The sequence below is a fragment of the Neltuma alba genome, unplaced genomic scaffold (genome assembly GCF_004799145.2).
Source record: "Neltuma alba isolate B1F8T4 unplaced genomic scaffold, ASM479914v2 tig00011126_pilon, whole genome shotgun sequence".
NCBI classification, from domain to species: domain Eukaryota; kingdom Viridiplantae; phylum Streptophyta; class Magnoliopsida; order Fabales; family Fabaceae; genus Neltuma; species Neltuma alba.
The window spans coordinates 1-68699 of record NW_021635862.1 but is presented as its reverse complement, the minus strand read 5'-3'; the positions used below and the strand labels follow the sequence as shown (position 1 = coordinate 68699).

General features: G+C 36.1%; 8 protein-coding genes across 22 annotated transcripts; 3 read left to right on the top strand and 5 right to left on the bottom strand.

The window, feature by feature from the left end:
- Positions 1 to 2577: 2577 nt before the first annotated feature.
- LOC114761578 (bidirectional sugar transporter SWEET3-like) lies at positions 2578 to 4459 on the top strand. Of its 2 annotated transcripts, XM_028950983.1 has the most exons (7): positions 2578 to 2642; positions 2765 to 2801; positions 2928 to 3150; positions 3407 to 3568; positions 3673 to 3792; positions 3894 to 4070; positions 4143 to 4459. In XM_028950983.1, exons 1-7 carry the CDS (start codon positions 2606 to 2608, stop codon positions 4173 to 4175), a joined length of 789 nt encoding a protein of 262 aa, XP_028806816.1. In that variant the 5' UTR covers positions 2578 to 2605; the 3' UTR covers positions 4176 to 4459. The 2 variants fall into 2 exon arrangements, with proteins under 2 accessions (XP_028806816.1, XP_028806815.1); XM_028950982.1 differs by having other exon boundaries at positions 3894 to 4459.
- Positions 4460 to 6574: 2115 nt separating this feature from the next.
- On the top strand, positions 6575 to 8255 carry LOC114761572 (uncharacterized). Its single transcript, XM_028950971.1, is given in 4 exon segments — positions 6575 to 6719; positions 6722 to 6930; positions 7192 to 7443; positions 7968 to 8255. Coding segments are annotated over 4 exon segments (894 nt in total).
- Positions 8256 to 9779: 1524 nt separating this feature from the next.
- On the top strand, positions 9780 to 15195 carry LOC114761577 (polypyrimidine tract-binding protein homolog 2). Of its 3 annotated transcripts, XM_028950978.1 has the most exons (12): positions 9780 to 9916; positions 10464 to 10669; positions 10880 to 11089; positions 12047 to 12064; positions 12227 to 12289; positions 12375 to 12448; positions 13055 to 13150; positions 13292 to 13349; positions 13563 to 13667; positions 13764 to 13845; positions 13944 to 14056; positions 14318 to 15195. In XM_028950978.1, the coding sequence occupies exons 2-12, from the start codon at positions 10484 to 10486 to the stop codon at positions 14675 to 14677; spliced, it is 1365 nt and encodes a 454-aa protein (XP_028806811.1). In that variant the 5' UTR covers positions 9780 to 9916; positions 10464 to 10483; the 3' UTR covers positions 14678 to 15195. The 3 variants fall into 3 exon arrangements, with proteins under 3 accessions (XP_028806811.1, XP_028806812.1, XP_028806813.1); XM_028950979.1 differs by lacking the exon at positions 12047 to 12064; XM_028950980.1 differs by lacking the exon at positions 9780 to 9916 and having other exon boundaries at positions 10532 to 10669; positions 10884 to 11089.
- A 1126-nt stretch (positions 15196 to 16321) lies between these two features.
- LOC114761565 (abscisic acid receptor PYL8) lies at positions 16322 to 19516 on the bottom strand. 5 transcript variants are annotated; one of them, XR_003742167.1, is made up of 4 exons: positions 19140 to 19516; positions 17840 to 18055; positions 16994 to 17349; positions 16322 to 16905 (listed from the first exon to the last, which is right to left on the bottom strand). XR_003742167.1 is itself a non-coding variant. In XM_028950964.1 (3 exons), the coding sequence occupies exons 1-3, from the start codon at positions 19281 to 19283 to the stop codon at positions 17131 to 17133; spliced, it is 579 nt and encodes a 192-aa protein (XP_028806797.1). In that variant the 5' UTR covers positions 19284 to 19516; the 3' UTR covers positions 16633 to 17130. The 5 variants fall into 5 exon arrangements, 1 of the variants encoding a protein (XP_028806797.1); XR_003742169.1 differs by having other exon boundaries at positions 17014 to 17349; XR_003742166.1 differs by having other exon boundaries at positions 16633 to 16910.
- A 2968-nt stretch (positions 19517 to 22484) lies between these two features.
- LOC114761564 (probable trehalose-phosphate phosphatase C) lies at positions 22485 to 25217 on the bottom strand. The gene is made up of 11 exons (XM_028950963.1): positions 25206 to 25217; positions 24806 to 24872; positions 24570 to 24689; positions 24274 to 24414; positions 24106 to 24177; positions 23887 to 24015; positions 23692 to 23745; positions 23445 to 23546; positions 23288 to 23365; positions 23051 to 23191; positions 22485 to 22944 (listed from the first exon to the last, which is right to left on the bottom strand). Exons 2-11 carry the CDS (start codon positions 24839 to 24841, stop codon positions 22792 to 22794), a joined length of 1026 nt encoding a protein of 341 aa, XP_028806796.1. The 5' UTR covers positions 24842 to 24872; positions 25206 to 25217; the 3' UTR covers positions 22485 to 22791.
- Positions 25218 to 37120: 11903 nt separating this feature from the next.
- On the bottom strand, positions 37121 to 42830 carry LOC114761579 (uncharacterized). 2 transcript variants are annotated; one of them, XM_028950984.1, is made up of 3 exons: positions 42703 to 42830; positions 42471 to 42523; positions 37121 to 39903 (listed from the first exon to the last, which is right to left on the bottom strand). In XM_028950984.1, the coding sequence occupies exon 3, from the start codon at positions 39779 to 39781 to the stop codon at positions 37463 to 37465; it is 2319 nt and encodes a 772-aa protein (XP_028806817.1). In that variant the 5' UTR covers positions 39782 to 39903; positions 42471 to 42523; positions 42703 to 42830; the 3' UTR covers positions 37121 to 37462. The 2 variants fall into 2 exon arrangements, with proteins under 2 accessions (XP_028806817.1, XP_028806818.1); XM_028950985.1 differs by lacking the exon at positions 42703 to 42830 and having other exon boundaries at positions 42471 to 42658.
- A 2474-nt stretch (positions 42831 to 45304) lies between these two features.
- Positions 45305 to 50356, bottom strand: LOC114761587 (probable protein phosphatase 2C 76). Of its 7 annotated transcripts, none has more exons than XM_028950995.1 (9): positions 50007 to 50356; positions 49351 to 49648; positions 48768 to 48895; positions 47967 to 48065; positions 47591 to 47749; positions 47231 to 47317; positions 46294 to 46385; positions 45834 to 45908; positions 45305 to 45753 (listed from the first exon to the last, which is right to left on the bottom strand). In XM_028950995.1, exons 2-9 carry the CDS (start codon positions 49596 to 49598, stop codon positions 45580 to 45582), a joined length of 1062 nt encoding a protein of 353 aa, XP_028806828.1. In that variant the 5' UTR covers positions 49599 to 49648; positions 50007 to 50356; the 3' UTR covers positions 45305 to 45579. The 7 variants fall into 7 exon arrangements, with proteins under 7 accessions (XP_028806828.1, XP_028806829.1, XP_028806830.1 ...); XM_028950996.1 differs by having other exon boundaries at positions 49351 to 49644; XM_028950997.1 differs by having other exon boundaries at positions 49351 to 49453; positions 50007 to 50354.
- A 6182-nt stretch (positions 50357 to 56538) lies between these two features.
- Positions 56539 to 61432, bottom strand: LOC114761547 (dehydrogenase/reductase SDR family member on chromosome X). The gene is made up of 10 exons (XM_028950941.1): positions 61272 to 61432; positions 60776 to 61020; positions 60587 to 60653; positions 59975 to 60003; positions 59683 to 59891; positions 59354 to 59472; positions 58496 to 58591; positions 58347 to 58422; positions 57755 to 57908; positions 56539 to 57048 (listed from the first exon to the last, which is right to left on the bottom strand). Exons 2-10 carry the CDS (start codon positions 60980 to 60982, stop codon positions 56869 to 56871), a joined length of 1137 nt encoding a protein of 378 aa, XP_028806774.1. The 5' UTR covers positions 60983 to 61020; positions 61272 to 61432; the 3' UTR covers positions 56539 to 56868.
- Between the last annotated feature and the right edge of the window lie 7267 nt (positions 61433 to 68699).

Here is a 68699-nt window from a genome sequence, read left to right as displayed (position 1 = left end):
ATTTCGTCTCTTTGTAAGCCGGTCCTCGGTTTCTTCTAGAATTAGACTTCAATTAAATAAACCCTGAGGATGATCTATCCATTAAATATAGGCAGTCATAGGATCAAAAGGTAAATTCCTCCCAAAATCAAAGCATAACACGGTAATCAACACATATTTACGGAATTCATTCGCGTTATGGTATTCTTGCATATTAGTCTCTAGAAAATCCAAAAAAGTATACATTTTATTATTCATAATTTCACATTGAAACTCCGGAAATGTAATTTTCTTTTTTTTATCAAACTTAAAGCAAGGGCAAGTGTAAAGGGGTACATATGGCTACATGTTTATAAACATAAACCACAGATATTGTTATATTGTTTCATGTGTTTGATATATTAAAATATCTACTTTTTACAAGCATCGATCGATGCATGATTATAGATATTTTAAAAAAATCATAGTACCATAATCTTGTTCTCATGCGGAAAATCAGATTCTGATAACATAAAATCATTCTAGCAGAAGCGTGTGCAAAAACACAAAACAAAGGCTGCACCTAAGTATCAACATCAAATGGGGATATTATATGCGCTTTTTCATAAATCAAAGCAGAAGGGGTTTGTAATGTTTCTTTTATGTGTTTAAGAATATGTTCCCTTCATGTATATTTAACTCATTAATGATATATCAATGTCACTTTACGTGTAGCCACTGATCCATCCACAGAACCAGCTAGACCTATTCGAATATGCATATAAGCTAGCTAGCTATACACGCTTTACTCAATTGAACGGTCTAAGATCATCCTGATTCACCAAGTGGATATAATTTTTCATGCAAAATTAAACCAGAAATATCTGAGGATCGGATAACTTCGCGTTTGTCGCATGTATGCGTATATTTATGTAGTCAGAAAAGTAAGGCTGTAAATTTGACCCCCTCCGGCCAGTTGTGGGTGAAAATTATTGATCCTCTCCGGCTTAGTGCAGGTGAAATTTCGTAGGAAGGAGCGGGTACAGCTGTGTACCGAGTCAACAAATGAGATTCCTTTTGCCCACTTGAATGGTATCAAAGAACCAAAAGCAAAAACCAAAAGGCATCATAAGTCTCCCATTGCTGGGTTCTGTTCTGGGTCGAGGATTTTGAATTTCCGGACTGTTATATGTTGATCAGGTGTCAGAGACGGATTAAGTATTTAAGATCACACAATCTCTTTTCAAGATCTTGTATATTAATTTACATTGAATTTACTAGGAACTCTGTTCAACTAGCTAGAAACACTCTTTACCTGTTTAGCCTATTGATTACTTCTCCATGATTCTGTCTTTGATGTCACCATCAACAAAAATAACCCCCCCTCTTGTGCTTTAACTGGATTACGATAATTCTGGTGATTTCTGTTGCTAAATTAAGAGCAGTGAAACCAGAGAAGCAGATTTTCTTCTTATCATTCAAATTCCTAATCATAATATTAATGTCTTATTAGATAATAAATGGCATAGTGTTTTTTTTCCACTTTTGTGTCCCCACCCGGAGTTGGTTTAGCTAATTAGCAAGCCTTGGCGGTTAATCTGATACAGATACTTGTTTGCTGTCAAAAGAAAGCTACAGGTAATAATATAATAAGACGCCATGGCACAACCCATTGACGTGCAAGAATTCAAAACTGTACCCTCAAAGCATTTCACTTTACTTCATCACTTTCTTCGCTTTGTTACTAGGGGTGGTTGTTAGAAAAAAGATGGGGGAAAAGAGGTTGAAAACCCCATGTAAAGTGTAAAACAGAATGAGAATGTAAATGAAAAAATGGACATAATAATGATGAAAGATCATATATTAGCCATAATAACCTTTAGTTTTAACCTTTTAATTTCTACCGTGCAATCAAAATCTGCAAGCATTAACTTGAATAAGGACATTTTTCCTTTATGAACACAAGCGAACAAGTCTAGATGTTAATTCCACCAGTTATATAATGAACTCATCACTCTGCTGGCAGCCAAATGGGCACAGTCCCATATCCCTAGAAAATGGAGGCCACATCACCAATAACAAGGCACTTCATTTAGTAAAATTTTTTAACTCATTATTGGGGTCTTTAATGCTATGTCATCAGAAAAAGCAGAAGCCACTTAACAAATTGTATCCCAGAAAACCCAAAGCAAACCGGCTCTCAAAATTTTACATCAGTCGTGTGATTTTTTGTCAAAAAGGGATGGTGCCGTTCTGGTGCCTTGTTGTACCATTTACACGCATTCTGTGCCTGTACTATATCGTTATCCTCCTAGACTGAAAACAAAAACGAAAACGAAAACGAAAATTAATAAAGATATTCTAGGTATAGTAGCCTCTTGTGTGTTGAGCAAGCTAATTGAACAAAGTTTCGCGTCCACAATTTTATTATGAAAGACGGAGACAGCACTTCCTCCTTCTTTCGATAAAATATTCTATTTTCAGGTTATTTCATTTTTTTTATTCAAAGATTAACATTATTAAGTTTGCCACTAGGCGCTCAGCAGGGCCCTCGAGGAGCTATAAATACGGCAGCCTCCGAGCCCTTCTTCGTACCATACTCATTCTTCCTTCATATCTCCTCTTATTACCTATCAAAGAACTAAAGATGGCAGAGAGTTTTCGCATGGCCGTTGCAGTTCTTGGTACTACTTCGTTCATTTCTTAGCAGTAGTATCTAATCATTATACTGCATTACTCATTGATGTGCGAGTCTTCAACAGAAAAGTGATTCGTTTTCTCTTTCTTCGTCCCTCTTTTTTTGCAGGGAACGCTGCTTCAGTAGCCCTTTATGCTGCTCCAACGTATGTCAAAAACTTTCCTTTCAATTAGTACTCCTGCTGCATATATAGCTGCCTGTCTTCTCGATTCTGTAGACGAGTAAATCAAAACCATATACTGAGAAAGCTTGTCACGGTTTCTTTCTGCAGGGTTACTTTCAAAAGGGTCATAAGGAAGAAAAGCACAGAGGAGTTTTCATGTCTTCCTTACATCGTCGGACTCCTGAACTGTCTCCTTTTCACTTGGTATGGCTTGCCTGTTGTGAGCTACGGATGGGAAAATTTCCCTCTGGTCACAGTCAATGGCTTCGGGATTGTTCTTGAGTTATCTTACGTTCTCATCTACTTCTGGTATGCTTCCGCAAAAGGAAAGGTAATAATAACTTACCAGCTCAACTCCCTTCTGCAGCCTTAGTTCTTCCTTTGTTTGTCCGTGCAAACGAAAACGCACAGATTTCGTTAAGCAAGTCAGTATTTGCTATGGCCACAAACAGATAACTTGCATGCATAAGAAGACAATACAAGACTTACCAAAAATATATTGCAGAGATATTAGCTTGCTATATTTACTAGCCCACAGTCACAAAGTCGGTCTAAAAATATGGTTTCTGATCCCGTGAACATTGCAGGTGAAGGTGGCCTTGACGGCGATACCAGTTATCGCAGTGTTTTGTATCATCGTTATCGTCTCAACCTTTGCCTTCCATGATAGTCGACACCGAAAGCTTCTTGTGGGTAGCATTGGCCTTTGTGTTTCAGTCGCAATGTATGCTTCTCCTCTGGTTGTCATGGTAAGTCCATACTCCATAGTCACTGCAATAAGATTATTATGTTGTTTAACGAAGGCAGAAACAGGGGAGAGTTCATAACACAAAATTTCGGTTTCATTTTGCAGAAGAAAGTTATACAAACGAAGAGCGTGGAATTCATGCCATTGCCAATATCGTTGTGCTCATTCCTGGCTGGCGTCCTCTGGTTGACCTACGGACTTCTGATCCGTGATATATTCGTTGCGGTTCGTATTCCAGCCTCTTTTTACTACTGCTCATGATTTCATCAAACTCGGAAGAAGATTGAGCATATTGATTTGACATTCAAATTTCCCAACTTTGACAGGGACCAAGCGTGGTTGGTGTTCCCTTGGCCATTCTGCAGCTTGTACTACACTGCAAGTACTGGAAAAGAAAAGTTACAGAAGAACCAAACGGTCTGAACCTGGAAAAGGGAGATGTGGCGGTAGAAAAGGAAGGCTCAGAAATGGTGGATTTGGAAAAAGGAGAATTGGAAATGAAGATGACAAATGATCCAAGCATAGGCTCAGAAATAATGGCGGATGTGGAAAAAAGAGGACCAGAAATAACGAACATGACAAATGATCCAAGCAAGATCAACTCCTAATCAACGACGACAAGGCTGAAAAGTTTAGAAAATTTTGCCCAGATATTGGGTTTCATGTTTGGGTCCCCCAAAATAAAGATGTCTTCTTTATTTTTCAGAGCTAGTCAGCTAGTATTTTCATCACTGTATTTATCCCATAAATTCAGTGTCCTCCCTAATACAAGAAGTCATGCCTAGTTTCCCTGAGAACTGGTTTTGCCACCCCGCTCAAGTTTCCGACGCATGGCTTGCTTGTATTACGGAGTATACTTGCCAAATAATATCAATGACATTCAAATTCTACACTTCAGAATCTTCTGATACTTTTTCTTTTTTTAATGATATATATGGTTAGTCTGATTACACGCAATCCATCGAGCAATATCATGTAGCTTAACATATACAACTCAGACAACAAAATCAGATACGGGGATGAGAATGATTCTGCAAGCTATTATTAAAATATTGGTATGATGTTTATGACCACATTTCAGGCTACACAGAATATTTTCCTTTTTTTCACGAGACTTTGGGATTTAATTGAAAGGAAGCGGCCAATTTCACATGCATTAACCAATAGCAACCTGCAACTCACCAACAAATTGTCACCAAACCTGTATGACCAGTGCTTTGACATACCTCTCTCTCTCCATCTTTTCCCCCCCCCACCTTTTTGTTCCTTTTTCGCGTTAGAAAAATAAAGCGAGATTGAAATTTTGAATTGTGTGAAGTCGGTCACAGAAAGAAAAAAAGTTGGACGGCCACCATTCTTCTACTTGCCTCAGGGTTTCTTCTTGAGGTACTCATGAACCGAGAGTATTCCATATTTCACTTTAAAGCTGTGGCACTAGTGTCATGTATTAAAATTATATCAATCTGACACTAAGGTGGGCTTATGATTCCCATCACGCTAGTTTCGACGTTAATTATATTGACTAATATGTATTCATGTTCCTCTATGCATGTTGTCCCCCCTGAAACCATGTAGAAACTGAATAATTTAAAAAAACTTATTTAGTAAACTTAAGGAAATTGATCTTGATTAGTCAATCAGACGGGATTCGTCAAACACTGTCGTGCACAAGAATTCACCTCTTTCAATTATACTTTCCTGGAACCGGATATTGTTTATACAGAAAGGGAATATTAACTGTGCAAAATTAATGTTAGAGAGAATTCAGGGAGCAAAATAGGCGCTACATCGTACGGTTCTTCCCAAGGAATTGACAGCGGATGGTATCAGTCCCCTACTCTACCCCCAACTTTTTTCCTGACATATAAGGACGTTCATCTGTACAACTTCCCAAATACAGCAGAATGACTCAGCTGATAATGCAGAAAAACACCACTACTTGATATCCGTAAAAAAATCAAGGGTCACTTGGCCCGCTGAGGCATTATTCCAAAAATATTTTAATGGAAAATATAAAAAGATTTTGTGTTTATTTCAAAATAGATAATTTTCCGACTCGGAGGAGGAGGACTCACTGGACAATGACACCTGCATGGGGCCGTGCAAGTTGCAATGATGACACATAACCATTCTCAAACAGTAAACTTCTCAGAAGCCCTTTTGAATACACGAACGACGAGAAGGGGTGTCAAAAGCTTTTGCATAATTTATTACTTTGTTCATGATCATGTAATTTCCCAGGACGTGACGAGGCTATGGGACGTGTCTGATTCTGTGTGAAACGCGACACTCCCAATTATTCTTTTGTCGTTTATATCAGAGCCACGTCCCCTCCCCTCCTATCCTGGGGTTCTCCATTATTGAGACGGGAGCCTTGCAGTCTCACGAATTGCGCGTTTGAGTCCCGATACTTTGTTCCGCGCACATTCCTAAATCTACTTGCTGCTAGCTTGGATTCACATTACTTAGCAACGTACCCTTCCTCAACATTCCAATCCTCCAGCTGTTTTCTGGTGCGCCCACCCTCGTTCTTCGCCCCGACGCTCGCAATTCATTGTCGTATTATCATTCATATCATTGCCCATAATAATTGCATTATTTTCGAGTTCCCAAACCAGTAACGCGCGCGCCCATCTACCCTGTTCTTTTGTATACCTCATCTAAAGCAACCAAAAAGTAAGCAAATCAGATTCGGATCCACCTTTAGGAGGCAAAAACCCAACAAAACAAAAAGGAGTTTTGAGCCGTAGTAAAAAGCGATCTTGTCACCCCGAGGGTATGTGAATCCAGCCCAAGCCAAATGGGTTACGGGCGGTCCATTACCATTATCACAACCCAGTTCCATTGCCGCCACGTGTCGCTGCGTGAAGCGAAACTCCGAACTCCATGCACGACGCCACGTGCCCCTCTCTGCCGTTCCCCAATAACACAGCATGCTCATTTTTCCATCTTCCTCTCCAGCACGCGAAAGCACCGTTTCTTGCCGCGCTGGAAATTTCTGATCGGAATGGTGAAGCTCGCATCGGCACGAGATTTCCGGACTTATGGACCCGGGATGACCATGAACCGCTACGAGTATATTAATGCGGGCCTTTATCTGTTTGCTGCCGTAGTACTCACTTGCGGGTTTGCGGCTCAGTTCTCCTCCGAACCCAATCCGGTCTCGTCCTCCTCCTCATTGCCTTTGGCCTCATCTTCATTGTCAATTTCCACGATCTTATCGCGCATCTCGCCGGAATCGATTCCTTGCTGACCTTGATGGAGTTCGATCTTCAGCTTGCACTGGTCGAGTTTGGAGTTCCAATAACTCAGGCCGTGGGTTCGCTTCTCTCCTTTCTAGGGATTTTCTTCATTTTCATTCAGGTAAAACATGAAGGGAGTTTCTCTCAATTACTTTCTTAAAAGAATTTTTTTCTTACAATTTCTCAGAGAGGCTGAGGCAGAAACATATTGGTCGAGCGGTGAAGTTGGATGATTAAACTACTGTGTGTAGCTCCCCTACATGTCCCGCTGAAATTGACATGATAGGCTAATCTTAAACACTTCATATGTAATTAGATATTAATAATTTGTGAAATTTACATTTGTTGATGTTAAGCGGGGTGGTTATTGCACAAAATGAAGGAGGAGAAAGGACGTGGTTATTTCAAATTGGAGAGGCATGCTCTGAACTTGCTATTGGCCGGGCCTGTGTTATGGGTGATAGGATCGATCCACAATTCATGCCAAATCTATGAGAGAGCGGACGGGCATGTTCAGATCTTGCAGCAGAGTGTGCACATCCCATTTCTGACGGGAAGTTTGCTGTTCTTGCTTGCTGCTATCCTCAATTATTATGAGCAGTCTAGTGTGATCCGCCATGGCCTCCACTTGCTTGTAAGTAGTGTTCTATGAATAATTCTAATTCCTTTAGTTGCTTATCGCTTGATGTCTCTACAATCCAGCTAATCATGCGTTATGAAGAGACAGAAGTCCAGAGCACAAGGCAGTGTTATTGATGAAAGACCAAATCAACAATTTGATGCTGACTTGCTGTGCTTATTCACCGTTTGTCCCCAAAACAAAACCCTTGGGTAAAATGGACTAACATGCTAGCTGACTTTTTGAAGATCAAGTTGTTTATTTATGTTGATACGACGTCCTTGTAAGAACTTGGTTGGGCGGTGAGGCTTCAAGTCGAGCGAAATAATTATATGGTTTGGTCTAACTCATTTGATTAACAAATGTCAGATTCTAGTAAATCATATCAGCCATGGATCAAGTTGAACCACAAAATAGGAAATTCTAACTTTGGAAACAGCAAGTTTGATCTAGTTTCTAATTACATGCTGTGTGGGATATAATGATGAATAATGATGGTTCTGTCGTGATGATTTTCTTGGTTAATGATGGATATGCAGGGTGGGACTTGGGTGTGGCTTGGGATATTCGGGAGCATATTGCTGTTCGTGGGAGGATTGACAAATGTAGTAAAAGTGTTCAAGATGCAACAAACCGATGGACTGAGGCTGGAAAAGCTGCGGGGTGGGGCACAGGAGCGACTAATGAGTGAGAGGGAAGGACGTGTGCCTCTGATTCTGGAAGATCAGAGAAGGAGAAGGCTTCATGTGGAAGACGCCAAAATCGTCGAACCTGCTCCAACTCCTTACAAGGACGTTCTTATTGGCCCAACTCACACTACTCCATGATGCGGCCACCACTCCCTCTTTTTTGTTTATTTTGTTCATATTTGTTTCGCCCACCCCTTTTGTAACCAATTTTGCTTGCTATGCGGTAGTGGAGAGGATTACTTACAATTCATAATGGCTAATAACTAATGTTGCCTTTGCCTGACGGGATGCCCGAGTTTTCTGTTTACAAGAAGAGCTGAATACAGTGTGGAGAGGAGACTAGAGGCGTGTTCTTAAAATTAATTACTCCTCTGCTTCTGTTTATAAAGCAGAGAGAGAAAGTTTTTTTGGTTCTATTTATAAGTCACTCTATTAAATTTTGACCATAAATGTACTATATTATCTTTCATTTATTATAATGTAGATAGTTTTTTTTAAAGTATATATATTAAATAGGGATAAAGTTGAATAGTTGTTATATTTTAATGAAGAGTTAATATAGTTTAACGTTTTTTAGTCAATGTGAAATATGTTGAAAGTGTTTTATAAATATGACCAGAGGAGTAGTTTATTAGGAGGATTTAAACTAGATTTGAGTTTTTTTTTTTAAATTATACCAGTTTAACAAAAAATGAATAATTATCTACATAGTTTTATATACTAAATATATTTTTATCCAGTCAAATCAAAACATGTAGATTTTAAAGTGTTGATAATATTAATAAAAAAATTATTATAGGGTAAATAATATGTAAAAAATGCACATGATTCGATTTGATTGGGAAGTAAATGCCTTAACCTCCTATATAAAGTTAAGTAATTAATTTTTAGTAATTAAAATACTGTTTTATTTTTATTTAATAATAACGACACTTTTTGAGGTCGAAAAATAATAATAACACTGCAATGTACATCTTGATATATAAACTAATATGCTGATAAATATATATACAACAAATATATATTTAGATATATAACCGCCGCATGAATCTCAAAACTTTTAAAGTTCAAGCTTGATAGAAACACAACAGTAAATGTTTTAAGGGATGGCGAACATTTGGTTTCTTACTATTGGCTCTATTTTATTATGCTATAAAATTCAATTTTATAATCATATATGGTCGAACTATTAACTTAAAAATAAAATTGCAGGAAAATTGAATTTCATAAAGTAAATTGATGACTAAGACTCTTGTTAAAAAAAATGATGATTAAGACAAATTTAAGCAACCAAAAATTTTATTATCCAAAAAAAATGCCTTAAAATATTATTCTATTTATTATATTAATAACACAACACTAAAGTATATTTCTCAATTTAAAATAAGAACATAACATACATTGTGAAAATTTTTAGGTGAGTCGTAATTCATGAGTTTTAAAATAACATAATCTGTATAGATTTAATATTTTATATTGATGATAAAAAAATCAGGTATTATTTGTTTCTTCGGATGATAGAAATAATTAAACATATTTAAGTTAATTAAAACAACTTTTTTATTTTTTTTGCCATGATTTGTTTTTTTTTGGGTTGATCCACAATAGAGTGATAGACTGCTCTAATGAGCCACGGCCCACGGGGACACCAAAAGGAATGGACTGTGGCAACGTCGAAACGATCCTTTCCTTCCTTGACCCTTCTCTCTTTCTCATCGTACTAGGAGTTTGCGTCTTCTCGGAACCCTAATCTGGGCAATACCGCGCACATCGGGCATCTCTTCTTCCGATTCTTTCAGGCAATCGTTATTTCTTGTTTTGCTTTCCGATCTCTTCTCATTGCTTTTTCGTTCCCCCCCCCCTCATTCCACATCCTCTTTTCCTTGGCGCTAATCTATATCCTAATTCATGACTGGACGAAGCGTTTTTTTTTTTTTGGTTAACAGCTTAGAATCGATTGTTCATACATGGGCGTATTGTTAACACATGAAATCGTTTATGTGAATTGACTTCTAATTGCGAGGACGTCCTTTTAATCGTTATCATGTCTTCCTTTCCATCCTATCTATGGCTTTTTATATTCGGAATTTTAATTGCGGCTGCAGCGTGATTTTTCATAAATTATTAATGTTGGCTCTCTTTCCCCTTGTCTCTCGCCCCATCTGTTCGTGTCATGGTAAAATCATATGCCCCTTTTTGTGTCAAATGGTTGTTGACTTCATTAATGGTTATAGAGGAAGTAGTTAGCTGTACTTTTGAAGTTATTTATGCTTCCTTTACAGGATATATGATTGTGAATGGTTTGTAGTCCAAGCGACTTCAATTTTTTCTCTTTCCTTCCAACAGGCTCAGGATTATCATCTGAAATGGCATCAGTGTCTAGTCAACCACAGTTCCGGTACACGCAGCCTCCATCCAAGGTGCTTCATTTAAGAAACTTGCCGTGGGAGTGCACAGAAGAAGAACTGATTGAACTTGGGAAACCATTTGGTAAAGTTGTGAACACAAAGTGCAATGTTGGTGCAAATCGGAATCAAGCTTTTATCGAATTTGTGAGTGGATTATGTTTTTTCTTTTTGCTTAATTTAGCCTTTAACCATTCGTCATGATGGCATACAACCCTTCCTCATTGAGGAAGGTCACAGGTTAGAACCTGTGCTGTGTGTTGTGTGTTCAATTGTTAAGATAAAAAGGGGGGGGGGGAGAAAAAAAGAAATGGTGAATACGTGTTGTTGACAAATAGTGTATTTTATATTTTTTAGGCAGATCTGAATCAAGCCATTGCAATGATATCATATTATGCATCATCCTCGGAGCCTGCTCAAGTACGGGGAAAAACTGTGTATCTACAATATTCTAATAGGCAAGAAATAGTAAATAACAAAACTGCTGCTGATGTTGCTGGAAATGTACTGTTGGTAACAATTGAGGGTGCTGATGCACGCCTTGTCAGCATTGATGTTTTGCACTTGGTAAGCAATTTCTTGGCTGTTCGTTCGTGAAATATACAGTTGTCACCATGAGGATGCTGGTTGTTTAGTTTTGTGATTAGGTTTTGCTTTGTCATGCTATGGAAAGCTTTTGTTGACATGTATGCAAATGAATCAGCAGGCCCATGTCAAGGCAATATCTTCGATGGCAGCTTAGTGCATGAGAAAGAGCGCATGTGTGTTTGTCTCTTTTCTCCTTTCCTTAACACTGCCTCTTTCTTCCCTCTTCTCCCAACAACTCCTACCGTTATTATAGTTTAGGCTGTTGATTGGCTTTGTTTTGTCCTCTTGTGTATACAAAACTTTGGCAACTCGTGATCTGTCATGGTATTTTGCTTGTGTTTTTTGTTTTGTAGACTCAGTTGCTGTCTGTGTTCTTTTCAGTACTTTAATTTTGTTAATAATATTGTTTCATGAGGTTGAGATTTCACCAGTCTTCCTGCAAGTAGGCAAACCTTTTCCTTTAAATTTTGGTAGATGCTTGGTTAACACGTGATTTGTAGCTGAGAAAGCTTGTGGTGGTAATCTATTTCATACAGCCGTTGTTTGAATTTAAGTTATGACAGATAATTTGATCTTCAAATTGGTAATTAATTTGGTGAAGCAAGCTTGTTTTTGAAAGCCATGATATAAGCTGAATCACTTCGCAAAATTATCTCCTTGTCAATACTTTTTTCTTCCTAAAAGTGTCAGTGTCACAGATTCAGATAAACCTTTGACAACCTTATACTTGCCCCTTCCAGTTTCATTATCCCTTCTGTTGGTCTTTACTTACAGCAGTAGGCTTGTGAGACACCAAGAGACTGAACAGAAACATTGTTCTGAAGGCTAATAAGGGGATATAATATCTTGCTTGAACATGTTTTCTGATACTTTTGTCAGTTTGCTTTTACTCATTGATGCTTTTTTTCCTCTGTCCGCACAATGTGGTAATTGAAGAAGTGGGGGAAATTTTATGTAAGTAATGTATTTTATTTCTTGAACGTGGATTTCTAGATTTAATATATTTTCTCAGTCTTACACCATAACTTGAAAAGGCATCTGAGATTAATCGATTGATGTTCAATTAATAAGAACTATCTGTGTATCATTTTCAAAGTGGGTTATTCACTGATGCAGGTATTTTCAGCCTTTGGATTTGTACATAAGATTACTACCTTTGAAAAGACAGCAGGATTCCAGGTTTATTCGCAGTTCAATTTTGTTAATTGAGACGAATGCATATATAAAACGTGAGCTCAGGCTTATTTTATATACCATTTTTCAGGCCCTGGTGCAATTTTCAGATGCAGAGACAGCCACTTCCGCAAAGGATGCTTTGGATGGTAGAAGCATACCTAGGTATCGCTTGTGTTACTTGTTCGGCATGGTATTTGTTCATTTGCTGTTGACTTGAAGGTTGTAGATGTGGTGCATATATGCCGAATTAGATCACTAGTGGGATTGTTGCACATTCACCTTTTAGAATAGTCTATATCTGATGAATCTGTATGTGTTGTTTTAGATTTCTTTGTATTATGGTTAGTTATGTCATCTCAAACACCATCTTGAATGTTAAAAAGAAAGTTGCTTAGTTGCGTTATCAAGATTGTTGGACTAGTAACTAATCGGCCCTTGAATTATACGAAAGAGGCTGGAACCCTTCCTGCCTGCGAGTGATAATATGAGCCATTGCCTGTAGTTCTATGCAGTTCTCTTTGTCTGGTTCATATCGTATTTCATGTTCATGACTGTGCTTGAGTTCTATGAACTAGTGTCAAGTTTTTATCTTTCACCCAATTCTACTAAAGGTCTGAATCTGGACGACTTTGGTGTTTAGTTTGACTGCAAATTAGTGGTTATTAGCACATCCCTTTGCTTCGATGATTAAGTTGTGCCTGCAATGCATTATTGTTGCAAAGGTTTTGTTGACTTATGATGGCTATTATTGTGTTATCTTGGTATCAGGTACCTGCTTCCTGAGCACGTGGGACCATGTAACCTCAGAATTACGTATTCTGGACATACAGATTTAAGTGTTAAGTTCCAAAGCCACAGGAGCAGGTATTGCGGTTTCTTTTGTGCAGTTTTCCTTTTTTATTGTCTATGTACTTTTTCTTGCTGCGGCTTTTGAGCTATTTTACTTCTGCTGCAATCTTTGTTTTTTCTTTTTCATTATTGTAACCGCACTTTTTCTTGCTCTAGAGACTACACAAATCCTTACCTTCCTGTTGCTTCGTCAGCCATAGATGGAAGTGGACAGGTAATGTTTGTGAGGGAGTTTAAGTATAATTTGAGGGAGTATCAATATTATATATGTATCTTCTGCCCTGTTTGAATGAGCAATACTGGGCTTTTCAAATTCTTTCATTTTGAATGCTCCCTGCATGCACAGCAGCAAGGTGTGAGCCCACTGCGAAGGGTTTCCATGCTTGCTGACGTGCAGTTTACTGAGATATGTGTTTGGTTATTGCAGTTTGGTGTGGGTTTGGATGGGAAAAAGCTAGAGCCTGAGAGTAATGTTCTTCTTGCATCTATTGAAAACATGCAGTATGCAGTAACCTTGGATGTCTTGCACATGGTATATTAAACCACTATAATTTACTTTAGAGTTCAACTTGACCTGGAAGTCTAGTGAATAAGATCCTTTTTTACTTTCCCTTGCGTGACTGTGCAGGTTTTTTCTGCTTTTGGGCCTGTCCAAAAGATTGCAATGTTTGACAAGAATGGTGGTTTACAGGCTCTGATTCAATACCCAGGTAAGGTTGTATGCGGAAGTCGTATTCATCTGGGCTGATTGAAAATAAGTATACTGTGTGTATTATTGTTTAAGATGTTTATATGCCATGGTTTACAGACGTACAGACTGCTGTTGTGGCCAAGGAAGCCTTGGAAGGCCACTGCATTTATGATGGGGGGTTTTGCAAGCTACACATCTCATATTCGCGTCATACTGATCTTAGCATAAAGGTACTTTGGTATAAAATAAGGAGCTATTTGACTATATTCTTGAATGATAAAGAAGTGGTAATTGGTTATGTAAGCAAAGTCTGCTCTTGTGTTTGCGGGGGTGTGTGCTTTTGTCGATTTATGTGGAAGGGATTGATGAGAAACAATTTGACCAACCTTATATATATATATATATATATTATGGGCTGTTTCCTCTCGAAGAGATGCATGTTACTAGCGGTGGCTTTAGGGTTGTAATGTTGATGGCTTGCGTGCTTACAGGTTAATAATGATAGGAGCAGAGATTATACCATTCCTAATGCACCACCAGTTGTGGACGCCCAGCCCCCTATATTGGGGCAACATCCGGTCCCTGTGGGAGGTCATGCTGTTCAATACAATGGGGTTCAGTATGCTGCAGGCCCTGAGCAGCCTGTGATGCACCAGCCTCAGGCCGGATGGGCTACATCCGCTGCTCCAGCGGGACCTCAATCTATGCCGCCACATATGCAGAATAATCATTACATGCCACCTGGCTCCATGCCGCCTCCGATGGCCCCTGGAATGGTGCAATATCCAAGCCATAGTTCAGTCCCACCTACATCAACAATGCCTGCCTATGGATCTGGTCACATCCGATAGTATGTCTCTCACATGAACCTCAAGTAAACGCAGAACTAGAGCTCTGAATTTTGGGTTCAACTGCCCTGCACTGGCCTGACATGATTATGAGTCCGCGTAGGCCGCGTTTTATCTGCCCCTCTTCGTTTTTCCTTTTTCTCTCTTCTCTCCTTATCTCTCGTTGCTTTTGAGATTTGGGAGTTCTGTAAGCAATTGGTGTGGACCTTCTAGTTGACTCACAAATGACATACCATGGAACAAGTTCATTTTTAATTTATTTTCCTCCCGTCCGCTGCCCTTATAATTTCAAAACTCAAAGTTCAATGACGTGATATGTAGCCAAGAATTATTATCAGTCTTTCTTTTGGGTGGATTTTTTTGGTAGCTGAATGATGTGAAAGCAGTTTGTCCGAGTGTTAAAACAGTTTATGGGATGGGGTTGTCAGCGAGGTTTGTTTATACTTAATCAGAAATTGTGTATATATCCCTATTGTTCTACATTATTAAACTTGCTTCCGCTTCTAGGATTTTTCAAGGAATTACAATGCCCTAAAACTTGTTTCTCTCCAAAGTTAATGATCAGCGTTATTGATTGTCTTATTATTTTTGAACAAAGCAGACTCTCTTTCACTCTTTTACTACTGTATTTATTTAATTATTTTGAGTGTATAGCTCAAGTGGTAGAGCATTGGGATTTTAATCCAATGGTCGCATGTTTAAGTCCTGCTACACTGAAAACTATCTTATTAAGTTCCTGAAGGGCTCCTCTTATTTCGAGTTGCAGACTTGGATATTGCCCACCCTAAAAAACAAAAATACTATATATCATAAAATCTGTAATATTAGTATATTACACAGCAACATTGCTTCATTGAAGGAAAAAAACTGTCTGCAAAAATTGATGCTTAAAATTTAAAATGACAGTTATTTTTGGAAAAAGATATTAAAAGTTAGAATTGTTTTCTCTTTTTTTATTTTTGCGTAAAACTGAGAACACAATCGCATAAACAGAAGAAACCCGGCCAAAAACAGTCTAAAAACCTATCCCCTAGTTATAATTGTTTCAGGATGGAGGTTGGAGTAGACACGTCGGCAACGGCCGAGAATCTTATGCAGGCGGCGATTTGGATACCGACGATAAGGCAACGTCCTCTAGCGAGGGGAAGTGAGCTCAGTGATAAACGTAAAGCCCTAGCAATGACAACACTTTCAAGCTTCACTTTGCTGCAAACCTCGCATAAATCCATAAAGCAACGGCTTCATACACCATTCTTCGTCCCTTACAATGTTATTATATTCATGCAGTCAGCACCGAATTACATAACTTGCGCCTTCGCCTGAGCGGTACATTGACCAATTTTACATGTCGACGGCAGAGTGAGTTCACTGTCTAAATCAAATTTCATGGGAGATGATAAGAATCGGATATTGATAGAAATGGTGGGGAAACTTCGGGCATAGCGGAGGCCACTTCGGCTTTAGTCCTTGAAAAACCGAGGGTAGACGAAGTTGATGCTGACAGTGAGAAGGCTGAGTCGCGAACTGGCATTGAGGAATTACGCTGGGGGTAGGAAAAGGGCGAGGATGTGGGGAAAACGGAAGGGAAGAGTGCGGCAACAGAAGCCCCACTGGTAAACACCCCCCCCTTTTTTTAAAAATTTTTTTTCCCCTTCTCAACTCCGCAGCTCCTCCAACTTGGTGGATTCCATTGTTATCAAATTCTTTTTAGGAATTTGGTTACGCATTTCGAGCATATCTGAGGCAACCAGTCCTGCTCACGATGCGCAAGGTCTTTCGGTTTTGCCCTTATGACATGTTCATTCCCGTAGCTATTCAGTTCTTTGTATCCTCATTGATCAAATATGTTTTGTTTATTCTGAAGCCCGGGCCGAGGTTGCAAGCTCTAGTTGGCATGGCAACAATATTTAAGGCGAATCCCACACGTACAACACTTGCACGCGATTTGTGAGCCACTCTTTACTCGAACATCCGTAGACCACAGGGTTTGAACCCACTTATAATTGAGCATTCCACATAAGTCGCTGATGAATTAGTGAATCAAATGATGTCTAACCACTAACTAAACGCTATTGGTATCTGTTCGCTAGAAGTATCTTCAAGCACCAAATGATAAATTCACTGCAACTTCAACTTGAAACTACAACCCCACCGATGGAAACAATTATACTCACCAGCACTTATATACAAAACCCAAGGCCACGCAAAAGCGCCTGGTCTTTCTCCTTACACTGCACTGGATTGAGACAAACTCTGATTATGCTGATTAATTAACACATAGACCAGAACACATAACAAAGAAGATATGAAATAGCAAACCATAGTAACAGCACTGCTACTCTGATATAGATGGAGGCGGAATCATTGCCAGTCTGTCTCCTAAGCCCTCCCTGATTGGAAAGCTTCTGAAGCTTCATCCATGGCAGCCAAGTTCTAACTCTCCTTATCATCCATTTCTACATCGGATCAATCGGCTCAGTGCGGTCCTGCACAGCCAGCCCTTCTGAGACATCAGCAAGTGACTTGAGATTGCATTTTATTAGGGCTTCAACAAAGTAGCATGTCTCGTCTTTAGTGTTGCCCTCGGGTACATCCACCACAAAAGATTCAATTACGAGTGTGCCTGGCCTTCCTTCGATAATTTCTGGGTGGAGAGACATGATAGACGAGTAGTTCTGGAGATTAAAAGATACTTCTTAGATTGCTAGCCGAAACCATTATTTACAGGAAGAGAAAGGCTAAGTTATTCGAGTCAACAGCATAGAACTGTGCATTTGCAATTAATTTACCAGTAAACCAAAATCATTTCATTTATGGGGTTCGACAATCGTTTAATTCAGGGACGAGCCTATACAAAATATACCTAGGCATTCAATAAAAACATGGTACTCGATCAATCAATTCTCAACTAAAAGGCCTCCATAATCCGTATTGGTACCGATATTCCTAAAGATATTTTAAACTGTAAAAAATGATTAAATACTTAAGTTGCTGCTCGCCTCAAAGAAATTATAAAGAAAATGTAAATTTTGAGTACCTCAAATGATGCACAAAAGATGCAATTGTAGAGCTCCCTTCAAAATGGATTGATGCTTTTTTCACAAGGAATAAAAAATTCCAATGCTCAGAACAAGAATCACTACTTAATAAGAAGGTATTTCATACCCTAAGTCTATGATCGCCACCAATGATCCTGATGCTAAGGACATGTTCATTGTCATCCAGAAGCTCCAATCTTTCAGTACTTGTAGTAGCAGGAAGCCCTGACTTAACATCAACTTCTCTCAGACTCCCAATTTCAAGGTTACCCTTAACAACACACCTGCTCACGAAAGGCTTGTACTTTTGTGGTTGGTCGAACCTCCTCACCAAAGACCATACCTAGAGAAAGCAAATCAATACACCATAAGCAAGCAATCCCGAGACAACCTAATTAACTATAACCTTCAAATCAAAATGACCTCTGCATTAGATAAAAATGTTGTCAAGAAGCATGCCAAACTTTTAAAGAAGAAGAAGAAGAAGCAAACGAAGCCCTATTAACAAAGAAGACCAAAAAAGAGAGAACAAATTTGGGTTTGCTAGGGTAAAACAGAACGTTTGCCAGTTCTCGCTTGTTGCCTGGTTCACCCATCATTAAAGGGGAAAAATAAATTATGCAAAATCTTATATTATTTTGACAGCAATTAAAGCTAGCCAGTTAGACTTAAATATATACTATACTGCAGAGCATCAACCATCAAGAACCTTGCAAAGGCCCTCAACAATATCTTTCAATCAATGGAACCATGGATCATTTTGCAAGCGAAGGAAAGATAGCTGAATTCTTCTTGTCGGGTGTGCAAAAAAGGTGAGAAAAGCGTTAACTGGTGCAGGAATGCTATTTGCTCTGCTAGAATAATGAAAGAACTTTGGCATAAATCATCCTCGACTTAGCTATGACCCAATACAAACAGCTGCTGGGGGAGCCTCAAAAAAGTAATAGTATTGTAGTAGATCAAGTGTTCTTGAGAAACATGTCCCCCCAAAGAGACCAAAAACAGGATGAGTTCTTCAAGTTTTTTTTTTTTTTTGGGGGGGGGGGGTTGTCAGAATATTCAAATGCTTTCAATTAAATCCGTTCAAATTCATTGACCTTGGTCATAACCCCGTTTTTGCTCTCAATCAGTTCTACTCTCTCCCAAATAGGGGGAAAAACCGAAGAAGAAGGCATAAACAGCAGCAACATATTCGAAACACTGATCCCAGAAAACCTTGGTAATTCCACCTTCCAAACCATCCACCGATCCCAAGAATCAAAATTCAGAGAAGGGATTCTGTAACTAAGAAGACAAACACATTCCAATTTCGCAGTAAGCACATCTCGATTATAGTAACACACGCAAACATCTTTACATAGACACATACAACTACAATCGAACACAGAAACACGAGCGCAAAGATTGAATAGGGATAAAGTGATTACCAGAGGAACCGGCGCCTTGATATGCTTAACGAGAGCAGAGCTACACTGATTCTCTCCGGGTTCGTGTCTATGGTGCCTCCTTATGTACTCTAACTCCAAACTGCTCAATCCTCTATTTCCAAACCCATTAATACTCCCATTCATCTTTCTCCCCGAGCAAGAACCGATGCCACACAACCTGTAACTGTAACTATAAAACTTTCAATCTCCACAAGAAACAACCAACAACCACCATGAAATTAGGGTGCAGGATCGAATCGGCGCTGCCACGCACGAAATCGTCGATTTGGGTCACACAGAGCTAAGATCGCCGCAGGTGGAAGCTTCCAGAAAAGGGACCGATTTCAGGGGAATAAGATGCGTATGAGAGTCACCGCCATCGATGAACTACCGCATCGCAGGTCCCCTGTTTTATCTTAAAAATGATTTTTTTTTTTTTATGGAAAGAAGATTATTAAAGTGACATCAAAAATGATATTAAACAACAAAAAGGTAAATCAATCAATTTTGTTGAAACACCTTCCACTTGATCGTGTTATTATTACAAACACGCCATCGCTTTGTCCGTTTCCGCTCCTGTCGTTTTTTCCGACTAAATTACCCTCCACTTCACCCCATATTTACGATTTCTTCATCAAAACCGTTCGGGAATCATCCCGGCTATATTATTGGACAAAGATCGTTTATCTTCTGATATAAGGTATTTGAATGGAGCACCTTTGACGGAATTATCACCCCAATTCAAAGGAGTAACTTTATTGGTAATTGTCAAAAACAGAAGTGAATGTTCCCTGGTCTCTTTTCCCATTTTTGATGGCCTATTTCTGGCGCAGCATGTGCTTAGGCCGTTGAAGGCCGCGTTAAAGAGACTTAATTCAGCCAGTGGCAAACGAAACAAATTAATAAAGAAATCTCAAAGGTATTCAGGTTTATCATCTCAATTTACATAATTTTTTATAATTGATAAATACGTTGATTTCTCTCATGATGATGATGATGTGTACTTAGAATTGTAGTTCTGTTCCGAATGGCAAAGGGCATTCGCACCATGCCCGTGAGCATTGAATGGATTAATCTGTGAAACTAAAAGGTTCTCACCTATCTGCTCCAGTTCACTTTCAGGAGACTTCTGTCATTAAAAATAAATAAATAACTTATAATTTGTGAGCATATATGGGTATCACCGTTTTACTGATGAAGGATAATTATATGAACATTAATGGGTAAAAATGAGAATCGGTTCAGCCAATATTAAATAATTTAATATTTAACAATTACGGAGAAATTATGCTAAAAGAATATTATTGTGTATGAGAGATTATTCTTTTATGCCTCTTCTTTATATATTATCCTATGATAATAAAGGTAGAAAATGCCATAAAAGATGATAAATAGGGACCCCACATGCAAATTGTTATTAGTTCATAAGGAGCAGCCGTAGTCAGAGAAAGATGACATTTTCAGCTTCATAGATCTCGTGAACAACAAGCATTTTCATGGGTTTGCTTTCCTTTATTTTTTTTCACCCCTTTTTCCATGACCAATCAAAGTGGGTCTGCCTCTCCCCACCCTTTTGAACCTTTTGCACTTCCGCCATAAAAAATCCCAACCCATATACGGACTCTAGAACTAACTAACTTGTCCAAGTTTCAAGTAAATTATACCAAAAGATTGAAGAGGAAGTTTGCCCCCCCTTATCATCTCACTCGGTTCATTGTGGGCCTAGAGCAACTTGTAGGTTGTGGGTTGGCGAATTCGCACCTCAGTGAAGATTATTATATTAAAAATGATGAAGGATATAAAATTGAATGTGATTTGATATTTTGATGAATTCAGTTAATTTCTTTTAAGTTAGTGTTTGCTTGTTATTTGCTATGTCACTGTTATTTACAAGTTTATCAATATTTGTGTCTTAAACTTCCATTGCAAAATTTGTATGAAGCTTGTATTTTATTATTTTGATTGTTAGAGAGTTGTGTATTTGTGTGTTGAACTTGAATTGCACAATTTATGAGTGTATCCACGTCGAAATTAATAATCTTGTTCGGAGGAGAAAACATAAATAAAGGCTAGTGGACTGGTCTGTGAACTTGATTGTTTAAGATCAAGCTTTGTGTGTTAACCAATAGGGCTATTTTCTCTATATCGAGTTTTGAATAAGCTCACCCCGCCTGAACTCCCACCTCTATTATGCCAACACAAGAAAGAAAAAGAAGAAGAAGAAGATAATAGGGCACAAAATTTCTTATTTTGATCAGATATATCCTAACGGAATCTTAAAAAATCGCGGATTATTAATATAACTTGCCATAAAAATTAATGTATATTAATAATGGTGAGAGTATTTATTATTGATAGCAATTTGCTATCGTTCATTTTAAAGATGCAGTGGGTTTAAAATATTTAAATGGATAAATTGAAAGAGACTTTTGAAGGTGCATGAACATGGCAGTTAAATAGTGAAGTGAGGGAGAGCAGGTTGATGTTGGCCCTTTGAAAGGGAAAACAGAGCCCAGACAGGTGCCGTAACGTGGAGGCCTATCCTTCTTAAGTTCTATCTCTGTTCATTTCGTTGGACTATTCTTCAAGACTTTTTCCTTTTCCTTTACTTCCTTTCTGTGGTTCTCATGCGACTTTCAAGTGTTGTTTGAAACTTGGCTTCGTGTTTTGTTTTCGAGGTATGGGGTCGCTTGGCTTCCATGCTTGTCGTTTCCTTCCCATGTCAAAAGTACCTTTTTCTTTGTCTTATATTCCATCACTTCCTACTAATAATGAACGGCCCGTTAATTTCATCATTGTGGGATAAGACGGAGTTGTTACCAATAGTAAAAGTCTTAAAGATTATCCCATAAAACAAAACTCTTAACATAACGGTTTTATTTTATACATCTGTGTGTGTGCTACTGTCTACTGTGCAGTTTATATTCCATTTTTTAGTTCCTTGCATTTATCGTCTCTTTTCTTTCAGTCACTTTCAATATAACACAAAGCATTTATTTTGCAAACTGAAAACAAAAATATTGGTTGACACTTCTTGATTTTTTTGTGTACTTTACTTTCAAAAGGAATACTAGCCGTCCTTCCTAAACCTAACGCACTTTCTTAGGACTGTTTAAACTTAGGCGCACGCATTCACTGTACGCATATTCTTGGGATTTAATGCTTCTCTCTGTTTTCTAGTGTTACCATGAGAGTACAGATTCCCTCCTTTGCAAACAGAGAAATTGTGTTCTGATCTGCTTATTTTAGCTGCTTTAATTTGAAGTAATATATATATATATATGTATATATGTCGAAATACAAGTACTTCTCTTTTCTCAATTCCATACCAAAAAGTCAAAGGTCAAAATCACTTAACACCCGTAACTATAATTAAGCAAACTCTTGCATGTCTAAATTACAGGCGTCTTTCAATGGGCTGCTTTGAGAGATAAAAGCTCTATAGCAGCCAGAGCAGTAACACTCTTTCTGGGACCGTATTTACAAGCTGTAGGAAATATACAAAAAAAGCTTAACAACTACAACCCAACTAACCCACTTTTCTCAAAATCGACAGTGGGAAAGTAGTTAGTTATATGCACTGCCCAAAAAAAAAAAAAAACTCGAAATTTCATGACTTAACTTGTCCCTTAACCAAAATTCATGGGCCAAGTTAATTCAAGCCAATAATGGTTTTCCTCCATTTCGCCAGACGTGACAAGAAAATTAGCACTTCTGACGGGTCTCGCAGAGAGTAGAGAGCTTTGGTGTCCTTCGGAATTGAAGATACTATAATTGGATAGCCTTGTCCTCTCTTCTGTATCACCTACACAATTTTCACATGTACAAATCACGTTGGTTACTTCTATTAGAGACATATCATCTAAGGATAGTATATGATCATGACGACAGCCACCAGCTCAAATTCAAACCTTAAAAGCATCTTCATCGGTTCGATCATCACCAATGTAGATTGGAAGGATGTTGCTGGAACTGCTTAATCCTAGTGTGTCCAGAAAATATTCCAGGGCGTGCCCTTTGTTCCATTCTATGGATGGCCTTATTTCCAGAACCTATATTGTGAATTAAATACTTTGATCATTAACCACTCAAAGCAATAAGTTTGATAGAGTAGCTATATATCTGTGCAGGACATGTTGTTCTTGTACCTTTTTACCCTCAGTTAGGCAAAAGTCTGGGTGTTTTTCAAGCACGGACTTCACCTTCTCCTCTAATTCAACATAGTCCTGGATACAGAAAGTGACATGGCTATAATTGCATGCTGCCTTGATATTTTAGGAGAAAGGTGATGAACAGTAAGGTTACCTTTTCTTGAACTTGCCGGAAGTGTACAGAAATGCAGAATCCATTGTCCTCTATCCTTGCACCTTGTATGCCTTTTATTTTATTCTCTAATACCTTCAATATCTGTTTTACACAAAAATTTGTCCAACACCCAAAGTAATTGTTTAAGAATTGTTCAGGTTGGGATTATTCAAGCCAAACAAAACAACTATGAAGCAATAAAGAACATTTAAGCCACTTGAACGCGTGCCCATTGAATTTATCTCACCTCTCGAATTGCGGGCAAAAATTTCTTCGCAGGTTGAAAGGGAACCCCATTATCCTATATAAAAGGACACAGATTTACGCTAATGAGTCAATCATAGGGAGAAGAGAGTAAATCCATGTGTACACATGTCGGAGGGCCAAACAAATAATAAAAGAACAGAATAAATCAGATCAAGACAGTGATCGAGTGACTCACCTTAGTGGTGTCGAGGGCCATGTTATAATGGTCGCCATCAGAGGATCTAGCTGTCGCTGATGGTGCCATTATATCCATCCCATGACTTCCAGCGTAATACACATTATTTAACTTGACAAATTCTTTAACCTACATGTCAAAATGCAGAGAATAAGAATAGAGAAAAGTATAATAATTATGAGGATCTAATTATATTAATTGAGTCTGCTCTGAACTCACCTTGTCTCTGCTTCTTCCACTAATTATTGCAGTTGGGAAATTTCTAGCAACTTCACACACTGCTGCACGCATCTGGCATTAAGATTGATCACCACATCCACATTACACTCAGATGAAGAAAAGTCTTACACAGGAAGAGTATTGCCAAAAAAAAAAAAATGTGTGTACCTCCTCAGACATAAAAGCACGATCAGGGTCATTTACAATGGGTGACAAGGTGCCATCATAGTCTAAAAACACAACCACGTCCATTCCACTTGCTGCTTTCATCAGTCTATCAAATGAACGCAGCGCTGAAGGATGCCTCGCCTGTTCATTAAGTCATACACCTATGAATCTTATTATCAACTTCCACAATTTTCATGAATTGGTCAGTGTGTTCCTAGGCAATTGTGAGTATATATATGTTTTTCTTAAATTTCTTCAAAAGAAAACAAATCCCTTACTATTGTGTTCAAACGTACCATCCATGAATCGTAGGACGAGGGAATGGGTTTGGTAACAGGTTGCACTTTGGGTTTACTTGAATGGGGTGTTTGGAATCCCATTGCCTCTTGCAGCTTGCTTAGCTTCTTCTTGGTAATCTGTGTGCGAAGCTGGGGGGGGGGGACAGGCAAGAGGGAAATTAAGGATTATAATACTGTTTAGTTAAGAATCCTACGCCTAGCAATAATGAAAAGGGGCCTGCTTCGATGATTACCCTGAGAGTGACAATAAAAAGAAACATGTATTTCATATTGACCCTGTAACTTTCCAGCGCTGATTACCTGCAAACAGAACAGTAATGGATTCGAGTTTATAGACTGAACAGAAATATAATCTAATCCTTAACATTAATAATACAACAACTCAGCGTATAAATACTGTGTGTAAAAAGAAGAGTAATCCCCCGCGAAGGAGTTTGCCTGCTCTTCAGATGGGCCTACGTGTGTACAATTCAATGGGCCAAAAGCCCAGTACTTGACCCAAACACTAACTTGAAACAAACTCGGGATCCATAGTTTTGGCCCAACTGAGGGGACATCGAGGTGGGCCCCACGATCGGAGTCGGTGAAAGCGACTGACGACCATACCAAAGCCACCTCATCCGTCGATGGAACTTTGAACTATTAAAAAAATGATTGAAGACCTTTTTATTCTGTATTTGTTTTTAAGTTGTCAACCTGTAAAATCCTATTTGATATCTGGTGACGCGGTGACTGTTTTTAGTCGGTGGAGAATAAACAATGGCAATTCAATATTTGTCCGAGTTTTGCTGATTGATAGATTGCAATTGCGAAAGCTTTTTTATTGTTTTGTTTGGGTTAATTTGGTGATAGAAGCAGGATAATATACTACTACTTTACTTACCAATGCGTGCGTGGTTTGCATTCATCTACGACGTGATAGGATCATTTCAATGATTGTTAATTCAAGCAAAAAAAAAAAAATTCTGATCAAATGTTATTCTCCATGTGACACTCAGATAACTGTCCTCCAAAACAGTAAATTTTGTTCCTATATGCTTCAAGATGCTCTTGGATGGAAATCTCTTGAACTGAGGGAAAATCTATTAATCCCCCCACCATCACCAAGTGGAATTTAAAACATCACCCATAAAATAATAGCTAGGAAGTCGGTTTCTCTATCGAACAAATGAAATTTAAAAAAAAAAAAATACATGCCAATCAAAATCAAGTACATACTGGTCAGTTCAAATATTTAAAGCCTAAACGAACAAAAAATTGTGGAAGTCATTTTCGTCCAACAAGTTCAAGAATAAATTTGACATGGAAAGGTAATCTATTATGGCCAGGCCAGCATTAAAATGAGGCAGTTGGTAATAAAGCCATGGCTTACAGATGTTCTTTTCCATGGGCCAAATAGCAAACAAACATTAAGGTCGTTTTCTAAGATGGACGATTTTTCTTTTGTTTGGTCTAAACAACAAAAGCAAGTACAAGTGTAAACGATAAGAAAGATAAAGCTAAAGAGCAGCACTCATATAAATGAAACAACAGCAGAAATGACGAATTGCCCATATATATATATATAAAGGCTAGATTTGAAAGATCCTGGCGTCCTGAAGTAAGGTATTAGTCGATTCTGAGTCGGATGAGAGTGACACAAGCTAAAAAGCTACAAGTTTAAGCCTACATCAAGGGCATAATCAATCTCTCTCTGTCCCTTACCTTTTTGGCTCCACTCAACGATCCACCCCTCTTTCCCTTGACCAAACTTCCCACCTTCCAACTGATTCAGTTTATTTTTCTTTTTGACTAATTCACATATATATTTACAGTATAACTAACTAGGAAAATCTTTTATTTGTTGCATTATAAACTAGAGTTTGATGCGGTTTCAATTGATGTCAGGGTTTCACGAGAGCAACAGTAAGAACAATATGGTCAGTTGGATACAGACGAACTAGCAGATTAAGAAAATGACCTTCCAGTGTATATGTGTGTTTAAGGAAACATAATTCCTTGGCCTGCAGGATCATCCTGGCACGAAGGAACAGAGTGCTTGACCAACGAAACAAGATTCCAAATGGTGAACAGGAAATTGTGTTGCTCTGGTTATGGACAATTATTACAGAGCCACAGTTAAGATGGCCTTGTCCATATATATAAGTTAACGAAATGGTTTACCATATCTACTATAAAAAAATGAGTATGATACAGAATACAAAAGCAAATGCAGCGAAGCCAGACTACTACAGCATCCGTGTGCTGTCTTTGAGGTTCGTGCAAATAAGAGGAAACAAGTTTCTTGAATAAAAATGTTTCCTTTAGAACAATGATAGGAGTCTAAAATGATTTCCGTAGAAACAATGATAGGTTTTACCTGCCATTCAATAAACAAATCTTAAGCTTTACTTGGGAAAAAAAAGCACTAAAATAATATGAAGAATGCAATTCCAAGTCAATTGCTGAATGAAAAAGAAATAATGAAAGATTCCCATCATAGCACCAACCTTATAATTAAAAATAAAAAATATATTTAAAGTTTAAACTTGGACCAACTGTGGGAATGATTGCTAACAATCCATGTGTGCGCCCAAGAGTGTGGTCATGTTATTTGCTTTCTGATAGGGGATACCCACAGACTCTTCCATGTTCTTGTTTCTTTAATTTGTATCTTCTCTAATTTTATGTTCAAACACGACTGATACCCACAGACTCCAGAATTCAGAAACCATGGTAAACAAAAACAGGCTGGAAGCTAGGCTTGGTGGGGGAACTTCTCAGAAAGAACAAACCATAAGCTTGTGAGCAGCCTTTTTTTATTAAAAAAAAAAAACAGAGAGAAAATGAAATGGAAAGATCACAAGCAAACAAAGCGAAAAAGAAGAAGCAGACAAATGCCACGCACCAGGATTACACGTGTAGCCTATGAAACCAGAAATTTACTTGCACTTTTTTATCAGTTAAAAAAGCGAAAGGGAAGGATACGACAAGAGCAAAAGGACTTGACTTTTGAAGCCGAAAGTATGAGCACGGAAAAAAAAAAAAACCAAAAACTAACGATGAAAAATGTAACCTCCGGGATATTAGTTTAATACTAATTAATCAGAGAAGACAAAGATATTTCACGTGTCACTTAAGGAAATGGTTGGCACAAAAAGCCTAAGCATCCGGGAATTTAGAGGATGACACGTCTCTGAGTAGGTTGGTCTACCAGGAAAATTCCTCAGCCTACCAGACTTGCCATACTTGCTACGCAGGACGAAGGGTAAAGTAAAGTATATTACAAAAAACTAGTTTGGATCTACGGAATATGATTGAACTTCTCTCTAAGAAGAATATTATAACCAGCTCAAATGGTATTCTGGGAAATGTGTGGTCAGGCCCGTATATATATAAATTTATTATATCATAGTCACACATATTATAATCACGTTAGAATAAGTCCAAACGATTAATTAATGGTAAGGGCCCAGCGCATGTCTTACTTAGAGACACCAAGTGGATCTGAAAGATTTCCTCGTAAGCTTACCCAGTCGTCACCCAGATATCATAGTTATAATAAACAAGTATGGAACGGACTGGTATGGGCAGTTTACGTACAAGGACAGCCGCCTAGAGTTGAAACACAAAGGTTTCGTATAGCTGATAGATCAAGGTCAATGCTTTTGTTCCCACAACAGACTATTAGCTCTGGGATGCACCCCCAACCCCCAAATCCTCTGCCGATGATTTAGTGATCAAAAAAATTGAAAGAAAACAAACTTAGATGATAGATAAATGAATCCTGGTATTATATACCAACAAGACATAGAGATAGAAAGAATTTTTTATTACCCAACAAAAAAAGGAGAGATTTTTAGGCAACCATCAACTCGGGGATGCTATCTCTCTGTTCTGACTGTAGATGCTGCACCCTTCTCCACAATCAATTTTCCTTCGTCAATCTTATAGAGAGTAGATATATCCGCGTTGGCTATATTAAATTGCCATGACTATATCTCTGCTAGATAAACAATCCAGCAATCGATTTTTACAGGATAAGTATATGTGACTAGCTAGAACTCCTAGAATATCAAGATGCAGCTCTTGAAATTAGAACCCCATGTAGATATATTAATGGAAGCTCACAACTAGTTGAAATCTGTGTGTTCCTAGTAATGCAGATCAACCCTTAAAACTTCAGTACGCCAAAGCAGGGGGAAAAAAAAAACAGAGAGAGAAGTCCCTTTAAAAAATAAGTCCCGGAATAAGCTAACCCCAAAAAAGAAAAAAAAAAAAAAGAGAAACCCCACTCATGAGGTTAGTTATTCCAAACTTTGGGAAGAGAGAGAGAGAGGAGGAGGAGAGATCTGAGTCTCTGAGATCTGTGAGGAGTTGACACGAGTAATCAAAGTGCATGCAACAGAGGCTGACATGAAACAGGTGGCTATCAGAACATGCCCCTATCCCAAGTACTACTATGCTACCTCCTAACCGTTTCCTAGGTAAATGTCCTTTCACCCATGGCTGCCTGTGCCCTCAGCTAGGGCCCTCTGCCCCCCACTATTTTCCACACCCATTGCCAGGCTGTTTTAGCCGAATGTACGTACATCTCCCTGCCTCCGCTTATTCATCCCTACACCATCTGATCGCACGTGGCCACTTCCCGTACGCCTGGTGCCCACAGCGCTCGTCTCTCCCAAACCTACGCCCCTGAAACAATGTCGGAAGGTGGACCAGCAAGGCCCAGTCAAACCGTGGGCCCACGTTTGAAACGTGTGCGGCCCACAAGCTTGACACTTGGAGAATCTGCATAACCATTGACGCCCAAGGGTAAAAAAAATTTTTAAAAAAAAAATAGGGGAAAAAAACCTGCTTAACCGGAGAAAGACACGCACCCGAGAGTGACAGGATTCATCGGCCAAAACATAACAGCGCGTGACACTAACCTCCGAGCAGCGGGGGCTGCCCCCCTGGTGAAAATTGGAGGGAAGCGAAGCACGCGGGAGGAGGAGCGCGTTGAGAAACGGTGGGAGAGGGCGGGTCGTTTAGGGAAGTGGGAGGAAAAGGAAAACAAAAAACGAATTCCAACCGCTTTTGTGGATACCGGTGCAGGAACTATTAATTTGCCGCGAATATCAAAGCGAATGGGGAACGAAAATGGAATAAAATAACTACCACCGAATAATATATATAAATTTAATAAAGAGGAAACAAAGAAAAAGAAGGAAAAGGTGGCGGTTAGAATCAATAATGAGAGACGTGAGAGAGAGGGAATTTCAATCAAAATGATAAAGAATGGGCGGCGGTGGATGAAACTGTGAACTGAAATTGCAGAGAACACATTCCACACCGACAGATTCAAGAAACCAACAGAATCTAACGAAAGAGAAATGAGCTAATTATGGTAAACAAAATCAAGGGAATGCAAAATGAGGGAACGAATATGGAAGATGATGAAGAGAATATGAATACAAGAAGATGAAAGGAGGAGAAGCTTACCGATGGAAGATGATGGGGAGAGAAGGAATATAATGAGATGCAGAGAGGAGGGGGGAGACAGAAGCAGGGAGAAGGGGGAGTATTTATAGATGGAGGAACGAGGACAAGTGCCCAGAGGTGGGGCCCTTCCTGGGATTCTACTAACTGCTATTTTCAACTCCTTTTTTTTTTGTATGCAATTACTGGTATAAAGGTGTTTAGATAAAAAATAAATCATAATTTTAAAAATAATTTTAAGATATATGTAATAAATATGTAAAAAAAATATTATGTGTTAAATAAAAATACTTTTTAAAAGTGTTTCTGCTTGCCCAGATTGTGTCCGTCTTCGTCCTTGCTGCAAATTAAACGCATCTTTCTGCTTCCACGGCTGCTGTTTTCTGGTATTTCCTTTTTGGAAAATTGGAAAATTTTTTGTGGACGTCTCTTGCCTAAATGGATCCGAGTTTCACGAGACATAATGTTCTCCTCTTTGACTTCAACCTCCCCTGTAACCTTGTAATATTTTTCTTTGGCCCCACAAACCTGTACAAAGTCATATACCTCTTTTTTTTTTTTTAAGATATTCTTCTCATTCTTAATATAAAATCTAATTATTAAGTTAATTCTGATTCTAAATATAAGACCTATCTTTTTATTTATTAATTTTTGTTAGATTATCCCTATGAATACTCTCTCAACCATAATCAAATAAGTGATGGTAGGGAGATATTAAGTAAGATGATTATGGTGTTTAAAAAAAACATATCATATTTTTTATAATTAACTAATTTACCTAATTTTTTTAATCTAATCAAATTAGTTAAATAAATACTCCTCCGGTCCTAAATGTAAGACCCTTATACTAGTGAGTATAAGGGTCTTACATTTAGGACTGGATGAATATTATATTAAAGATTGGAGGAGTATAAGGTAACCCTTTTCGTTGGCCAAAAAAGAAGGCATCATCCTTTTAATTTATCAGATCTCCATCTCATATGAATCTTCGTCTTTTTACCTCTTTTAACATCCCAGCCGTACACATACATGCATATCTTCTCTCTACTGAGAGCTATAATTTCTCGATTTGACCAAATCTAACTTGTTGATTTCTCAGATTAATTAAAAAAAACAAAAAACAAAAAAAGGTATGCATTCCGACTTATCTGAATACCCTGACTTATAATAATTCAACATGACTTGTTCCCAACTCATTTACTTATAACTCAACTGGATCATTGTGAGACTGACGAGATTGTTATTTAGAGGCCAATCACACCCCAAACTATGACTTCACGCCACTCTTTCATTATCGTGTAATTTGAATGAATTTTGTTTGGCCAAAAATACATATATGAATTGGCAACGAGCTTTAGAAATACATGTAAATATATTATTCGATTAGAATTATGAAATTCTACTATATGTTTTTCTATCATTCATTCCTCTTTCCATCTTATGCGGAAAGTTTGGGGATTGGACATAGGCATAGCTGGGTTATCAAAGCTAACTCAAGGTTTTTTGGCCAAATAAGCTAACTCACAGTTGATCTTGATATCTGCATCCCTACTTTCTTAACATCTCAAGTTCATTGCGTTAATTGATTTCTACTCTTGTATATATTGACATTTTGCCTGGATATATATATAATTGACTTTATTGTACTAAACATTTTCACCCTCCGTTTTAAGATTCCAGGTGGGCAATTTACTTAAAGTTTATATTGTATCAATATACTCTTGTGTGATTCCTGTTGAAACATACAGGGGTGGGTGCAGGTTATATATAATAGTAGCCGGTTGCAAAGTTGTTTTACTTTACACGAAAACAATTTTTTGGATTAAGTCCATCAATATGTTGTTATATGCTCTGTTTTTAGGAATATATATATGTGTGTGTGTGTATATATATATATATATATATGTATGTATAATGTATGTCTCGCATTTCAGCCGCTAAGATAAAACTTTCGTTGTAGATAATTGTTCACGTATACACAAGTGGTTTTTTTTCTTTTTTTGCCAACACAAGTGGTTAGTTACGGATATAGTGTAAGTATGTAATACTCCTTCGGTCTTTAATATAAGACTCAATTATTGAGTTAGTTTTGATCTTAAATATAAGACCAATTTCTCATATTTATTAATTTTCTTTAAATTACCCCTATGGATACTTCCTCAACCATAATTAAGTAGAAGAGGGAAATGGGGTATTAAGAAAGATAATTATGGTGTTTTAGGAAAAACGTGTCACATTTCTTAACTAACTTACCTAACTTCCTTAATCTAATCAAATTAGTTAAATGAGTTTTTAAGGACTGGAGGAGTATGTTTTTCTTAGCTGCTATCCAAATCATCTGTGTTAATCTGTTAAATAAAGTATGTATTATTCTAAAATTTTAAATTTAAACTCTCCACGTCTTATTGTAATAACTAGCACCGCGCTCATCACTATAATGAGAATTAAAATCACACCCTATTCAAGCATATATTGCAAAACTAAACTCAATATATATATAATTAATTATATTTTGTTCACAAAGAACTTCTGCAAATTTAAATTTTGGTGCATTGCAGCATTAAATTAAATATCTTAATGTTCTAATTCATCAATTTGAGAGTATTTTATTAAGTTATGACATGATTAATTAATTTTGCGATAATTCAATACAGATTATAAAAAATAGTGGTTGACGTGTAGAGATATTTTCCGTCATATTTAATAATAAAAAATAAATTATTTTTACAATCTTTATCACACATTCGCCCATAAGAAGGTAGGAGTATGTCATAAATCAATCATACGCATAGTTGCAAAATCCATTAGTTTTTTACGTGGTCAATTAGACAATTTTTTAATGTATGCCGTTACTGACACGTAAAAAAGAGAGAGAGAAGGTACAATATAGAAAGGCTAGCAGTCAAAATAAAACCAGATTGACTGGTGTTGATTTGGATATATAGACTATGTTTTGTCTAATAATAATCCTTATTATTATTAAGGATTTTTCCGTATTAAATATAAGTCATTTTATTTATGTTGTATCAACCACTCTTTTAGTGTTAATTGTAAGACCAATTTTATAATATAAATATTTTATATTTAGGACCGGGTCTTGATTTAACATATTTCCTAATATTACTTGTAGGTTGCGTTCTCTCTATATATATATAAAAGAATTTTAGTCCTAAATAATAAATATAGATTACTCTATGAATTTTTGGAGTACTTAATATTTTTTTTCTTTTAAAAAATGTCCAGATTAATGTAGGTCTTTTTAGATTGATGGTGCTAATTGGTTGGCAAAAAATATTGATGGTGCTAAGTATGGAGAAAGATGAAGACTTTTAAATTTTAAAACTATTTTAACGGATCGGAGTAACTTATTTTTCTTGATTTAGAAGATCCATAACTGCAAGTAATTTACATCGACAAATAAAATTACAAGTGATTTCCAATAGGCAATATCCGAGTTTGTTTGTTTGTTTCTTTTTTTGCCAGATATACTATCTGAGTAATTAAAACAGGCATTTTTATCGCTAAACCATTTATTATCAACGAGAATCCTTTTTTTTTTTTTTAACGGCAACGAGAATCCAATCTGATACGTGCAAGATCAAATCTTGATTTCAAGACATGTCAATCTTAAGATGATAGATTTGTATGATGCCCAAACAAAAAAAATCTTATGATAGATTTGTAAGTATCATATTAATGTTAATTTTTTTCATTACATATTGCTTTGCTACCCATTAATGTCATAATTAACGCTTGAGAAATGACATATATTTATCTAGCATCAACTAATAGTTTACTCCACCAAATCAAATTCAACAAGGATTTTGCTTGGTTTAATTTAAAATTCCATCATTTCACAAATGAACCTAGCTATATATAGACTTCTAAAAATATAACTCACATGACTTGGAGAAGAATTATATATATATAAGAGAAACTAATTAGTAATTACATTATATTTGTAACAAAAATTTACATTATATTGTGCACACGCCCAGACATAAAAAAAAAAACTCGAATTTATACAATCCAAATACAATATAACATGTTTTAACAAGCCGGACTATATTTGTGCCACATGAAACTCACAATAGTTTTCCGATCTTTTTTTCCCTTCACAAAAAAAAAAAAAAAGACGACTAACAATGAACTTACTTACTCACTGTGTAAAACTTTAAATCGACGTTCCGTGCAAGTTATAAAGGTAGGCAGGTAGCAATAATATATCCTAGATTGAAAATAATATGCCGTCAAGTATAAATTCCTTACTCCTCCGGTCCTTAATATAGGACCCAATTCTTGAGTTGGTTTTGGTCCTAAATATAAGACCCATTTATCATATTTATCAATTTTCTCTAAATTACCCCTATGGATGTTCCCTCAACCATAATTAAGTAGAAGAGGGAGTGGGGGTATTAAGAAAGATGATCATGGTGTTTTAGGAAAAATGTATCATTTTTCTTATAATTAACTAACTTACCTAACTTCCTTAATTTAATCAAATTGGTTAAATGGGTCTTATATTAAGGACTGGAGGAGTATTAATACAAAGAAAGCATCAGATTACAAATCTACAAGTCGGTGGAATATTGACCAGCTAAACGGTATATGATGGAATAATTTAATCGAAAAGAATAATAGAAAAACAAAGAAAGTACTCAATTGTTCAGCAGTCCTAATACTATAATGTTACTTTTGAGATTCAAACTTCTACGAATTAAATATTAAAGAATTTGGAATTCCATGTGATGCTTTTCCATAAATAAAAATAAATATATGCTGTTTCCTGAAACTTTCCATGAAAGATTTGGTGCCATTTTCTGTGTTCACTCATGCATACCTAAAACCACATGCTAGCTACTTTATATATAATACTACTCTGAGGAGGAGGAAGGAAGAAGGAAGAAGAAAAAGGTCTGGGAAATACACGGATGAGATAATGAATAAAGTCAACAGTTTCGGTTGATTCCATATAATTACACAAACACCCCTACAGGGCTAGGTCACTGGTAAAGGAAGCAAAAAAAACTTAGTAGTTAGGGAGTGAAGTATTCAGAAATCGATTAATCAAATAGAATAGATTAGCTTGGTCTTGCAAGGGGGTGGAACCTTAATTGCTTTCTCTTCAAATTCTTTGAATTTGACCCGCTTAGGGAATTTTCCATGAACCTTCCTCAGCCTTCGTTTTGTTGTCACTCAAATGGTCAAAGAGTTCATATGGCTTTTCGCTTAATAAAATCAGAAATGGAACTGTGTTGCTTGGGATTCTCGCTCTCATGCAGATGCCTTTTGCAAAAGTGTCTTCCAACAAGAGACACGGTAAAAGACTATGATATATATATATATATATATATATATATATATATAATCTGACTCGGTCCATCTACGGACCAAGTTCACAAGAATCTAAAACATCAATGTCTTCATAAATTGTTCAAAGCCTGGAAGGGTCCGGTGTGGTTAATTTTGGATTTTATCAGAATTAACTAATACTCTTCCGGTCCTAAATATAAGACCATTTTTATAGTGCACTTACACTATAAAAGGAGTCTTATATTTAGGACCGGAGGAATACCTCCCAAGTTTTGTGCATAGCATGTTATGGATGTTATGTTACAAAGGTGCAAATACAATTTGATATCTAAACTCTTGGATCGTGCAGCCAGAAAATTGCAGTTTTTTTATTCTTAAGCCAGAATTGTTTTCCCCACCCTTTTTCCCTTTCTTCATCTTTGTGATGAACTGGACTCTGAACAGAACCCAATTAGTTTCAGTATGGGCTGTAACATGCCGAGTTCTGAGGAAGTAGATCCATATTTTTAGTTGTCCCCTCGCAAGGATTTAATTTATTAAATGTTGATTTTCAAGTACTTACTGGGTCAACTAGTTTTGCCTCGGCATTTGATTTGTGTCATGGGTGAGTGCAAATATTTAAATTTATCATAATAAATTTATTTGCTGGGCGCAAGTTTATAGCAAGAATCAAAGATGTCCTGGTAACTAATAAAGTTTTTAATTCTGAGAACAGGATTAGAAGGCCCAGTGCAGTAAATGGATTAGTATTTCTTTTGAATGGAAACTAAACTATAGTTTTAGAAGTATTTTTACGGTATATGAAATAAATATGTGAAGAAATTTGTCTTAATTTACGAAAAAAGTGTTTTTAAAGAGCATTTCTGAAGGAATCCAAACACCCACTTGAATTTTTTTTTGGAATAACAAGACAAGCTAAGCTTGATACAAAAAGAAAGTGTCTAACTACTAGTCTGGGTTAACATTCCCAATAGCTTCCTCTAAATCTTGGTGTAACATCCTCAAGCACCAGTCAGGAGGTTCTGAACACCCACCTGAATCTAGTTAGTTAAGCTGTGTCTCTGGCTTAACCTCATGAAAATGCCCAATATCTACGTTCTACTCCTCCGGTTCTATTTATAGGATACAGAGAAAATATTTTTTTGGTCCTATTTATAGGGTATTGAGAAAATTTTTTTGTATTAATGTATAATTTTATCTTTCATTTATTATTATGTTGACTTTGTTTACATAAGGTATAATATATATTCAATAGGGATAAAGTTAAAAAGTTATTGAAATTTAAATGAGAGATAATAAAGTTTAAGGTTTTTCTTTATTCGTGTGAAACATATTAAAAATACCTTATAAATAGGACTAGAAGAATAATCAATAACTGGCAGTAGGCAGTTGGATGGACAGCTAATATTGAAGAAAATTAAATATTATTGGTGCTTCATTTATAACAAAGATTGTGGATGTTTTCATTAGCGGTGGAATGTCCAGATGGAGCATCAAACCAAGAATTGATTATCTCTCTATATCGATAGCCTATATTCTGAAAAATCAACATATGCGACCTCACCAACAGCCACGGAATTAACATTAATTATATAAATGCCGCATGCAGAATCATATTAGCACATGTGAAATTTAACGGAAAACGGGAACTTCAGAAACAAAACAACTCAGTGCATCTTCCCGCGCCGCATCGCATTTTCGCGTTGGGCGCGAAGCTGCAATTTGGGAAATGAATCTATCAATCTGATACTAATGGAGCTCAGCAGATCTCACAGGAAAGAAGTTGTCACTAAGTGACATCATAATTTAAATCTTGTTGCCTGCGGAATGGACACATTGACCTTTGACTATGGACATAAACAAGTCTACAAATAACATTCTCAAAGTTGTACAGCCAAACGGAAGAAGCTGTTTGAAAACAGAAGCTGTGGATCCCTTTGATCGAATTATGAACCAAAAAAAGCACTATGGATTATCCGGGTGAAGCTTACAAAATCAAGATTCAACTAAGAGGGTGTAATTTCATCAATGTTCAATTTAATTTTTTAAGCCTATTTGCATCATCCGTCACCTTAACTTGCTTTTCTATTTTGTGTGGAGTCATCTATCAACCTTTGCTATGTAAAAATCTCGTTCAACTGATCCGCTCCTCTTGTATCTGAAGCTTTCTCCGTTTCAGTTGAATTGGGCAAAGCGTCTTCATCAAGCCTTTTAGCACCCAATCCCTCATTAGATTCCATAGTGGCTTGAAGAAGGTCTAAAGGTGTAGCTGCTGGATCCAACTCTCGACAACCCTTTGGAGCATTATTAGCTTCTTCGCCTGTAAGCATGTAATTAGGAACCTGGTGAGAAAAGCGAAACATCTCCCCTTTAGGAATCCTCGTCACCCGATCAGGGTCAGCATGCCTTCTAAACACAGTCCTGAAATCCCGAAGCTTAATCAACGGCGCAACTAATATCCCGAGCTCCTCGTCAAAATCTTCAAGCACCTCCACCATATCATATTTGTGTATCACTTCATCTGGAGTCTGTTCATTCCAATCGGGAGACCAGTCCTTATAAAGAGCCCAGACTTGCCCTTTCAGCGGAAAGATACGAATGACTCCTCTGTTGCCTTTTGTCCACCTAACCATGTGTGAGAATGAATTTAATGACTCAGTGATTTCATGCCTGCCAGTCCTAAAGTCCCCACAAGTTTTAGTAAATCCAGCACCTATCCAATCTATGGGACCCAATTCACTGTTGCTTCTAGAGTTAAGCCAGCTGATTCGCATTCTAAATGGCTCCATGGATATCACCTTGTGAATCCGAGCATAATAACGAGGCATTCCGTCATCATCATCATAAGCAGCCCATACCTGGTCCTCAGCAAAGGCATTCTCAGTTCTATCCACGTCAAAATTGTGGAAATCAGGGTCTGGAACATTCATTATGATGTAGGATTGATCCTCCTTAACGGTATTATCAGATGTGACAGGGAAAGAATCACCTTCTACATGACAGCTATTATCAAGAATGGAGTCTTTATGCTTCTTCGAATCAGATGTTTTAGCAGTCAATGTGCTTTTTTGTTTCTTATTCTCTTTGGACTTGCTTGTGATCTTAGATTGCGCCACCAATTTCCATTCTTCAAGTTTCTTGCGAATTTCACTTTGTGCTTTATCCACCAACATATTTCGGATTTCAAACAATGACAACTCTCTCGTACTGTTAGGCTTCATGCCTGAGAAACCATAGCTTCTTTCAGTTTCCCAGTTAGCTTTTCTCAAATCAGAAGCATATCCCATACCAGCTGCTCCTTGTCCCGCGGTCATATGGTTTGCCATGTATCCTTTAATACCATTCATACCGATATCATCTGTCCTTCTCTTCTTCCAAGATTTCTCCCCTTTATGAAAAGAACCATCAGTCCTCTTAGACATTTGACTCCTCTCCCATTCAGCAATTGACGGTGCTCCCTCACGTTCCCTTCTGACTTTCTCACTAGCCTGCTGCACAACACTTGCAGCTTGAGCAGCAACAGACGATGATCCATCCATACCACCAAAACCAGCCATGCTAGAGTGAGGACCCCATTGATAACTTGCTTTACCATATGACGACATGCCTGAAGTACCAATGGCTTCTGAATTTTGAGAAACTGTAAAGTTTTTTCCAGCATTAGCTTGATTATTACTTGAAGCGTGATGTCGAGAACTTTGATGCTGCTGGCGAGAAGACCAATTTGCTGATTTGAAATAGTTGGGAGGTGGCTCCTTCTCTATAGCCAAGAAAGCCTCATTACAATTGGGACATAGAAGTCTATGATTCAAATAAACCCTAAGGTATTCATAATGAGTCCTGCATCGATTACAAATAGTCCAAAAGGTGTCAGCCTTCTTCTGTGGACGAGGAGCCGAGCCATGGCGTGCCTGGGAATTACTATTTCCAGCCCTCACATTTGAAGTTACATTCTTGTTAAGATTATAAAAACCATTTGAACCAGGTACTTCTGATTGAGATCCAGCATGGTTAGGTGTTTTATGTTGAAAACCTTTCAAACTCCTCTTCAGGTTATATTCTAGTCTCTTGGTTTTATCTGACAACAAACTCCATGCCTCTGAAACCAGCTTAAATGCACCCTCTGCACCTAAAGACTTGTTTTTATCCGGGTGAAGAGTGAGAGCCAGCTTCCTGTACTGTTTTCTAACTGTCTCTTCATCATCAAAGGGGTTCACTCCCAGTATACCATACCAATCCATTTCTCCACTAACTTTATTCTCAGCAGAGATATAAACATCAAGGTTGGTCAAAAACTGTGAAAGACCATCCAGTGCAGGATATAAATTTAGAGCCTTGAGAGCAAACTTCTTAGCACCAGCATATTCCCTGTCTGAAAATTTCTTCTCTGCTATTTCCTTGGCCCTAACAGCCTCATCCTTGTTGCAATCCATCATGTTCCTTCCTCAGCAATTGATGTACTTCTTTCCCGCCTAGCTAAAAGAAGGCAGGACTTCGACTAAGCATTGGATTCTATACCATACCACCTTTGATTGACTGAAGCCCTAAAATCTTGTACCTGAAGGAGAAAGAAAATCAGACATGTCACTCATTGAAATTAAAATTAAAGGAAAATAACAAATTAAAGGTATCTACTAAGAAGTTAATACAAGCACAAGATAAAATGTCCACATCTTATGTGAATATCCAAATAACAAATGTTACATTAAACTTGATAAAATTCATGTAGAAAACGAGAAAGTACTAACATGGAGACTGTGATGACCTTGACCCATAGCTAATGGTCTGAGGTGTTAACTATTGGGCTAATGTGTGACGTGTCAGTGTGAGAGAGAAGGACTATGAGTTTTGTATATTTGGGGACTTCGGTTCAAAGAGGATAGGCAATCAGTTAGTGTTGTTGGGGTCAGACTCTAGCCCCTAAAATGCTATGGGAGTAAGCTTATTTTCATTATTTATAGCTGCTTAGATCATATTCTGGCAGTATTTGCTATCTTTTGAATATCATTCTAGACTTGGAGAGTCCTGCCATGTATTATTTCACTGAACGTCTAATCATGTGCCAGGATTTAAAACTGACTACAGCTAGTGTTGTTAAATCAAATTTACAGACATGAAAAGCTGCTGATATCCTGGCTATCATAACATAAAAATAGACCAGGAAATGGAATCAAGTGAGTTGGCAAGCAGTTATCCTATACTAAAAGAAAATGACAAGATAATGGAGTCTCACATCAGAGATTCATAAGTAATCCTTGAAGAATGTAAATATGTTACTTATGGGAGCATTCTGGGAGCTATTTGCCTGTCAAGGATGTCATTGTAGGAAGTGCTAATTACTCAGATTCTTGAATTATGGTTGTGCAACCATGTTACTTTTGTCATGGCATTCAGGTTTCTAGGTCTACATGTGTTTTGCTTTTAATTCACCTGGGATTTGTCTGTAACAAGTAGGAGTTTAAATATTATGCTGCTAGAGAGAATTGTTAGAAGTAGAACTACAAGTTGTCAAGATCTCAATCTTGACACTAAGATTGCACAATCTTATGATCCTACACATAGCAATCAATTCCAATCATATATAAGATCTAAAATCTACTAGGATTACATTAGGATTGCAATCCAGTCCATTCAGTCCTATCTTGGAAACTTACCTTTTAATTAAAAAATAAATATAGTAAGTTGAGCTTTTCCCGGTTCTATTATCCTTCTGCTTGACTAATTGATGATTAAAAGGAACTTGGCTAACCAAATAAGGTTCCACTTAGATTACTCCTTTTTTTTTAACTATTAAAAGTTACCATCTACTTCCGAAGACACTATTATACCAGCATCTTGTTTCAACAGAAAAAGTGTTGAATTGTACAGCTACAAAGCTAGATCAAATAATCCATTAAATTTTAATTCTAAATAAAAAATTAATATTCTATGATGGGTGATGCTTATTACATGCTGCTCCTGACTAAGGTCCTGTAGTGCAGGCAGCACAGGTAGGTGCGACAAGGGGGGAAGATCCTATGAAAAACAAACGGCTTCAGTGAAAATTTACACTTGGTCGCTTTCAAATAAACTTTAGAATATATCCCACAGTGAAGCTTCATTTCAAATCATATTTCTAGCCATGCTACAGTTGGTTTATTACTACAAATTGCAAATGCATGTTTCCAAGAAGTTTATAAATAAGGTAATTCAAAAGAATCATACAAGCTCTTGATACAAAATTCTTCCCTCCTAGAATATGCATTACTCATGCAAATTTAAACAGCTTAGAAACAAACATAAAGCAATGCCCTCAAAGGGCTTATCCAATTGGGCTAAGCTTAAACATCTTGGAAGTAATGACTAGTAAAGAAAATCGGTCCCAAAAAAAAAAGACTAGCAAAGAAAAGCATTAACAGCCAATTGGGGGGGGGGGGATTATTCAATATAAGATCTGTTGGATCTCGTACTCAGAAATGACTCTTCCAGAAGATATATATAAAGCAAGAAATTTCCAAAAGGAAGGGGGGGTTTCCCCACATCGTCGCCCTAACGCACGATATTTCATATATCGTAGTTTTGATTTCTGAAAACAAAGTGAAAACAAGAAATGTCAAATGCAAAAAGGAGCATTTTTTCGTGTTATTGGTAGGTACTCATTCTGTGAGAATGGGGAAAATAGCGGCCAATATATCAATAAATTTTCTCTCGTTAATTAAAAAATTGCCATGTCTGGACAGCTCTGTTTCAGTAAAATAAGAAGAGAGACTGCGCAAGGCATTCATTAATAGCGGTTTGGAAACTCAATTCATATAGTGGGGAATTTTCTCTGGACCCTATACAACACTTAGTTTCATAACCTCAGAAGCTAGCGTAATTATAAATCGTCACAAATTAAGAGTACGAAATTTGACCCTTCAGAAGTTACATCAAAATCGCAGAATTCATAGTGGGAAATCATCCAAAATCACGATCATAGCGAATCGAAAACTATAATTCATGGCCATATAAGCACAGAAATGATGCGAAATTCATAAGCTAAATTTTCTTCTTCATGTATCTCCATAAAAATTCTTGCACGAAATACCAAAGAAAGAAAAAAGGAGAGAAGTGGTAAGCAACCCAGTGGTAATGTTCAGAAATTACCTCTTTCCGGACACTAAATTCGAACTCGAAGTCAGCTGATGCACGCCCAGGATCTACAGCAATATGCATTTCAAATAATTTATAACGGTCGAAACAAATTTGAATTCAGCAATTCAGTACCATGAACTGAAACCCTAGAGTTTGATATATCCCAGATCTAACGAACGATTTAATTTGGAAGACAATCTTTTGACGACCAACAATGATAGAACTAATGAATAAGTAAAATTACCTAGTAGGAGAGAGGATGTAACGCTAAGCAACTTGAATCTGAGACGACTGTCACCATGTACAATGACTAATCTGTAAAAAGGCTCGAGAAACTAAGAAGAATCTGTTTGCCACAAAATACTTGAGAAAAAGAAAATAGAAAAATACAAGGGAAAGTAAGTATGGAGCTGGTTATATATAATTCCTTTTTTTTTCCCCTCCTCATTTAATGTTAACCCTGATGGCCCTTTTTTAATACAAGGAGGTGTAACCCAAGCCTTAACCAGGGTTAACTTTTAACCCTTGAGTCTGGATTTGCTGCAAATGGTCAAATATTGCCTTGTCCATTATTAAAAGATACAAAAAATTTTATAGCTTAATGACATTTTTCTAGAAATTTACAAATACCTCTGTACTTTTTAGTACAAATGTACTAGTTCACACAATTCAACTGAAATTCAACTGAAAATCTTAAACCTAACATCATCTTTTCCTTATTACGTTACATCACACATAACTGAAATTGTTATTAGAGTCATATATTTTCTCCCCTTTCTGGTCTTCCACGTGAACGTCACATTGGTGAGATAGATCTCTGACCATTGTTTGATCCCTATATACTCGGATTTGAGATGAAAATCTGAATCCCTTCTCATGCATTTTATCAGCATTATATTAATGTTTTCCTAGAAATTTATGTGATCACTAATGTTAGAATATTCCGTTGCTTCAAATAATAAATTAGAGTGAGAATATATGTGAGTAGGATCAAGGATTTCGAGCCATCTAATGTGCTAGGAAACATTAATAGCCCGCCATTAATCTTGATTAGGCCATGGTTTCTCACATGTGGAATCTATTCTAACTTCTAACTAATTTTGATAGGTTTGGTCTATTTGTTTCCAGAGTTGACAAGTGCAGTGATTCTCTATCCATTTTATTATTTGACTATACATAGTAGATCTTTCCTCAACAAGTGATCCATCACATCGTAAAACCTCGACATAATTCATTATTAAACTCACGACTCAAATGATTACCTTTTTTTTATCCCCTTCAAGTGAAACGTCAATAAGAGGCCAATATCTGATTGCAATAAAAATTCTATGGCCTTGATTGGTTTTGTGGATGGAATTAAACGTTATAAGTCGAACTTGCACAGCCTTGAGACTAGAGAGGCACGATACGTACTGGAATGTGAACTTACTGCTTACCCCGATTATCCATTACTGAGTGACGATTATACTAAGATTCCCACATCATGACCATTTAAAATGGGTTAATATAATATTTGATTTCCAACTTTACAATTATTTTGATTTTAGCTTTTTAAATTTCAAATTATAGATTTTGATTTCTTTAAAAAGCAAAATAGTCCAGATTTTTGTTACGTTATAAGGACTAATATTTTAAATGATAAAAAATTGAGAAACAAAAATCTATGATTTAGAATTTGAGAAATCAAAACAAAAATTAAAAGCAAATTTAGAAGATGAAAAATTGTATTAACCCGTTTGAAATCATTGGATGCAACCTCTAATACTTAATATAAAACTTAGTTAACAAATTTGAGAAGATTAAAAATTAAGGAAGTTAAATAAATTATTTTAAAATATTATATTTATTGTTCTTCTCTAAACTAATTTCTATGACTTATAGGATGATATATAATCTCATAATACATATATTTATCTCAAAAAGATTATATAACATATGTTATATTTCTTCCATTCCTATTTATAAGTTTTAAATTTTAAAAAAAATACAGCTTGTCTTCTATTTAGATTTGTCTTAATATTTAATGTATTTTTTCTAATTTTACTATTAATTATTTATTCTTTCTCATCATATTTTTCCATAATTCTTTTTCATGATTTTTCTCTAACCTGTTTAATGTTTTTAATTAATCTTAACTAATCATTTTTTGTCTAAAAACTAATTATTTGAAACTTATAACAAGAAAAAAATTAAATAATTTTTTAATTTTTTCCAATGTTCTTAAATTAGTCAATTAGGTTTTAAAAATATGAGGTAACAGATGATTAACAAGTAAACAAAGAAAAATTTGTTGTTCCTACACAAATCAGTAGCCAACAAATTTCATGGGTTGACTGAACTTGGCATAAAATTATTGTATACCTTTTCCCTTATAAATTAACATCGCCTGACTGTGCTAAATGGGAGGCGAAAACAAAAATGAACGAATAAATCTCTAGTCGGTCATGCTCGTCGCCCTCCGCAGAGTGAAGTCAGCAAAAAAAAACAATGTACTTAATATAAAAATTAGTTAATTAATTAACTTGAATAGATTAAAAAAAATTGTTCAATTAATTATTTATAATAAATACATATAATTTTTTTTAAAATATCTTTGTTAATCATATATATTAATTAAAACTACCATTTAATAAAATATTTAATATGTGTAACTACTACAAGAACCATTTTGAAAAAATAAATAAATAAAAACAAAATATATTAGGATCTTATATTTAAAACTAAATTGAAAATCAAACTAACTCTTATAATATTATTCTTTTTTTTTCACCCGAATAAAATGTGTCTTGTTCGCATCATCCTCTGCATTGAAGTGCATAAATCCAACATAGCCGAAAACCAAAAAAAGGAGAAAATTCCACTCACCGAAATAATGCACGGCGCATTTATTGAATCAGAAGAAAAATACCAAACGGTGCCTCTACAAACCGTTGACTGGAAAACATATGAACAAATGCTGGAGAATCAGTTTCCAGGAGACCGTGATTAGATGCAAGAGTGACTTAAGATTACAAAAGCAATGAATAAACAAATCGCAGGTTGGCATGCCCAGTCAGTCACTAGTGCATGTGCAGAGAGAGAGAGCCAAGCCTGTTCATTTAACTTTAAGACATGCTGGATGCTAGCTGGATCCTGGACCCGCTTCCTCAGAATTAGCTGGGTTTGTTTTATCATGATGGAAGCGCACCACAATGCATGTAATGTTATCTGCACTACCCCGACTAAAAGCGGCTTCAGTTAGCCTACGAGCAGCTGCTTCCGGTTCATCTTCAGCACGGGCAAGAGAAGCAGCGTCCTGTACAAAGGTTGTATATCAGTAAAGATGTTGACGTGAGAGTATAACGAGACCGACAGAAGAGGGGAAATGGAGCTCACGTCATTTGGTACCACATCCCATAGCCCATCACTTGCAAGTAACAGCAACTCCAGCTCTTCATCTATTACCTGTTCCTGAAAGTGGCAAAGAAACAGATAGAATGTCAACATATTCAGGGTATCTGACTAGTCCCCAGACATGCAAACTTTCAAATGCAAAAACACAGCTGCAAGTTGCGACAGGCAAATCTGTTTAGTTTTTTTAAAAGCATGGCATCTCCCATAAGATCCAACCCTATCCGAGTTACATTCAAGTTCCTCATCTCTCGTTGCAATCATTATATACAATTCAATACCCAAAACTGAAACAGAAATAATATTTTTTTTTGGGGCTAAGGAATTCCACCATGAAACTAGAAAGTTAGGGGTTTCTGTCAGACTTTCCCAAGCATCAATTGAGGGGGGGGTACTTTTGTGAATCATTTAGAGCAATCAATAAAGTAACATAACCAAGGTTCACCTGGATCTCTGGTTCTGCCACAACAAACTGCTTCAGCATACGGTTACCAAAAGCACGGGACATTGCTAGCACTCCTCCTACCCTCCAAGTACCTATCAGCAAACAAAGAAATGTAAATATCTGCTTCCATGAAATAACTACTTCAATACATGAACATCCACGATATGCCAGATTATATCAGAACACCCTCCACGTTGCCAATTCCATCTCTTGGATGAGTGGTCAGGTCCAAAGGAAAAGGGATATACATACATACATATATATATATATATATATATATTAAGCAAATGCCGTATCTCTACTTTATCTACCGTTCTATGTTAGTAGACATGGAAAAGCTGATGCATAGGAAAAATTATTCCTGAAGCCCAGTATACTTTGAATCACTTCGTTACCATCCAAGGGCCACTTAAACAATTAAAGATGTGACTAAAATCTTCTATCTTCTTGAAGCCATGAGTTAACTATTTAGGAAAAGTAGCATTACCCTGTTGCAATGCACAAAATTTGAATCTAAATGCAGGCAGGTAAACAATAAATCTGCACGAATTCTAAAATAGCAAAAGATTCAGTTTTATTATGATATGTTGATAATTAATAAAAGAGGGCTAGCTTTTATATATTTCCATGCATCCACATAATGTAGGATCAATAATATATAGTGAGCACTCTATTTGGCATATCAATCAGCCAAAACATAACACTCCATGCATATTAGTATATGTCAACAAAGACTCCATTCTAATATCCCAAGATAAAAACAGTAAGTGCATCCAATATGGGACACCATATTAATTTGAATATCAACTTTGACTAAATATAACCAATGAAAATACCATAAAATAGTTACCCACAACTATTGCAGATGTGCTCGAAGCAAATTTTAAATATAACGAACTTAGACAATAATTCCTTCGTTTCAGGAGACATACACTACCTGCCCACATTATAACACCCCCAGCATTCTCAATTCTCTTCCGCTCATCAGTTCTATTTGGCTTATGATCCTCAGAGAGAGCTATGGCTGTCAAAAACAAGAGGACAAGATTAAGAGGTCCCTGTCATACTCCAATATCAACATGCATTCACACAAAGTGAATAGGAAAGTCAATAAACAAGTGATAGAGGATTAGTAAGCATGGAAACCATTTTCAGAAATACTTTGATTTCCATGTAAACTCTATATTACTAGTTTCCTTTTCCAGCAATCAAATCATTAAGATATGAAAAGTCCTGCTTAATCCAGAACTACTATAACCTGCAGATATCAAAATATTATAGGGCATCTCAACAATACCTTTACCAGCTTTGGATATTATGGTCCTAGAATCTCCAACATTGGCAACATAAAGATGGTTATCAACCAAAACTGCAGTTGAAGCTGTAGAACCATCATCCCGGAAAGTATCCCTTTCAGAATCCAGAAAATCAGCATCAGTCTGTTGATAAGTTTCACCTGCAAGCTTACGTAAGTTACTATGATCCCAAACAGATGTCGGAAAATAACCCACATGCAGGAGCCCAAGCCATGTAAAAAAATTTATCCATCACTCAATGGATGCTTAATCAAAAAGATTTCCACCAATGTTGGATCCAAAAAATTATGCACAATATTTTTCCGATACTAGAAGGAGTAGTGCATAATAGTAGCGAAAAAGAGAATGAGAACACACTTATAGCCAATTTAGTATCAGTCAAAAATTTTGGATGCTTCATGAGGTTATTGAAGAGATGCTCCTTCAAATACTCAGCAGCACGAGAACCACCATGACCTGAATGAAAATTTGAAATAGAAATATTAAAAGAAACTATGCCAACAGCAGAAGTCATATTATCATAACAACAGACAGATGATCGTTTACAAACACCCATATCAGTAATCAAATAAACATGCACCCAAATAGCAATTAACACCAGGGCTTTGTTTTTATTTTTTATCTCGACTTTTATCCCTGCTTTTGTTTTAGAGGAGATGATACAAATAACAACTTTTAGTCTCTGACTTTCAGACCTTCTGCACTACGGATTTGCGACTTCATTTCTTGGGGAGATATAATTATGCTTACCTAAAAGCTGAAGAATTATTAGCATGAAGCCAAAAAAATGTGTAAAACATTAAATTATCCGAACCTAATTAAACACGTCTGATTTAATTACCCTGTGCTGTGTCCTGAATTCATGAGGTTATTCTTAGTGAGTGATCACGTCAATCGGCGTAACATGACAAAGCTTCAGCAATTATATGGGAGGCTAGACAACAGGGATGCTCAAAAAATTGCCAATTCAGCCATATGCAAAATAACATGAAAACTATAAAATAATTACCAAGATACAACTTGTATTGGGCATAGAACTAAGTAGGAAGATTTGATAATGTAAGGCAAGAAGAAGAAGAAGAAATAGGTAAATTTCTCCCCAGCAAAGCATGACAACGGAAGTTCACCTAAAAAAAAAATGACAATGGAAAATCTTACCGTCAAATATTCCGAACAAGCATACCGAACGTCCATCAATATTAGATATCTTAATATCATAAAAATCCTCCATGGTCACCCTTTTTCCTCTAAAACTTGAATACCCACAGCTAAGTCTTCCATCTTCACTGCCAATTAAAAAAGCAATTGCATAAGATTGATCTGATAACATGATAAAACGAGGTAAAGAATAGGGAACAAGACCATAGCCAGCCACCCAGGCATATTAAAGACATTCATCAACTCCATTCATTACTAAAAACCCTACCAAACAGTTTCATATTGATTGATCAGCCAATCTGGACGAATGAAGATGAATTCAGTTGAGGAAATAACCACAGCGGGGGGCGATATACATTTATTCCCCACCATAAAATAATGCACAAGATCCCATCTAATATAGGCTTCTGCTATAAAGACAAACGACGACCTTCCAATGGAATAATGGACCTTAGAGCTCTGTCCTTTTCTTTGCTTTAATTTGTGTGAGAAAAGACAGAATCAAATGAGAGAAGTAAAAGAAAACATCAACAAGAATTACCTTCGAAACGCTCAACAAAGGAAATTGCAAATAAATAATCACCTTTTCCACCCTCCGCTGGCAAACCCACCGTCATCATCTTTCTCTGCCAACATATCAACAATGGGTCCCGGGTTTGACATAACACCTGTATTAACCATCATCCCTATGCTTGTCTTAAATCCACGATTCCACGAATAAGTAATGGAGGGAACTTTATGCAAACTTCTCACAATGTTGTAGAATTGCACTTTATTGGTGAAGGATCGAACTTGAACAACCAAAGACCTTATACAACTGCTGTAAACCATCTAAACGACTAAACTGGCAATTCAACGCCAGATCTTGTGTACTTATCTGTCTAGCATCATACAGAAAATTACTATATCATACCAAAGATTCTCACGAATAATTGAACAGTACAGGGAAGAAAACGTTTCTTTTCTTTAAAGAAAAACAATGGATTGATTCACCGAGTAAATACTAAAAACTGAACGAAGTAAAATCCCTCTGCCGTTACTCACGTGTAAATTACTTATACAGCTACAAAATGGGAGTGAATTGTGCGAAAATAATCATTATCCAGCCTATAAAACTCTCATTAAGTGAATTTAATCACCTTAGAGAGATAAGAAGGGAAAAGAAGGAAAGAAGAAAACCCACTACGGCAAGAAAAGCAAAAATGATGAGCAAAGGAACCGAAATCCGTCAAATCTTACACTGTGCAAGCCACTTTAAACATTCAAATAATCGACCAGAAGAGACTAGTGGACCGCTTCCAAAAGCAATTCAATGAGATATTCCCAGATAACAAGGCATTTGTGGCTTGAGTCAGAACGCTCAGCTGGGCGACGAACCGGATCGGATCAAATGAGCCGAAAAAGACATTGATACTATTCAAATGGATGATCCGAATCAAGAAAACGTTAAAAAGTTAAAGGAATCAAAGAACAGATACTAAACGGGAATTTGAAACCCTAAGAGAGTTTCAGGGAAAGAGAGAGAGTGAGATTGGCAAAAGCAGAAGAAAGTGAGGAGATGGCTTTTTGAGTGAACTTCATGGCACCCAAGAGCGATGGCAACGTGGCAGGCTGCTAGTCTTCTTGTGTTTTTATTGTGTGCTTTGTGTTATCCTCTACTCCCCCAGCTTCTGTGTAGCTTTCCTCATTGCAATCACAACGTGCCACGTTAGCACTCGCCCGCCCTATCCCTGCTGAGGATTTTTCTCAGGCAACTCTGCCCGAAAATTCTATAATACCCTTCGTATGGTTAATATAAAATCTAAATAATTAATTTTAAATAAATTTAAAATATCAGTTAAATTAGTTAATATGATATGTTCTTTTTAAAATGTCATAAGTATCTTTTTTTTTCTTTTTTTATTTGATTGTTGTTAAAAGAATATCAATAAGTTTAATTTTAAAAAAAATTGATAACCATATGACTAATATCAACTTTTTAATTATATCTTATATTAAGGATAAGAGTATAATTATAATTATGAAATGTACATATAGAAACTCATCCCGTCTATATTTTAATAACTGCAAAGGTATACCGGCCACTACACCTTTATTCAATCCAAATTCGTGCATTTACAAATATATACAGTGCATTATATTTCATTAAAAAAATATAATGCATTATAAAAAATAATGAATAGTACTTGACCGTCAATACCCATTGAATGAGGTTTCAAATTCAAGCTAAGGTGAAAATTTATGCTGAAAAAATCATTTCTATTTAAGATTGAGAATGGTTATAAACCTCTTAATTATTGCCAATAGATGCTCGATGCTTGATTCTTTGGCCAAAAAAATTTTATTTAAAAAAAAAGGACATGCTCAATCTTCCTTATTTGAGATGGGTATAATTATATGAAAGTAAACACACAACTCAAATTTAATAATATATCCAGTTTTTAATATATGAGCTAATTGACAAATTTGAGTAGATTTAAAAAATTAATTAAGGTAATTATTTTTAATACATAGATGCTGTTTTTCACGTAGAATTCTTACTAATTAATATATTGGTTAGAACTAACATTATTACAAAAACTATTTTAAAAAAATAAATTTAAGAAATTAGGATCTTATATTTAAGACTAACATAAAAGTCAAACAAGTTCTTATATTAAGAACTCAAAGTAGTATTTTGCTTTTAGAAAAACGAAATTTTGGAATTGTTGTCGCACGCATCTCTTAAATAATTTGTATTAAAAAAATTAATATATATAATCTTATATTTAAAACAACTTTTTAACTAGTTTTTATATTTAAATCGGATTTAATACATTGTTCTCTTTTTAAATATGTAAATATATAAATGTAAAAGAATATATATATAATATATATATATATGAATCTTTTTTTCCATCGCTTTACTTTACAGGCATCCACAAGACATTTTAAGGTTTGTTTAGAATTGTAATTAAATTATTTAAAAACAGCATTGTTAATTATAATTTATAAAATATGAGATAAACATAAGAAGAAAGTTATGTACCAGTGTGCATGAAAGTGTTGAAAGTTATGTACCAGTGTGCATGAAAGTGTTTATGATCCCTTAACATAAAAAGGGAGAAACAGTCGCCTAATCATTTGAATGAGTTGCTTAAATTGGCCTTGCAAAGCTGAAAACTTCCTTTTTGTTTGAAACGTGTCGTAATGTTCTCAATGGGATTGAGGGTACGTACATGTATATGGCCATGATAATTTTATACTACCTCCTGTCCTTAATATAAGATCCCATTTGACTTTTATTTTGGTCCTAAATATAAGACCCTAATCCACTTTGTCTCTCATATTTATACTTTTTTTTTTCCAAAGTAGTCATTTTAACAATGATAGTTTTAGTCAATACACTTGATTAGCAAGAATATTTTAGGAAAGACAACACCTATTTAGGACAAATAACTAACTCAACTTACTTTCTTAATCTCCTCAAATTTGTCAACTGGCTCTTATAATTAGGAATAGAAGTAGTATGTAGTACTACTCACGGTCCTGATTATAATACATTATAGATTACAAATGAGGTTTTATAATTAATCAGATATAATAATTCATTTATCTTGGAATAATCATTACATTCTCATTCGCATGCATGCACTGCGCTGCATAAGATGTAGGGAGTATTTGGGTAACTCTAAAAGCATTTTTTTACAAATCGAGATAAACTTTTATATATATTTACTTCGTATACCGGAAAAACACTTTTGAAACTATGCCCAAACACCCTTGTAATCATGTACTCCTCCGGTCCTTAATATAGGACCCAATTCTTGAGTTGGTTTTGGTCCTAAATATTAGACCCATTTTTCATATTTATCAATTTTCTCTAAATTACCCCTATGGATACTCCCTCAACCATAATCAAGTAGAAAAGGGATATGAGTATTAAGAAAGATGATTATAGTGTTTTAGGAAAAATGTGTTACTTTTTTTATAATTAACTAACTTACCTAATTTCCTTAATATAATCAAATTAGTTAAATGGGCCTTATATTAAGGATCGGAGGAGTACTAGATACGTACATTGTGAGGCAACTTGTTATTCCCAAAATGTTTATTAGTAGTCACAATAATTCTCAATGAATCAGTGAACAGTATATAATCAAATTTGAAGATCAGCCACTTAAAAATAGATTGAGTAATTAAGCATTTGAAATTTCAGTAGGAGATATATTTGGTCAGAGATGAAAAATATTCAGAGCGTATCTGACACGAGAAAACTCAAAAGAATAAATGGGCAAATAATGATGGGGTTAGAAGAGCAAAAACGCAGACCAGAAACGTAGCACACATCACATGATTAATACATCGTTCGATGCAATGAATCGAGGCAGGAAATCTTGCGCAAATCTAAAAATTAAGTCTTGTTATTTATAATTTATGTTTAACATAATTTGATATATACACACACACGGCCTGATAAATATGAACCAAAGTTTGTTAACAACAAACAAACACTACCGGGAGAAGAGAGATATAATAAGTTTTGATTTCAACCTTGATTTACTATGTTGTTCTAAAAAACTAGTTCTTTCTGTTAGACTTAATTTGATTGGTAATAATTTTATTACTAAAGCATATTTTATTCAAACATAACACATATACTGAAAAAAAAGAAAAAGAAAAAGTCATTTGGATTTATATTTCACAATATGTTTTCACTTAAAGTGGCCCCCTTATTTATAAAATGGGTTGGCAAGATATTTACCATATCACTACCACTATTAGAAATATTTCCCCATCACTTACAGTATTTTATTTAGATATCTTTTGGATCTGAACAAAATCAATTCAAACATGAGCTTTAACTTAAATACATATATTAATTAATTTTAATGTTTCTAACTCAATAGATATTAGTTTTAAATCCAAAATGATTTGACAATAATCAAAGTTGCATAAAAAATACGTATATAGATTCATTAACTTTGTACTTCCTACTGTTTTAAATACAAGACTCATTTTGTAGTGTAATTTACACTACAAGATAGGTTTTATATTTATGAGCGGGGGAGTATTATTTAATTCCAAACAATAGTCTTGTTAGATATTCAGACCCATAAAAAATGCATCGAAAGCCGACATAATTATGTGATAGAAAAATGGAGTAAGGTTTAGTAAGAGTACGTATGCGAATCTCTGTCTTAATTAATCTTATCAAACAAGCATTTATCACTTTCTTTGATGTAGAAATATGCAGAGACTGTACCACTATGAATCATAAATATAAACATATATTAATTTATACTTGGTCTTTATATAGGAATGAAAATGATTTACATTATGGATAACACGGTTCCCAGTAGATTTGTGCGTGTCATACATATGTGTCCATCCCAGCAAAAATGCTTTGTAATTTAATTACGTCTTGACGAATAGTGCTCTGTAGTAAAAGATTATATATAGCTGGAAATTCTTGAATAAGCCCGAATATAACGGGACAACACCCCTAGCTCAACTCTATTCATCCCAAATTATTTATTTATTTTTAAAAATAACGAAATGTCCATTTTCAACTTTCAAATTAAAGGCATATTTCAAATTTTTTTCTTTCTACGCAAATATTAAATAAATGACAAATCCCCACGTTTCACATAACTAATGACAAGTCCATCGACACATTGTAAGGTGATTATGATACAGAAAAGCTTCATACAAATTGCGCAATTCAAATTTAATGGAAAATATTGGATCACGCTTGTAAACAAAAGCGACACAATTTTGAAAGAAGTTAGCTTTTTTTAATTGAAGTATCAATTCATATTCAATTATATTTTTTTCCATTATCTCCGCTATAAAAATACTAAAAAAATAAATAAAACGAGCTTTTTCGAGTTGGTCCGAATAACCTCATTTTTTGAGGCCTAACAGGGATGGACTGAACAAATTGAAATATCTCAATATCATCATTTTCATTGAGCCCCCGTCATAGAATTTATCAAATTTACTCGGGCCCAATGGCTCCAGTAAAGAACTAAATATGTTCCATAAAGTCTTGTTTGGAGGTGGGGGAAATTGCGAGCAGATATTCTAAAAAATATTCACTTCAAGGTTACAATTATTATATATGATTCTATTGCGCACTCACTTTTACAGCTTCCGTGTTAGCATTTTTTTCCTGTTCACTAAAACGCAAGACTCCTCTCTGGTTGAACAATTATATCCCCTTCTTCAGTTCAATTGTATAAATCTGCTGATTTGAGTTACTCTAAACACACATAAAAACTATATATATATATATATATATATATCGCTTCTATATTACGGTATTGATTAACGTTTGAGCCTTGAATTTGCCCTGCGGAAGTTTAAGAAAAAGTCATGCATTAGTTCATCAATTCATAGGGTCTATTTAAAGGAGAGACTTGTTTTAATTAGGCGAATTGCAGAGAGAAGGGTAGTAACTATGACTCTACAGTTTAATTTCTTGCTTTTATTCTTTTTATATCATTACTCTTATTCTTAATATAAGAGTTAAATAGTTAATTTGTTAATATTTAAAAAATTAGTTAAATTGATTATTTGTAATTGATTTCACTAAATAATCCTCTTTAGAGGGTATTAGTTAAATCACTGTTTTAAAAATGATTTTACAGAATTCAAAATAAATAGATGAGAAGAGTTTTGTCTTAAATTACGTAAAAGTACTATTTGAAAGTGCTTTTGCAACATCTCAAACATCCCTTTAATCATGTGCATCAAAATTATCCTTTACTTGGGAACCTCTTAATATGTACAATCGATAGGAATATTTTAGGGGAAAAATTATAAATTTAAGAAATAAAATAAATTGAAATTTTATATTTAGTATCAAATCTAATCCTAATTAATTTTTATATGTATGCGGGTGGCAGTAGGAGTGTAAGAAAAAATGAAACCAAGTGTAAATAGGCACGTAACTAAACCCGGCCAAGCCTAGTTCCCCCCTATTTCAGCTTAAACTCTCCTTCCTGATTCAAGTCTTCAGCACAACCCACTTCCATCACTTGTATGATTTTATATGTGAAGTTTGAAAATTATTAGAGGCCATATTTTCCATATACTTATAATTAACTAGTTTATTTAATTTTTTTAATTTGATCAAATTAGTTAAATAGGTCTAATATTAAAGATCGAAGAAGTATTATGTTATGAACAGCGCAACGCACAATATAAAATCGACCCTCTGATTTTTAATGACTGCGGTTTTCTTTGAAGTTAAGTAGCTAACGCTAAAAAAATATCTGAGAGGCTTTTTTTGACAGCTTGCGGGGAAAAAAAAAACACTGCCAAAAAGAATTTTGGAAAATTTTTTAAAAAAATAACTTTAAATTTTCAAAATTTTAAATCAAGAATGATTATAAAAATACGTTATCATTTATTTCTTAAATGTTATCAATTATTATTAAAGGGTCATGAGCAAAACTGATTTAGAATTTTAAAATTTAAAAATATTTTTTTGAAATTCCCTTTAGCAATTTTGATTGGTTGATTTAGCATACCGCTGGTAAACTAATGAGCTAACAATCTTCAACCTTATTGGATCGATTTGTCACAAACAGAAATGCTCGAAGCACTACACGATTGGAAACTCCGCCCCCCGGGGAGTGGATTCGTTACCATCTTTAAATTAAATATCCCCTCACTTCTCTTTTATTTTGTAGTGTGAGAAGTGATTTTTTTCTGAGTGCGCAACTCATTGAGAACTCCTAGTGGCCAACGCCTTCATGCGCGGCAATGACTAGACTACCAGAGCGTCACAACATATTTTATTTATTATCAATCTCCATCATATAAGAGTATTGAACAATAAAAATATTCACATATCATGATTTTATTGATGCACTTGATGAAAAGCTACACCTAAATTATGTCTAAAACTATGATGCCACTAGCTTCTAAGAGCTAAAATCCATAGAACTTAATCCAAAGTATGGTATGCCGGATTTAAATTCTTGGAGCTGGAGAGGGATGAAATGGATCTGTTTACGTTCTCAATCCTTGTGTTGCAACCTCACATGCTCCAAAGGATTCAAAATCTGTTCCATCATCTGCTTTCAGAAAATTAAAGAATGCTATCTTTCGTTCACTTAGTACATGATAGGGCAGATGCTAGCATCTTTGTTTCCTCAGAGCCAAAAGGGGTATGCGATAACAGATTACATGTGGTTTCCCAGAGTTGGCGTCCTAATTTGGGGTTTCGTGAAAGTTCTGAAGAGCTGATAATCCTGCCTTTCCCCCCAAAAAAGTACGCTCCTGATGCTTCCTGGAATCAAATGGTGAGATGATTGAAGAAAACTTAAATATCAATTAGCATATTCGGTGTGCAAGGAGCACGTATTAAATTGCAGTTGTCTTGTTCAATCAGCATAATCTTGTGGTTCATTTCAGAGCCCATCAACCGGGCCACCTTTTTAAACTATATGAGTGAAAAAGACGGTATGAAGTAATATTTTGTCATGTTTACAAGTAATTAATTTACATGCATTAAGAGAAGAAAAGGCCCATACATACATACTCTTCCGGTCCTTAATATAAGACCCATTTAACTAATTTGATTAGATTAAGGAAGTTAGGTAAGTTAGTTAATTATAAGAAATATGACACGTTTTTCCTAAAATACCATAATCATATTTCTTAATATCTCATCTTTCTCTTCTACTTGATTATGGTTGAAAGGGTATCCATAGGGATAATTTAGAGATAATTGATAAATATGAGAAATGGGTCTTATATTTAGGACCAAAACCAACTCACCAATTGGGTCCTATATTAAGGACCGGAAGAGTATATGGTATTATGCAAGCTCTTGAAGGATAAGAGTGCTCAGGCCCGGGGGGGGAGGGAAGATAAGAATGCAGTTGGAGCAATGATGTCCCAGTCATTCATGGTACATCTTCGATAAATTAGACAAATAAACAGGACAAGCTATACAACCTCTACATATAAAATACACCTAAAAGAATACTTACTGGAGGTGCAAGGGCTGCATCAATAATAGAGCTAATCCCACATTCGGGGGTTTGCAATAGGCCCAACATTCCTAGGAGTTTGAATGCCAAGCTAGATAGAATTGAAGGAACTTCTCGCATTATGTTGGTTTGCACAGCTCCAGGATCCACAGCACTATAAAGCAAAACGCAGAAGAAACTGAATGATTCAGTTGAACAGATACACAACCAAAAATAAAAATGTAAAAACAATAGGCGTCATAGACTACGATCTAACCCCAATCATTTAAAGCAACGAGGTCCACAAGGCCACAAAAACAGATCTCAACATGTGATTAACGCCCAAATAGAACTAAAAGTTTCTTGATGCACGTGTTTCATACATGGCAGGAGATTGGCAGACAAGAAACGATGAACATTGTTTTAGCCAAAAGTGAGAAGATAGAACATTAAACTAGTAATTTGCCGCAAGAAGGCAGGTATGTGAGCATCCTAACATGATAATTGAGTATTATATGTGCATATATGAATTAACTTTCAACAATTTGTTGGTATAATAGCCCTAAAATAAGAAACCAGTAGGAAGGAATAGAACAAATCTGCAATTACGTACATGACAGAGACGTGACAGGATTTACCCACTGAGCTAAGCTGTCGATGAAGCTCATAGGAGAAGAGCAGTAGGCACACTTCAACAGGGTAAACACTAATTAGGAGTAATGAAGATAATCTTTACAAAATCATCCAGAACAGGCAGCTTACATTTAGAGTATTCATAAATTTGAGCGCATGGGTATTGTTTTGAGCCCAAAAATCTTCTCCCAGAAACAGTTTTCTCATCAACCTGTATATCACTAACTGTAGAAAAAACCAGCAGTCATAATAAAGCATCTATGTGCCACGGATATTTTAATAAGTCCATCTTTTGCTCCACAAACACCTTGAAAGACTATTATAGGTAGAAGGTCAAGAATCCCAGTAGACGAACTAAATATCAAAGAAACCATACTATTCTAATCAACCAACCACAACCATTGAAAGTATTGATAAGCATTTCCGAAATAGTTTATTTTGTCTCATACTTATTTAACAAGCTCAACGATTCTTGAAGAGGCTTTTTGTTTTTTTTTTTTGGGGTTCAAAAAGAGGTATGATTTGAATGAAATAAGTAGGCACTAAAAAGAATTCATACCAAGTGGGCAAGAGATAACTTTCATCAAATCCACATCAAGACGGGTAACTACCAACTCATGACCAAGAACCATCAGACTTTAGTTAGGAAACTGGTGCTAAGATTATTAACAGAACTAAGTGTCCATTGAACTCTTGAAAGCATGTTCTTTCATGAATCCATTCATACTACAGGATTTACTTTTTCCCTTTTCTGTTGGATTATGATGTCAGGAATAAGTTGTTTGGTTACTCATAACAGTAATTTCAGCATAATATGACAAGCTAAGTGACAATCGAAACTAAGCTTAGAAAATTCTCTAGGCAATTGCAGAGTGTTTGATTACGAATGTGCAAAATGAGAAACAAACCCAAAGCATGGAGTCACCAGACAATAACTTGCATGGAATTGTGTTATACAAAGAAGTATTGATTATATGATATTTTTACCACTTCGATGAGTAAAGGATGTCACATTCACAATTCTTGAAGTTACAGGGCTGCTTTCCAGAAGTGGTAATAGAAGCTTTGTCAAAGCAAAAGCACCTATATAATTTGTACCAATCATCCTGAGAGACAAGCATAAATATATATATTGATTCTTAGGATGAATGCCGCGAATATAAGAAACTAGGATGCCATAAAAACAGAGTAACATAGACAATCAATAATATGAATCGATGACACTCAAAAACATGTGAATTTTGCGCAGAAACACTTGCATACTCTAATAATGGAATTCTTTGATGCAATATGGGAGGAGAAATAATGTTTATTACTGATCGTATCCCTCAGCTGTGACTTTATGTGATGTTGCAAATATTCCAGCATTGTTTATCAGTATTTGAACTGAGCAGTGCAAGTCGGATTCCAAAAGCCAGTGCTGCAAGGACTTCCTAAACGTCACAATGGACTTTATTGATGACATATCAACCTGGAAAGCTTTCACTTTGGCATCTTCATTGCAATCTTTGATCTTTTTTATGGTCTATCAAACAATGGAAAAATTCATAAGAAAATAGTAAGCATGGAGGCATAATTACTATGACCTTGATAATTTAGAAAACATACCTCCAATAACAACTGGTGTGATCTTCCAACTGCAACCACATTTGGAATCTTAGGTATACAATCTTAAAAATCAAGTTACTCAGTTCAAAAGAGATAAACTACTTGCATGACTAGAGAAGCAAACAAATACTCATTCTCACGATCAAAAAATCAAAATAGCATTCAGTTTAATCCCAGTTTGGTTGTTTTCTGAATTCCCAATTCCAAAGACGAAATTTCATTCAGCATGAAACCATGCAAACTCCAGAAGGCATTTTGTCAAGTAGTTAGGCTTCAAAATCAGTGTAAGGGTTAGCACACAAGCAGTATGAGGGAAGTGATCTTTACATGGAGTTCAATCATTTGATGGGGTCTTTAGGAGACATCAGTACCAGTCATGTTTTCCTAGGCACAAAGTTGTGCAAGTTAAAGGCAATAGGCCCTACTATGTTGACCAATCTCTCCTTTCAGTTGATTTAATTGGCTGCCTAAAAGTTAAACAGAAGGGGTTCCAATTGCTAAACAATGCCTTTTGACATTATCACTTAAAGTAAGGCCAACAAAGATGAAAACAGGTTTAAAGAACTCGTCCAGCATTAAAGTAAATGAGAATTGCAATGAGCATTGGATTACCAATAACAACAAAATATCCTTCTTTTGAAAGGGCGAGAGCAGTGGCAGCACCCAGGCCAGATGTTGCCTACACAAGCCAAAGAATGATATTTCGTAAGTAAGCAAGCAGCAAGCATTAGGTTTTTAATTTAAAAAGGGAAAGGGAAAAAAAGATGGCTGGAGCAGATTATGAAGCCCAATTTCACTTACACCAGTGATGACGCAAACAGGCCGACGAGGAGATGTTGAAGGAGAACATCTGGGATAGGATTTGAGAATCTCATATTCTTTAAACAATTGCCAATATGACAATATAAGCGAAAATGTCCACAACACGGACATTCTCCAGAATTCTAATGAGCAGACAAAAAAGAAAGCATCGCTCAACTCCTTCATCGCCATATACAATCTCGACATTCGAATTCGTTCCCAAGAGAGCTGCTACATTTAGCAAGCTGGCCAAACAAGGTGAGCATGTGAGCCTGATAGGAGCCACCCTTCGGCATTGCAAGTAAATTATATATATTTTCATGATCGGAACATCAAAACCGAAATCAAATGAAAGATTCCAATTTTTTTCTAAAGCAACAATAGCATGAAATGCCTATGGGGAATGATTGCTCGAGTTAGGATTTGTTGCAACTTGCAATATGTGAGTGGAGGTCTTGGAAATCAATATGCTTTGCAACTTTTAAAATCTTAATACCAGAAATAACAACTCGGTGGTGATCGAATTTGACTCGGAGGACGCGGTGCTGGTCCTTTGAGGTCTGCGCTTAAAGATATTCAGAAGGTGCGCTGGGAATGTTCTCACACAGACATTATTCAGAGTCTATGAAAAGGGAATTTTCCCGGCCAGGCTTGGCGCTGAGCAAATAAGGATCTTGTAGAATTAGTTACTGCACGCCAGGGAATTGCGCTCCTTCAACTTTACCGCCAAAATAAAGAAACCCTTGTCTGAAAAATAGTAGTAACTAATTAATAATTAATTTAGCTTGCCTTGGGCATCGGTTTTATATGCATCCAATTTGGTTATTTTTTCCAGTATTAGTTTGAAACTATTATTATTGAAATGAATAATACTCCCTCCGTCTTAATTATAAGACTACTTATAATTAGGACCGAGGTAGTACAGTATATTTACTTTTCAATTTCATTCCCCAAGCTCGTTGAGCCTTGTGTGAGGCACTTTTTGATCTTTTCAGTCTTCTGGACCCAGTTCAACCAAGGACCGCTGACTTGATGGAGTCTTGTATTAGGTTTTGCTCAAGTCAATTGGGCCTCATGTTTAAAACTTAAGCCAATTCCTGAGAATTGGGCTCCAACTTGAAACCTAACCCAACCAACCCTGACTCCAAGCAACCGATGCCCGCCTAGGCTCCAACATACGGATGATTTGTTTTTAATTAAATGATTCTCAATTAATAATCATCGGTGTTATTATTAAAAAAATAAAAAATTTGCATTATGAAATTTTTTTGACAGGTCAAATCAAAATTAGAATATTAGCAATGCAGTACAATATTTTATCTGAGAAGAAAGACTACATAGAATAGAATTAACATTTGTATATTGATCTGAAATATAAAAAATTATAATAAGGCCCAATATTCTTTGGAAATATTTTTATTTCTTAAACCTTCTCAAGATAAGCCAGGACTCAGGAGAGGAGACGCAACCGATTTTAATAAGATCATGTAAAGTATGTCCTCCTGGTAACCAATCACAAATAATAATTATTCCATAATCATAAAAAAATTAATAAGTCGTCACATGCACTGGTGCACATGCACAAGTTGCAATAGTATATAACTCATACTTTCACGGACTAATAATTCACATAATATACTTTTTTGAAGGAAAAAAAGGGACGAACTCACGAACTGAGCCAGTTTTTTTTTTTTTTAAACCAACATGAACCGGGGATTCACGTACAATGCGTGTGAAAGAGGATATTGGTCGTTTGAAAATGAACAATCCCTCGGCATCGCTGCGGGAGCCCACTTTGACTATCCTAGTCACGTTATGAATTATCAGTACAACTGTTGACTTTACTTACCCATCCCCTCCCCCAAAAATACGCCCAGCCCATTCCCATTCATTAATACCAAATTATATTATCATTATAATTTAGTTTAGTTTAATACGTACAAACAGTACGAGGCTTGAGCCATTCCTTCCGTTTATGTCTCCTTCCCCAAAATCCGGCATAACTTGTTTCTGCAGAGTCAAACTGATTTGGAAATTAATAATCTTACATCTGATAAATCTACCTCTTAAGTTAACACTGCGTCGTGTGAATATTTAGATAATCTCAAAAGTATTTTCAGAAGCACTTCTGTAAATTAAGGATAAACTCTTCTACATATTTATTTCAATACTGTAAAAACATTTTTAAAATCATGATTTTGTTTTAACCCAAACATCTTCTAATAAAAGCGAAAGAAACCATATTTTTTTGACTCGGACAGTTTAATAGTCAACATCGGGGGTCAACGCATCAAAATGAAACTGGCTTCGCTCAAGTAAAATATTGCTTAGTCATTTTATCATTATTTAAGGCCCGGTCTCCATTGTCAAATTACACTGCCAATGTTTACTTAATTACGTAATTAGTGTCACTCTCAGCCAGTTTGAAAAAGAAATTTATGCATTGCATATAATAATTCCATTTGAAAAAAGTGAAAATAAGGAGTAAAACTGAAGCAGAACGTTTGAGTCAACGGACTTGACTGTCCGGGCAGAAAACAATGCGAGCCAATGGTACAAAACTGGGGTGGGGCCCGATACAGGCAAGAATTTCTTGCATCATCACCAACTCCAACCTTCCGCACGCCTTCTCTCTTCTCTCCCCTTCGTCTTCACTTGCAATTTTGTAAAAGCCGAATTACTAATATCCCCCTTTTTGTTTGTTCTATTATATTCTCTTTTGCGAGCAAAACGATTGAAGGAGCCATCGCTGCCATTGTACTTTCCGCGAACCTTCGTCTTGCCCTCTTCTTCCTTCCCTCAAGTGTTTGGAGGTGTCAGAAGTCCATCGCTTCGGCTTTGATTCCTCATGCAATTCCCAGCCTGGACAAGTGCAATCTATTTCCTGATTGGGTATCCTTCATCATCATCACCATCACCATGATCTTGTTCTGCTATTCCTCTTACCTATTTTAACTGCTGAGATTTTTATTGGGAATCATTCTTCTTCATGGTCCCTTTGCAGTTCCTGTCTTCATTTTCTGCGCTCTGCTTCTCATCACCACCAGTTGCTGGGTTTGAATTAAGTGCTTCGTACGTTTCTTCTTTTCTCTTTCTGTTATAAATTGACTTTAAGTGCTCTATTACTAGCACGCGGGGAATAAAGATTGTTTTTGTTTTTTCTACTGTGTTGTCCCCCCACCCCCAAAAATTCTATTTTTATATGGGACATTCAGAATTAGATATTATGAGATATTTATAACCCAGTTACAGACGATTGGATTTTGGAAGAATTGGAAAATTTTCTGCATAAATAAGTCAGTTTTGGAACTGCAGTCGTTTTTTTTAATAGATATTGTTCTGAATATTTATTTTCAGACTCCATAATAATATCCCAAGCAAACTCTTATAACCCATTGTTGATGATGTTGTTACGGACGAGTTTGTGCCTTTCTTACCTCCTGAGAAATGCATTATCTATCCGTGAATGTCTTCTTCATCTTGTTGTTTCAGGTGCAGGCAGTGAAATGCTTGGTGCCTGAGGGATTTGTTCAGATTCATTGAGATCTATCAGACAGATTCATCATATCCAGCATATTTTTCCAAACTAAGCTCCAGTTATGAATTTTCAGCAAGAGAAGTTTGTGAGGTTAGCCGAATATGCATGCGCTCTTCTACTTGCGGTTTTAAGTGTCCTCTATGTTACGTTTGAAACATTTTAGTGTGCCTGGGATGCAATGAACATGAAGGAAGGAAATATCTTGGAGGCCAGTAATGCTTTACTTTGTATATAACTTTTGGAAGTTTGAAGGTGAAATAAATAATCGCCTATGTCTATCTACTTCTTACATTCATTGACTGTCATTGACTGCCCTAAGCAGACAGAACTGCCATACGGTCTCTTTTTGGCACCCTACTGCCATATTGCTGGAACAGGAAGCAACTTTGAATTAATGTTATTTTCCACTGAGGCCTGCCTTTTGTTTCGCCGGTGTCGCCACTGGTTTTCAAATTGCACTCCTTTTTTCCCCCTTTCGGTTTTTCTTTTTTTCTTTTTTTTGGACGGAAATTTGGAATCTTGTTCGGAAGAAGATTTGGATAATGTACTGATTTTGCATTTGTTTACTTAATGTTCAGGTTCGGGATTGGAATTCAGACAAGGGTTCTGAAAGTCATATTCTGAAAATACCATAACGTACCCTGGGAGAATAAGAAGTACGCTAAATTCGATTTCAGCTAAGTTTAATAGAGGCCTTGAATCTGGTTCTGAGGGTATAAAGAGATTTAGAAAATCATTCAAATCTTTCCCCTCTGACAATCATTTGTCCCGGAGTTTCTGTTCTAGAAAGAAAATCCTTGATCCACAAGGCCCATTCCTTCAGAAGTGGAACAAGATATTTGTATTATCGTGTATTATTGCTGTATCACTAGATCCTTTATTCTTTTATGTCCCTGTCATTGATGATGAGAAGAAATGCCTTTCATTGGACTACAGGATGGAGATTACAGCCACTATTTTAAGATCTTTCTCTGATATTTTTTACATAGTCCACATAATTTTCCAATTTCGTACTGGATTTATTGCACCATCTTCTCGGGTATTTGGAAGAGGTGTTTTGGTTGAAGATGCTTGGGCAATAGCAAAGAGGTATCTGGCATCATACTTCTTTGTTGACATTCTCGCTGTTCTTCCCCTCCCACAGGTAAGAAAAATTTCTCAGAAATAGTATCCCCCCCTCCCTTTATTCTCTCTATTCTTTTTCCTGATCCCCAGTTGCATATCTGATGGATTCCAGAACCGAGGACTGAGGAGTAGGAGTTTATACAACATACATGCAATAGCACTTAGGATAGAAAAACAGCAGGAAAGCAAATCCCTTTGGGACACTGGAGTTCTTCCATACATCACTCTATAATTTGTCCACGCCTGTCCTCTTCTTTTTACTCTTTTAAACCTAAAATTACCACAAAATTGTTCTGAACGGTTACCATGCATGTCTTCTGCCCCAAACTGTCCAGAAAGTTACGTAAACCACCTATGCAGACCATTCCAGCCCCTTACCCCTCTGTTTAATCCTTAGATAGACTTTCTGATGAGGCCAATCAAAGTATCTTTAAGCTTGTGAAGACCTATGTGCTAACGAGTCTGTGCGTCATGTACTGGCTAACCTTTTTTCTTTCTCTGTTAAGGAACTTCTGCTCTTTTGTGTGATTAATTTAAAAACAATTACTTCCTGTGTTAAGGCATATGGACCCACTTAGACATACAATGGAGAATGGAGGATAAGTTCAATTCTTTAAATTAAATATGTTCAGTGTTTTGTGGGGCTCTAGGTTCAAAGGTTAGTTAGCTGGATTCATTTGTAAACTTGTTGACTGACCTTGCTAAAATATTGTAGGTGGTGATTTTAATCATAATTCCAAAGATGGAGGCTTTGAATCCTTGAACACGAAGAACTTGCTGAAATTTGTTGTTTTCTTCCAATATGTGCCAAGGGTTTTACGAGTTATTCCATTATACAAGAAGTGACAAGGACCTCTGGCATCATCACTGAAACTGCTTGGGCTGGAGCTGCGTTTAATCTCTTTCTTTACATGCTTGCGAGTCATGTAAGTTTGATGTGCTGTTTTTCTTTTGTTTATATAGAAAGATATTTCTTTGTAATGCTGCTTTTACTATTTGCTTTCTCAGCTATTTCCACTGTATTTCTTGGTTTATTGATCTTTTTATTATTCCATATAATTTCAAGTTTATAATAATGCATGTATTGTGATTTTATTTTTCCTACGATTGAATGTCATGTCTTATTTTTTAGATCAATTAAGCTTATCTGCTAGGACAGATGTTGCTTATGGTTACTATGAGATTATACATATTGATTTTGGTCCTAACTTAGTATGAATTTGAATATGCTACAGGAAGCGTATGAATTTGGGTATTTCACTATTTAGACTCGTAGATATTCTGTGTTCAAGGGCTTGAGTGTGTGTTTCTTAAACTTCTATTATAAAGTTGTTAAGTAACATAAATCCTAGAGTAAAAATAAAGCTTAATTACTTTATAAGCTGTAACATATTTTATGCATGTTTGCTCTCGGTTGTGTGTGGAAAAGATTTGAACATGATAGCAAAGGCCTGTGTCCTATATGAATCAATTCTTAAACTTCATTATTTGCATGAAAATTTCGCTATATTGAGTGGTGTGAAAATAAATACGCATGCATTTTGTGTGTGCGTGCGCATGCACATGCAAAAATAAACTCTAGTGTAGTATAGTTATCCTGGTATGCTATCATCATGTGATATCCTTTTTCGTTTTTCCCTAAACACAAGGATCATTAGAGCATGTCTAATTATATGATTTAACCATTGGTTATGGTTTTATTTATTTATTTTTTATTTTAAACCATTGAGTTAGACTCAGACTTTCACTCTATGGATAACTTGAAGCTTCCTTTGTTCAAGTATGAGGCATTGTTTTATATCTTCTATTATTATTATTATTTTTTTTGTTTTGTTCTAGTTCACTTTCGAAGTTTATAAATCTATTCTTGTTATGGGATCATTAGCATGGCCATACTGTTCACTTGCTGCTTTAGATATCAAATGTTGTAAACTGTTTGCTGAGTCAAAGTTTCCTAAAGAATTTCTTCAAGCTTGAATACATTTTCAGGCAACTGTATGGCATTTTGATTATGTCTTTGGTAAGTTGATACATGATCTATGTTGATTTTATCTAATTTTCACACTTCAAGACCTATGGTTTTAGTGAGTCATGCTATGAAAGTTATCCTACGTTTGAAAATGTTAAACATCGTCATCTGCATTCTTTCCGATTGTTCAGTAATTTTTCACTCTTAGGTTGTAGGTGCCTTTTGGTACTTGTTTTCTATAGAAAGAGAGACAACATGCTGGCAAGATGCCTGTCTAAGAAACACTCCTACCTGCAAGGATGCATATTGTATTGTGATAAAGGTAAAGTGTTGGGCAATGTTGCAACATTCTGAATACTTCTTGCCCAATAGTGGAGAATTCAGAGAAATTCAATTTTGGAATATTTCTTGATGCGCTTGAGTCTGGTGTCGTGGAGTCAAGAGATTTCCCTCAGAAGTTTTTTACTGCTTTTGGTGGGGCCTCAGAAATCTAAGGTGTGCTTTATGAACCTTTTTAAATAAATTGTTTTAAATTATAACTTGGTGATATCATTTTGCAAGATACTGGATAATATGCCTTGAAGTTTGAATCAAGTGAAAGGAACATTAACTGAGTAAACCCATAGTGTGGCTGAACCCTCTCCCTCTGTGTTTATGTCTAATGATATGCAAATATGGGTCTGTCCATGAGTCTTTTTGTGTGCAAGGGTGGATAGGAGGGGGTATTCTTGTATGTAATCTTGTATGTAATTTGATTAATAGTAAGTTGAATTTCGTGTCTGATCCAGAAATAGAGAATGTATTGGCTTCAGTTTTCAATCTCTATGAAAAGTTTTGTTTTCTTTCTTTATTTTTTATTCTTTTTGGGGTGCGGAACCTCGTCAAATATCATTTTGTGTATTCCAGTTCATAACGATGATGAGTGCATGAATATATCTTAAATACTCATATGGAGCCCATTTTCATTTATTGGATTTTGCTGACCTTTTAAAATCTTTCCCCCACCCCTCTGGGGGAGCTGGGATACCTTTTGCTGCTGCAGTTCTCTTGGTCAGAACCTGGAAACAAGCACCTACGTTTGGAGATTGCTTTTGCAGTTTTCATTTCCATCTTTGGTCTGGTGTTGTTTTCATTTCTCATAGGAAACATGCAGGTTAGTGCCAAATGTTTCTGGCGTCTATTTGTCACAGTAATCATATACGCTGAATCTGACTGGTTGCTGTTACTTAATCCTATACACTGAATGTTTTCAGTAGTTATATACTGTCTCCTTATTATCCTTGTCTATTTAC

Bases quoted from the DNA above. Each gene is read 5' to 3' on its own strand.
- LOC114761564 (XM_028950963.1), bottom strand. From the start codon at position 24,841: ATGAAATACATGTTTCTTTTTATTGTCACTCTCAGG. The intron at 23,746-23,886 runs GTGAGTCACTCG...CCTTTTATATAG, and splicing joins TGGCCCTCGACACCACTAAG to GATAATGGGGTTCCCTTTCA. The intron at 23,192-23,287 runs GTACAAGAACAA...TTCACAATATAG, and splicing joins GCCTAACTGAGGGTAAAAAG to GTTCTGGAAATAAGGCCATC.
- LOC114761579 (XM_028950984.1), bottom strand. From the start codon at position 39,781: ATGATGGATTGCAACAAGGATGAGGCTGTTAGGGCCAAGGAAATAGCA.
- LOC114761565 (XM_028950964.1), bottom strand. From the start codon at position 19,283: ATGAATGGGAGTATTAATGGGTTTGGAAATAGAGGATTGAGCAGTTTG. The intron at 18,056-19,139 runs GTAATCACTTTA...TGCTTTCTCTAG, and splicing joins TCAAGGCGCCGGTTCCTCTG to GTATGGTCTTTGGTGAGGAG. The intron at 17,350-17,839 runs GTATGAAATACC...TTTAATCTCCAG, and splicing joins GTGGCGATCATAGACTTAGG to AACTACTCGTCTATCATGTC.
- LOC114761577 (XM_028950978.1), top strand. From the start codon at position 10,484: ATGGCATCAGTGTCTAGTCAACCACAGTTCCGGTACACGCAGCCTCCA. The intron at 10,670-10,879 runs GTGAGTGGATTA...TATATTTTTTAG, and splicing joins ATCAAGCTTTTATCGAATTT to GCAGATCTGAATCAAGCCAT. The intron at 13,151-13,291 runs GTATTGCGGTTT...TTCTTGCTCTAG, and splicing joins TTCCAAAGCCACAGGAGCAG to AGACTACACAAATCCTTACC.
- LOC114761587 (XM_028950995.1), bottom strand. From the start codon at position 49,598: ATGGTTTACAGCAGTTGTATAAGGTCTTTGGTTGTTCAAGTTCGATCC. The intron at 47,318-47,590 runs GTATTGTTGAGA...TGTTTTTGACAG, and splicing joins AATATCCAAAGCTGGTAAAG to CCATAGCTCTCTCTGAGGAT. The intron at 45,909-46,293 runs GTGAACCTTGGT...TGCCACTTTCAG, and splicing joins TGGCAGAACCAGAGATCCAG to GAACAGGTAATAGATGAAGA.
- LOC114761547 (XM_028950941.1), bottom strand. From the start codon at position 60,982: ATGTCGAGATTGTATATGGCGATGAAGGAGTTGAGCGATGCTTTCTTT. The intron at 60,654-60,775 runs GTAAGTGAAATT...TGGCTTGTGTAG, and splicing joins CTGTTTGCGTCATCACTGGT to GCAACATCTGGCCTGGGTGC. The intron at 57,049-57,754 runs GTAAGTATTCTT...ATTTGATTCCAG, and splicing joins ATGCAGCCCTTGCACCTCCA to GAAGCATCAGGAGCGTACTT.
- LOC114761578 (XM_028950982.1), top strand. From the start codon at position 2,606: ATGGCAGAGAGTTTTCGCATGGCCGTTGCAGTTCTTG. The intron at 2,643-2,764 runs GTACTACTTCGT...CTTTTTTTGCAG, and splicing joins CATGGCCGTTGCAGTTCTTG to GGAACGCTGCTTCAGTAGCC. The intron at 2,802-2,927 runs GTATGTCAAAAA...TTCTTTCTGCAG, and splicing joins GCCCTTTATGCTGCTCCAAC to GGTTACTTTCAAAAGGGTCA.